This window comes from Adiantum capillus-veneris, chromosome 19, assembly GCF_014529385.1.
Source record: "Adiantum capillus-veneris isolate H3 chromosome 19, ASM1452938v2, whole genome shotgun sequence".
Taxonomy (NCBI): domain Eukaryota; kingdom Viridiplantae; phylum Streptophyta; class Polypodiopsida; order Polypodiales; family Pteridaceae; genus Adiantum; species Adiantum capillus-veneris.
Genome location: NC_140949.1, coordinates 89,561,810 through 89,633,898, shown reverse-complemented (window position 1 = coordinate 89,633,898; position 72,089 = coordinate 89,561,810). Strand labels below are relative to the sequence as shown.

Sequence of the window (72,089 nt, the reverse complement as noted above, 5' to 3'; positions counted from 1 at the left end):
ATCTACGAGCTATTTGTGGCTGTAAGTATATCAAATGATGTCCATTTTCTTCTTGCAAGTGGTTGTTAGAATTGTAGCGACATAAGCTACGCATAGGTACTCATAGACTTCAATCTCGGGCACTTTCAAAATTTTGCTCTGTCTTTATACATGTTTTTTTGCAGATGGGTTTAGAGCTAGGATTTTGGGTGTAGAGGCTTTGGGACAAGTGTATCCTAGTGAGGGGATGGCGTTCCTTAAGTTTTGTACGATTCTGGTATGGTGTAGTGAGTTTCCTTCCGTTTGCGTGTATGTGGGTTGAGTGGTGTAGCTGAGAGCTGGGAGATCCTAGATTGTGGTTTAGTTGGCCTTCTAGAGTGTTGTATGTGTAGGATGGTCTCAGCCTGACAAGCTAAAGAGATTTTCTCCGTGTGCCTATCGTGTCATTTGTGTCCTCGATTGACATTATGCTGAGCATATAAAAGGGCATGTGCAAGGGTTAGAAGAAAATATGAAATTCTATAAACTTGGACATTATACGCGTATAATGTCTCCAAGGGCATCTAGAGACCAAATTTGAAGAATCTGACTGCACCAGTGTGTTCAAAAGGGGGGTTTTACCCTACATGAACATTGAAACTAGAGTTTGACCAACTCTTGACACCCAAAAGAGAAAAGACGGACTGTCAAAAAGGGAAAAAAGGGAAACTTGAGATTCTCAGCACATTTTTGCATGAAAACTGGTAGAAGTTCTTGAAAACTAGTGATAAAGACTTGGGGATGCTTGTAAATGAATTATGTGCAAAAATTCATCAGCAGAAATCATACATGTATGATGTCTGAGGGATGATTTTGGTAGCAATTTTGAACTTTTGTCATTACACCCATCTTCTGCATGTTGTGTTGAGCACACCCACCAAGTTTCATGTCATTTGACATACAGATTGAGAGTAAGGGGATTTTACTCTTTCGAGGTTTTCCTTGTAAAAGCTATGATTTTGTGCATTTTTGACATCCAAAATTTGTTGTGAGCACATATTCTTGTTCGACACACTAAGGGACACCTTTGGTAGAAACAGAACTAAAATCTGAGCAAAAGACATTATACACGTATGATGTCTTAGAGGCTAGATCTGGGGTCAAAAGTTACATCTGAGTGTACCCTTGTGATCTTTAGGGAGCATATAGGCCAAATTTCATCAAATTTGAAGCATTTTTGGGATTGCAAAGACCACAAGACGCATCTGCCATAACTTGCTCAAAAAGTGTTAAATTTCAATTTTGAAAGTTGCTGTGAGTTGCCAGTGTAGTGAGGAACCTTTGGAGTAAATTCTAACCAGTTAGACATCATATGTGTATGATGTCTAAGGGGCACTTTTAGAGACCAAGATTGAAATCTGAGCTTACCATGGTGTTAAGCACCACAAGACAAGCTCACGGACCAAATTTTGTCAAAATTTGAGCACATAGACTATATACGCGCATGATGTCTCAAGGCCAGATCTGACAGTCCAATTTCACTTTTGACCACATAGGGGGTTGGGAAATGATGTGTTAAGATTGCTTGCAAAATTTCATCTCATTTGGACACATATTTTTTCATGTTAAGAGATTTTTGCAGATACAAGAAGGTAAAGGTGAAAAAGTAGTGATTTTAGCAATTTTGACATCCAAAATTTGCTGTAATCACATATTCTTGTTGTATGCATCAAGGAGTACCTTGGGTAGAAATCTAAGTGAATTGTAAGCCAATAGACATCATACGCATATCATGTCTCATAGGCCAGATCTGGGTCAAAACAAAAATTTGGGCATACCTTAGTGTCCCAGAGCATAAAAGAAGTCCCTAGCCAAAATTTCATTGCATTTGGAGCTCATTTGAGCTTGTAAAGGCCAGAAGACAGATCTGGACAGATTCAGGCTTGAGCTGATCATAACTTGCACAAAAAATGTCCAAATTGAATTCTGAAAGTTGCTGAGAGTTGCCCAAGTGATAAAGATCCTCTGGAGTAAAAATCACTTGATTTGGTCACAATAGACATCATACGCATATGATGTCTCTAGCCCTGATTTGGAGGTGAAAACTCACATTGAGATTCTAGAAGTGTTAAACACTGTAAAGTAAGCCTAGTGACCAAGTTTTAACAAATTTGGGGCACATTTGGTCAAGATAAAAGCAAAAAATCCTTGATCTTGAAACTAATTTGAGTGCTGATTCAAGTGCAGTTCACCAAAACTGCTCTAACTTTTGATAGAAAACTCCAAATTGAGTCAAGTATAGCCAGGAGAAAATCTTGTGGGCAGTAGGACTGAATTTTAGAGCTGAATTTTTCCAGGTTTCCTAAATCCAAACTTTTAGGGTACCCAGAACTAGTATTAGAGGTCAGAAGACCATCCAGACTTGACTTCTAGGGACCTGACAAAGGGCCAAAGGTGCTTATTAAGGACTATCAAAGTAGAGAGTGTGCCTGACATTAAGAAAGCTAAGATCATCAGGATGGAAATCCATTCTACCAATCCTTTGGTAGATATGACAAGAGGTATGGCAAGCCAAGTTAGAAGTGTTGAAATGCCAATCTATCCACATTTTGACACAAGCCCAACTACATTACCACCATGGTTGTACCCAAATGCAACCATAGAACATGACTTTTATAGAGGTGGACAATGTTAGGAAATAAGACGTAGCTAAATAGATAATTGAGTAGATTACTTAATGGAGAGAGACAGATTTACATACACGAGATTATAGAGTAGAGTAGAGTAGAGAGAGAGAGAGAGAGAGAGAGAGAGAGAGAGAGAGAGAGAGAGAGAGAGAGAGAGAGAGAGAGAGAGAGAGAGAGAGAGAGAGAGTACACATGATATACGTGGTTCACCCAATGTGGGCTACATCCACGGGAAAGCAGCCACTTAATGGCTTTAGTACTTCAAAACAAGAAGTAGTTTACAAAGGGATTATACCCTTAATGGAGCTCCTGCCTTGCTTCACTCTCACCACCTCACACTCACCGTGTTGCATCAACTTCAGACTGTGAAATGTGTGTAGAAATGGCCTCCTTTTATAGGCCAAAAGGGCTACCCTCTCTTATGAGAGGCAGCCATGTGTAGCCGCCCTTGTGTGAATAAGTCCAAAGCGGACCTTCCAATCCGCCCATGTGTGGCCGCCCTTGAGAAGACAAGTCCGCTTTTGAATTCGGCCACCGGCCACCGGCCATGGACTTCCGACCAATCGGCCACCGACCACCGGCCAACCGACGGTTGTTTTTCGACCACTTTCCGGCCGCCGTCCGACCATAATATCCTGACGAAAAAGAATATTACGGCGAGGGAAAAAAAAAAAGTCTCAGGGGCTTCCGCCCCCGAGGCCCCTAAATTTGCCCCTGGTTTTTGACTGTGAAAATTTTGGTTTCCGGTGAGTGATTTACCTTCACGCACGATGGCTTCTCCTCAGAATGGGGGCCTTACAAATGTGCGCTTTTATCACAGAAAATTACAAGGGTAAATCAGGCTCCATACTTAACAGACAAGTGGTCAATGAGGGACCACAGATATCTCCACCAAGCACGAGAATTCCTACGAGAATTCCAAAAAGGGAGCCACCTGGATTCCCTTCTAGAGCAATAGTGAGAGATGAAATGATCACAGAGATGGCAGCCATGCCTCCTCAAGTGAATTTGCCTAATGGACCATGGGTGTGCTGAGATGCAACCATAGAACATGAATTTTATAGAGGTGGAATTAAGGCTGAACCATATGTACCATCACCACTCCCTATAACTTACTCCTATCCAAATTAGAGCAGAGCCTTGAGAAGATATGATACTGAGAGTGACACATCTTCTCAAAGGAATGATTCACCAAGAACCCAACCCACATTAAAGCCAGTGGTATCTAGTGAGTAGTTGAAGCTTATAGAAGGATTATCTCAGAGACATGCTCCTCTAGTCAAATCTGGCCTCCAAGAACCTCTATGGTGAGAAATTGAGAGAAAATGGACAAACCATACGAGAAAAGAGTGTTACTATGGCATGGAATATGCTAGGGAGAGGTATGTACAACCTATTCCAGTAGCACCTCCTCCACCTAGATACGCTATGGGGAATGCACCAAGATAAGTAGGAGTTGCAAGGCCACAGCTTGTCTTAGGACAACAACCTTTGCAGCCAGGTGCTAGAATGCCTATAGACATGAGATACATGCCAGTGTTGGAAGCATCTAATGAACAAGCGTTAGTACCAACTACAATGTGTTATAACAACCAAAGCAAGTACTCCCCTTCAAAGCGACAGAAGAAGAGTGAAACACATGGAATGGTGAGGCCGGTACAACCTCCACCTCTTGCGTTTTGGACTGAAGAAAGAAGATACGAGATGGACAAAAGGACATTGCGGTTCATTGCTAATAGAGGCTTAGCAAGGTCAAAGCCTATTTACAACCAAGAGGAATTGGAAGAAGAAGCTTTTCAACCAGAGGTAGATTGTCACAAAAGCCGTGACAACCACTTGGTCAAACAATGTCCTCAAACAGAGATCACTTAAGTGAATGCCTATTGTCTTGACTGTGGTGTCATTCACTTGATCCCCAATTGTCCAAAAAATCCAAACCAAGTCATCAAGATCACAACAAATGTCTTAGGAATTGTTTAGCTACCCAGTAGCTTGGAAAATAAAAACGTTGTGCTAGTTCAAGTAGTTACAAGAGCGCAAGATCAAAAGGAAGCTGTGAAGCTAGAGACAAAGAAAACAGAAATTGACGTGAGTCTAGAGACAGGTGAACCAAAGATCGATGAAACTAGTCAAAAAACCAAGAGAAAATGGAATAGCTGGAAAGCTAGAAAGGCTAGGATGAAAGCACGTAAGGAACAAGAACAAAAATCCATGGCTAAGAAGATTACCCAAGTTGAAGAGAAGATAAGACAACATGAGGAAAGGGTTGCAATTTCTCTTATGCACATGTCTCAACCTCCAGAAGAACCATCAACAGAAAGTGAGCCAAGAAGTGCTAGTTCGGGAGGATCAGTGTTAGTTGAGAAGGTTAATGAGTATTTAGATGCCCTCCTAAAAGCCTATGAAACAAAGCTCAAAAACAACCAAAACCAAGAACAGAGGTGGATGACATATCCATATGCGGAACTAGAAAAGGACAGGCTTGAAATGTGCAAGGAAATGATTCAAATAGCCAAAACTTTACTAGAACCACAAGTTGGAAAACCTGAGAATGTGATCCTTGTCCCACCTACACCAGTAATCCCACCAAGCTAGGAACAAAAAGAGATAGACTCCAGTCATGAGCACGGACCAAAGCTCAAGGACACAACATTAGAACCAAGGATAGTGTTGAATACCATGGATAACTCTTCCGAGGGATTTCACATAGCCATACTTCACAGTTGTAAAGAAATAGATGGTCTGACGAATTGTGGAAACAAGTCAGAGAGCCCAATGAAGCAAGTGAGATAAGCAAACGAGTCAACCAAACGGGTTATGGAAGAGGAGTGTCTCTTCCACCAATAAAGGAATTTGAGGCTAGATCTCAAATGAATCTAAAAGCGGAATTATATTGGGGAAAAAAAGGATTTGTACAGTCTATGGACAGTCAACCCCATTCGCTAAGAACACTACCATCTTATACGCGAGAATATGAGGCCAAGTCAAGTTTTGTTGTAGTCCCATTATAGAGACTATCTCCCAACAAGGTCATCAATTCAAAAGGTTTGATAGACATTTTGTTGACACTAGTCAAATGTACAATAACATTAGCTGAGCTGCCCAAAATACGACCAAACATGTGGGCTATTGTGGAAAAATGCCTGGAGAAATTTGGTGTAAGAAAACCAATAACTCAAATTGAGGAAGGGATCAAAGAGCTAGAAATGCCTCAGCTAAACACTTGGCCAGCGCCACTAAACAAGGTAGGCGAGTACTATGAGGGAGAAGATGGGAACACCACTCTTCCTGTGGAATTCCTAAAAACCATGGCAATCCTTGGCAGCGGAGTTGACGTTGCCATCGCAACAAAAGAGGTCTGGAAAAAATTGAGAAAACGAGCAGTGAGGCCTACAAGGATGGAGCAGTCAGACCTCTTTTGTTGCCATCGCAACAAAAGAGGTCTGGAAAAAATCGAGAAAACGACCAGTGAGGCCTACAAGGATGAAGCTGTAGCTTGCAGACGAACACATGGAAAGGCCCATAGGACACTAGAAAAAGCAGTTGTCACTTCTTGTGGAATTGAATATGAGCAAACCTTTTCTATTGTTGACTTTTGTCAAGAAGGACAATTATGATATCATTCTAGGAAGACCATTCATGCAACAACTGAGAATGGTCCAAGACTCGGGTTATGACCATATCTACTTGAGACATATGGAAAACACAACAAGGATAAATCTGAAGGACCATAGCTATAGGGATGTGACGAGAACACCTATGGAGGAGTTTGATTCCACTGTCAGGAGTTTTTTGGAGCAAGGGATTGCGCATAGGTACATACACATGCATGGTGCATCAAATAAGGAATTGCTCATTTTCCAGAGCCAGGTGGTTACGTGGGGCCCACATGTGTACAGGTAGGACAACATGTACATAGTGCATCGCTTTTCACTATGACCAATACTAGTGTGTTTTTTCTATAATAATGAGGATTTTGTAGCACGTAAAACTTCTTGAGGAAGCTATTTGCGGGCCGACGACATGAGGTAAGCAGGTGCGTTAGATGGCGTCTAGTGGCGCCAGGAGGTCGAGTGGGGTGAATACTTGCACGTGGGTAAGCAAGGACACAACGTGGGTGTTTTCTTGTGACAATTATGCAGAAAGGTCATCATGAGTACCATATTTTGGGGCCACTTCACATGGTGGCGGGATGCTTTATTGGAAAAAGTTGAGTGCCAAGTGTGCGGATGATGCAAAAAGGTGATAACTATGCACTGCGAGGTCAGTTTTTGGCATGTTCGGGGTCCGTTTGAGGTCAACTAAAAGGCCAAGGGTGCCCAAGTAAAAAAGCTAAGTGTGGAAACTAAAAAACTGAGAGAAGACCAGAAAAAACGTGGAGAGAGGAGGAGGAACAGCCGCAACTGTGTTTTTGCTGTTTTTGGAGCCTGTTTTGGCCGTAAACTTTTCATCCGAGGTCGGATTTGAGCACTTTGACATTGTAGATTGGGGTTTTGGGCCTTTTCAAACGCGATGGCGCTGTCCATTTTTCCAAATTCATCACTATTTTTTTTTCTGTTTTGGCTGTGTAAGTTTCTCCTATGAGCGAAGCTTCTTCTCCAATTTGTGATTGTATCTGGCATATTTTACCCATATTGTGTAAGATATTTGCCCCATTGGTGTTGGCCCAAGATCAGTTGTATCTAAACATAAAAAATTCTCCTCTTTTGAGCTTAGTTTTTTGGGTGTATGTGTGTGTGTCTCTCTGTGTGTGGAGTGGGTAAACGTATAGTCTCTCTCCTCTCACTCCGTCGGTGTGTTCCCTGTCTCGGCCAGGTGGGTTGTGTAAGCCAAGTGGTGCCCCATAGTGTGTGTGTGTAACTTCCCAAGAGTGTGTTTCAAGTCATTATAGAGGCGTTATGTGTGTTTCCATCCCCCTCGCATTCTTTTGGCGCCCCCACGGAGGATCTTCTTCGAGTACCTTCTGCTTTGAGCTTCAAGCTTCGAGCTTCAAGATTCGAGATTCGAGATTACAAGTTGCAGACTACAGGTTACATGGACAGGTACAGGTACAGGTACAGGTGATTCACATAGGTACATGTAACTGTAGTACAGTGATATACTAGCAGTGGTGTCACTTGTAGTTGCCGTGGGTATGCATCATTTGGCGCCCGTTTGAGCGCATTGTCTGTTGGTATTGTACGTTACTTGTGGAAACTGCCATTGTACGCCTTTGTGGAGCTATATTTGGTTTTATTTGGTAGTCCCAACCATTTTTGAGACTTGGTCTGGAAGATAGTCATTTATGAGACTTGACTATATGAGATTTTCATTAGCCTTCGTGAGAGGGTCGATAGCGTGAGGTTTTATTGAGCCTGGGGATTCTCAAATGTGGAGATCCTTTTGGTGATACAGGTAGCTGGAGCACCCTTTTCGTGACCTCGCCATAGGCTATGTACTAGTGATTCCTACTTGATGCTCGGGTTTTATTGTTGGCAGTTTATGCATACATATACAATCTATATTTTGGGTTCTCACTGCTCTACTTCTGGGGAAACTCTGTCAAAAATTTTCCAAGTTATAATGGCTGGTTTTTTGGTCTTTTAAGCCATTATGCTGTTATGCTGCTGAAATTCTGGCAAAATCAGAGGATAAGATAGGTGTGCTTTCTTGGGAGTTGCATGGTTGACTTTAATGGATGATCAAAATGGCCCTCAATTCACTCCTTTTTATTTAACTCAAAGAATCCAGATTAATGTTCATGTGTCCAGGAAGATCTTTTTCCAGCAACGCATAGTCTTTATGTTCGGGCCAAGAAGATTAAGAGAGATACTGGAATGCCCTTTGCCTGTTGTAATTCCGATGATTAACTATGAAAATTCATTTGATGTGCATGTGTTTGTCCTTATCTGAAGACAAGCTCCATTGAAGTTTCTAGGGATTGAGTCAGTCAAAAGTTTGGGTTCTTGCACGTGTGGTAGAAGGGGTTCTTAGAGAATTGAAACTTGGGTAGCCATGGCTTTCTCTTATCCGGAGTTTCATGGAAGAAGTGATGAAGATGTGGAAAACTTTTTGGAAAATATGGAGGTTGCCTGCATTAGCAACCAGATCCATGACCCTGCGCAGATGTTACGTCTTCTCCAAATCTGTTTGAAGAGTGATGCACGAGTTTGGTCCAAAGCATTTGAAGAGGAGTTGCGTGGGGCTGATCCACCCGTAAGGTTGAGTTGGGACAATCTACGACATGGGTTGGAAGTGGAGTTCGTGAAGATAGAAGATCCTAACAAAGTGTGGCAAGAAGTACAAGGTTTGGTGCAGAAGGAAGGTGAGCCAGTAGATGCATATATACGTAAGTTCTCATTGGCATGGGAGAGGATATGCAAGGCCTTAGCACCACAAGTACCCCCGCCTGACATGATGAAGAAGGACAGGTTCTTGGCTGGTCTTTGGGAGAATATACGTTGGAGAGTGGAGCTGAAGAAGCCTAGGACATATGAAGATGCACTAGAGGTAGCAAGGAACAAAGAGTGGAAGCTGAGAAAAATGAGCCAGCTAGGAGTAGAGTCTTTGCCCATGAGGTCTGAATTTCAGACTATGGATTCTTCGCAAGGTCGCATGCCAGGGGTTCATCATGAACCAGTGGTTTCTGTTACTCCTCAGGTTATGCCACCAGTGGTCACTACAACAATGCATGATGGGCTAAGGCAAGACATGAGGCAAGTGGTAGATTTAATGAAGAATCTCAGCCTAAACATGCTTGGTCAAGTGGGAAATAATCGAGGTCGAGGGAGGTTTGCAAATCAGCCAGGAGGTGAAGAAAGACCTAAGAATGGTGTTGGACAAAGCAATGGTAGGTTCTGGAGGCAGATGGCCACATGTTACACTGGCGGAGAGTTGGGCCACATTAGCCCGCAATGTGATAAGCCACCAAGGATGGGGGGAGACATGTATCCATTGCCAAGACAGGTGCTAACTAGGTCCAATGATTATGGCATCGAAACTAAGGGAGATGAAGGAACCAGTGGATTAACCCAGGAGGAAAAAGGAAAGACAAAAGTGCTAAGTGTAGTCACCTTGGAGAAGGCATCAAAGCTAGAGGATACATTAGTGATGCCTATTGGGAAGAGGACCACAGAGGAAAAGGAAGGAAGAAGTGCCCCAGGTCCTAGTAAGAAGAAGGGAAAGAGTCATGAAGGCGAGGATGTCAAGGCCAAGAGGAAAAGGAGGGCTCATCGCAAGTTTCATGTTTCAGATTTTCCACTAGGGGATGGGCAATTAAGCTATGACTTGAAGGAGGATCTGACAAGCAGGAAGGCAGATGCTACATTTGGGCAGCTTATAGAGATGGTGCCTAAGCTAAAGCGACAGTGGAAGAGGATGGTTAACCCAATGGAGAAAGAGCCAGAGAGAGGTTCAGTAAAGGTGTTGGCGATGGATGAGCTACCAGACATTTGTCCAATAGTAGATGTGTGGCATAAAAGAAAAAGCCTGGGACAAGGTTATGTGGATGGTGGAGCCCAAATATGTGTCATAACACACTCATGCGTTGAGAAGATGGGTCTCACAGTGACTGGGGTGTCAGGCTTTCGGATCAGATTGGCAAACCATCAGAAAGTAAAATGTTTGGGTGTTGTAAAGAGCTTAGAAGTGGAGGCGTATGATGCAAAGGCGGTGGTTGATTTTCATGTGATGCTAGCGGGGTTGGGAGCATATCCTATTATACTGGGGAGACCATGGTTACGTGCAGTGGGAGCTGTTCAAGATTGGAGACGTGGTACAATTAGTGTAAGGTCTCTGACCCGATCACAAGAGCACCCTTGTACCACGAAATGAATACAATGGAATAAGTTACTATTTTTAGCAGTTTTCCAGATTCTGTCAGTGCCATGATGTTTAGAATGTTATAAAGCTTCAAAATGTGAATTAAAATAATTTTTGTGAGAAATTTCCAAAAATAGTAAGTTTTTGGTCACCCGACCCGTCCAGTTTTGATCGTCTCGAAAAATTGCACCCGTACCCCAAATTTGAAAAAAATGCATTTTCGGACCCGGGGGGCTGCTAAATATGGCAGGTACTCGGGCCAGTACGTCTTAGTTAGAGCTTAGTATAGCAATTTACGGCATCAAAATCCGACTCGTATGGCCCGTTTTAGCCTAGAACCAAATTTCCTAAAAATTGTCCGGGGAGGCACCGGGGGCCCGGGACTGTGTGGGAACAGGTCCCAGGCCACTCCAGATCAGCTTTAGTAGCTAGGGGGCGCCCTATTGCTTTGTGGGAGTCTTGGGAAAGCTGCCAAGCCTGCAACTCAGTCTCAGAACCAGTTAACCAAGCCAACCTGACACTTGGTGGGTAGAGAACTGGACTTGCCATGCTTAACTGGAGAAGCTCCCAGATACATTTAGCAACCCAGACCGATTTTCAGCCTGTAGGAGCCTATTTAAAGACCTGCATACACACACACACACACTTATGATCACACACACACACACACACACAATGCATACACACACACACCCACACACATTGGGGAGGTGCTGACGAATCACACACCTATTGAAGAAGAAGCTAGGAGGGAGGTGCTGCTGAATTTTCATCTCAAGAAGCTCGATTAGATCAAAAAATTGAGAAGATTACCAGCTCTTAATCACGATAACGACAGTTTAATTAATGCCATCTGTAAATCTTTTTCTCTACCATCTAAATTCCTTGTCTATTATGCTTATTCCTAGTCGAAATCTCTATGACTACTCTCTAAATTCTCCTTATTCATACTCTATTATGTAATCATCATTCCATAGCTGAATTATCAGCCATTCTTCACTCTCGATTAATGATTAGAGCATAATTATCAGAATCTTCTCTCTCTAGATAGCATAGTAATTAATCGGTACGCTAGTATTTGTGCAGATTGAAGAAAATCACTATTGTAATCACTCATTAACATTGTAGCTTAATTGAATTTATTTCTCTTATGCATTAAGACGTAATTAAGGAAAAATTAATCCGTCAATAAGTCTCTAAGAATTGGTTTTTCCTCACACATATGCATAGGGTAAATCTGCATCATCTAATTGCTAGGAAATAGTTTAATCATACTTAATCCAATTCTCTGGTAATTCCAATAGTGAAATCCTAATTATTCTTGATCATGTAAGCCGAATAATTATCTTAGAGCCGGTTTCCATAGGATTATGTGCCATCCTTAATGATTGCTTTATGAAAGAAATCTAGACTCTCATATAGGAGGGATTAATTGATGACACTAATCTACCCATTGGACTGTTATGATGCTTGTGAACCTTAGCTCTTTCTCCAAGCTAATCATTTAAAGTAGTGAGAAATGGCCCCGGTTAAGAGGACGCGCTTCGGTGGTGCCCACGATCGCGAAGCAGGAACGAGCAATGTCAACGGGAAGGGGAAGGCTCCCATGGATGAGCAAATACCGGCCATCTCACGGGCTATTGACAAAGAAATGGAAGAGGTAGGTCCCAATTTCTATTCAAGTTGTTTAATTAACATTGCATACGATTAGTTAGGAATGAACATATCCCCGAACATGTTGGAGAAATCCGACAGAAACCTCGGCATTGAATGCATAGTACATTTAAGTATAAAGTAGGAAAGAAATGATTGATGGGTATGCTGTTTGCAAGAGGAAAGAATGTTTGCTAGGGAAAATTTAGCTCGACATGTTCATTTTATTTCCAATGTTGAATCAGTCCTGACCCCCCTACTGATCACAGGGGGCAGAGTTCCTCATTAGGGCTCTTGAACCCACGACTTGCTTTCTATGCGGTGGGAACCCACGTCTTGCTTTCTATGCGGTGGGAGTGTCCATGACGTGCTTTCTATGCGGTGGACATACCTAGTTGTATGGGCAGCTAGGCGACAACGGGAGGAGTGAACTCTCGCTGGAGGGGGGATGTTGTACCTCCAGAACATTGGAACGTTTATGAATAAGTTTGAGTAGAATTTTTACTAGAATTCTGTCTTGGTGTTGTTTGCAATACTGGTTGAAGGGCTGTTTTAATGAACCATGTGATTTGGAATTAAATAAGGAATATCTATGTTGAACAAACTTGTGGTAGTAATTAGGTCACACGAGGAAGTGTGAGTGTGGGGGTGGAAAGTGGGGACTTGGCTCGGGTTGCCAATGCCTACGAGATGGGTGGTCCCGATTGGTCGGGAACTCTCTATCCCCATAGTGCTTACTCGATATTGGTATTACTCATTGCCCCTAGAGCAGCGAATCCTTGAGAGTACGTGCCTCTAAAACATGGGGAAAAAGGCACTCGGGGTTTCTCTCCTCTTGGAAGGTGGGTCTTAGGATCGCTAGATAGTTAAGTACGCTTCCCCTGCGAGGTGGAGCTAGATCTTGTTGCTAGTAGGCTCGAACTCGACTCACTTTGTGATGAGAGATTGTCCGCTAGTTGAACCCTGAACCATTTTGTTTGCTTCCGCTATAGATCTAGTGGCCACCAGGTTTATCATCAGATCCGTTGTTTGATACGACGGGGTGGGGACCTCACACCTGGTATCAGAGCCTAGGTTAGGCTGGGAAAATAAAGTCGTATTGTTTGAACATTTAAAAGGAACTGAAAATATATAGGTAGTTGATCCGAATTCCTTGCATTGGTGTTGCAGGAAGACCCTGTGCTCGAATATCGGAAGTTCCAAGTGTTTGAGCTTATTTATGAGCAAGCTCGAAGATCCCCTGTTTACCAGTTCAGGCGAGATGTCATGGAGATACTGTTGAAGGCTTATACGCCACACTCCACTCGCATTGACAAAGGATGGGAACTTGATTGGACATTTCCAGGAGGGGTTTACTACATCAATGCTCGGAAGCTAGGGTGCCTGGCTACCGACTTGAAGAAGATACGTTGGGGAGAAGAGTTGAGAGTGATAGAGATATTCTACTTGGTGCCCACATGATTGGACCAGACTGTTTCGGGCAACTCCAACCAAACCATCAACGACTGGCTCTTGGAGAAGGTCACCAATGTGATTCCAGCAAACCGAGTCAAAACCTTTGGATTACTGAAAGCGGAACTCCGGCCCGATATCTTAGTTTATTATCCCCTCAAGAATGTGTATAAGAACTATTACACGAATGAAGTGGTGCATCATGTCAATACCATCTCCTAGACATATGTTATAGGCAATCCATAAAGCCATGTAATAAGTTGATCATCAGTTATCCAGAAATCCTTGAGGAGTTTCGATTGTAATAAATTTCCATCAATAAAGTGCTTTTTGTCTCTGAATCTCTGTCTCTTGATAAAGTGGAATTTTGAATTTTATTAAAGTCTCGTGTCTATCTTGAAATTCAAGTAATGGTATCAAGAATTTCGTATAACCCATGTAGGTACCGCCTGTTGCTCTGTACTCAGTAGTGCAAGAGAAGAAGCTTCTCCTCAAACAAGCCCAACCTCCGATCTTTAAGGGCGAGGGGGCAAATGTGGAGAGAGATGCGGAAGTATGGATGGAAGCCATGGACGATTACTTTGAAGCTGCGGGAACCCAACCCGTAAATCAGACCATGCTTGCGATGTTCCGCTTGACTGTCGATGCCAAGATATGGTGGAAGCAACATTGCAGAGACCTGGACATTAAAGGATCTTCCCAAACCTGAGTGGTGTAGTTGAGAATGAGTTGGGAGATCCTAGATTGTGGTTTAGTTGGCCTTCCAGAGTGTTGTATGTGTAGGATGGTCTCAGCCTGACAAGCTAAAGAGATTTGCTCCGCGTGCCTATCATGTCATCTGTGTCCTCGATTGACATTATGTTGATCTGGGTTGTGTTGCATGCACTTTACGGGTGGTGTGAATCACTCCCGCAACATTGCCTTTCCCCCCCTTTTACAACTCCCCCCCCCCCCCCCCCCCCCCCCCCCCCCCAAAAGTCCTAAAAAAAACCTTTTTAATTCCCCCCCACTTTACCCCTCCACGGTAGCATGACGCCGTAACTGACGTGGCATGGGAGCAAACATGATGACATGGAATGTTGATTATGGATATCCGCAAAGCGGGCTGTGAATGGTGTTAAATGAGGTGCCCCAGCAAGCTCACACCTCTCGCTCCATGGTGCTCATCTGAGCATCCCACATCTCATTGCAAGCCCTTTTGCCCCCACTCACATTGCATGTCGCTGCGTGCACGATGGCATCCCTCCTTTTCCCCTCCCTTTCCCACTATAATTGAAACGCCCCCCCCCCCCCCCCCCCCCCCCCCTCTCGCCCCCAGTTTTTCATTAGGCGGCCTCCCTTGCTCTCTAACGGGCGACCTCCCTTGAGGTACACCAAATTGGGCATATATGTAAACCAAGCATTGCCTAGCTCCACATTTAGCATGCACTTCGACCAAGGCATTGCCTCGCACCACATCCATTTTCAGCACCCCTTGACTGGCAATATTATCGCAAATTTTGTTGTCCATATCCACCTCTTGGATAGGGCCACATGCCCAAGAATAGGTGATTGCATTTGGCGAAAGGCCCTCCCTTCACATTCGGTTAAAATTACTCAAACGTGCCTCGCCACATCCATAATGGAATCTTGTAACCAATAGTTCCCCAAGAGACGACATTTTTTAATTGAAAGCTCATCAAAAGCTTTATGTGCTTCTGTAAGGCACCACTTTTGGCATATATATCACCCAAGGCATTTCCTTGCAAAACATTGGATCGCGTATCAATCAAGCATTGCAAGTACAGATCAAAGCATTGCCACAACACCATGTCAGGCATATATCTCAACAATGAAAGTGTTGAGCACAAGTTCCACCTACTTATCTAGCTATCAATGCACTACAGGAGATGACATTTCTGGACAAGATACTTCTCGAGCACTTATTCTACCGCACCCCAAAACCCAAATGAAGCCCAAAAGCTCTCAGATGGAACAATAATTGAGGTGACCAAAGTGGTACGGAACTAGCCCACAGTGAAATTTATACTGGAAATATCTTTAGAACCAGAACTTTGATTGCTGATCTGAAAATATCGACGTGATCCACAAAGTGAGCATTTCAGACCCATGCATTCATATCGACTTTGACCCTTTATCACAGAAGCTGTCCAATCCGGTACGGAACTGCAAACTATCCCAACTTCAAACTGCCATAACTTCTACAACAAAGCTTCAATTGACAAGCTGTAAAGATAGCCATAGAGAGCATGTCAAGCACTACAATTATTGCTTGTAAAATCACATTTTGACAACATCACTTACAACTCAGCTTGTAGGCAATAATTTCATTTCTAGGCACTGGAATCCACATTTAGCATACATTTCATTCCTCTTGCTGACATAACAACTGCTAACATTATTCATAAGATTGGCAAAACCTCAAATATGTATGCAGATTTGCATCTTTCACCTCGTGCCCACAAAGAGGCTTGACATCCACCCTCTTTAAACCTGCACATCCTCCGGTATGTGCCAAACCATTATTCCAAAGTGCAAGGAAAAACTTGTAAACGCATACGTACTTTCCCACTATGAGTATGCTTTGAAACATTTTGCAACATGTGGCCTTATTAGAATATACCCTCCTTCAAGATCATAGGAAAAACACAAGAATTTTCCAGCAATAGAGCATAAGCATGAGTTAACCCATAAATTATCATTAACCCCACTTGGATCGTATGTCATATAAGTCAATCATCCCAAGGCATGAACATATCCATCTCCACCCAAATCAAATGTCATATCGATCAAATGCGCTAGACCCTGCATATAACCGTCTCCTCCTGGGTCAAAAGCTAGGTGAAAATCCCCTACATCATAAGGTAACATCAAATCCCTTACAACATTAGGTATTACTAGATAATGCCACATCCCTTGTGCAACTGGCTCAACCAATTATTGATCATCAAATACACATGTGGGAGAATTGGTAATGCAGCTTCACCCCTCTAGTGTTGGAATTCTGGTCTTGTAGATTTGAGTACATTGGTCCCCTGGCAAAACCCTCTTTATTAGACTCCCAAAATGAATCAAAAAACATTTTTCTAGTTTGTACATGCCCAAACCCAAATAGAGCATCATCCAACAATTGTATAAGGTCATCATCAACCACATCCGGATAAACTTGCTTATGCATAAAACCAAATTGTTTGCTCCCCTTTGTGTGCACGTATGTTGCACGTGTCAATGCAACGAACTTACCAATACACTGTGTGCGAGCCACAAATGGCTCCAAGCACACAACAAGCCTAAACTAGTAAGCTCAAAGATGGCAATGGTGTGTCACTCACCGCTCTACGCTTGCTATCGTGGAGGATTCCTTGCCGCGAAGAAGAAGGAGACGCCACTACGCCGCGCTCAACTGCCTCACTGCCATCATGCCGCCGTCGCAATGCTTGATCGCACTCTCTCTCTCTCTCTCTCACACGCATACACACACACACACAAAGAGGTGAAGAAGAAGAAGATGGAGATGGAGCAAGAGCACTCTTCAATTGCACAAATGAGAGAATGAGTGAATTTTAGGTTTAGTTGACTTTTATATGAGCTCACCCCATTCACACTTGGATGCCCATGCTTAGCCAACTAATCCCTTGAATGTTCCAGTTAGAGTGCGCCTCTCATTGGCGATCACTCTTACCCTTTTCCTATTGGACTGACAAGCCCGATACCTGACTCTATCAAATAAATAATATAGCGTCCGTTGTAGGTGATAGGAATGTGCGTGAGGGTTAACATGCCCCTTTCCTGATGTAGATTCCATCCTCGGATGTTATTGAGTTGAAGCTTGTTTGTTGAGGTGGAAGAGCATTTGAGATGAATGTCCTTAGCATTCTTCAGTCACTGCAAAATCAAACAACATTGACACAGTAATTGCATTCTCATATACAATTAAAAAGAATATGCAGTTTTAGGCAGAAAAATTGATTAGTAGCATAATTCTAAACCATTTGTCAGCAATAAACATTAAATTGTAATATAATCAAACGCATAAATAGTTGGGAAGGTAAAAACTAAACAAGTTCGGGGTCGCTAATTCAATGGTCGAAAGGCACTAAAGATCAACTATTAATACTATGGGTAAGCTTCTTAATTTTCTCTAGTCAATTAAGTTGTTTAATTGTGAGAGCCAAGTATTTCATGTTTGAGGGCTGACTAGAGGCTATACCTGGAAGACCTTGTAGTTAAGCTACGATAAAAGGAATTTCTTATGAAATCATCGCCTGACTGATTACCTTTTCTTTGACCCCCCAAAAGTCTTTTTTCATTGATTTACTTTTGATGTGTGTGCTTATTTTGTATGCCTTGGGTTTTGTGCTTTTCAAGGAAAAGCGCCCACATTGGGAACCTCTAGGGCTCTAGTACCATAGGCGATACATGTGAGTGGACTACCAAATCAAGCTGAGATTTCTCGTCCAACTTAAGATTTTACATTGTGGCACTTTGATTTTTTTTTTGTTTGTTCGTTTTCAGCATTTTAATTTTGTAACTTTGTGGGGTCATATGACATTGTTACCCTCCCCAGGCTCATCACACTAGTAAACTCCCTTTATAATACTTAAGCTAAAGGTCAATAGGGACTAAGTTCACTAGAAAGCCCTTGTACATTTCACACAATGCTGCCTAAATTGGATTAAGAACCTAAGTAACCATTGATTATTAGGAAGGCATTCCCCATGGTATTAAGAGAAGATCTCTAACACCTAGCTTGGTCAAACTAGCTTAGTCGGATTGCTTGATTTTTAAACCTAGACAAGTGATTATGACAAAAAATTACATTGAATTTAATGTTTGATACTAAGCAAATGCGTTGAATATTATGCTACCAATCACACTTAAAGCAGACAAACATAGATGAAAAAAAGATAAGGGACAATGCTAATGGACAAAAAACACCTGTTTGTGTTGATGATCGCGCTTGGTTTGAAGAGTGAACGAGAGAAAGATTCCATAAAGGTCCAAACCCTAACAATAGCAATTGTTCCTGTACACACTATGAAACACAAACAATACCTCTAGGAGGCACACCAGTGGGAAAAAAGAACTTTGCTAATCACTCAAATCTAAAACAGAAACATTGCTATTGTACTAATCCTACCTACCCTCCATCACTCGAGTAATGAGGATCAAAGGTGTTTTATGGCATAGGTTTCTGTTTCAGTGTACCGGATGTGAATGTGTAGGTCTGGGTCAATGTTTCGACTTTTATTGTGCATACTCATTTGCTAATTTCTCTTGCTCTTTATTATTTGTGTTTTTTGTGAGTACAAGACTTTATATATACATTTCCTAGAATTGGGAGATTGAGAGGTCAGGGAGGAAGGTTGAGAGGGGTGTGAGTGAATGATGTCTGTCAGCAAACAGTCCCCCCTTCCTTGGGTAGATCATACCATTTGAAATGTGCTCGTCACCCTTTGAAACCAATTGTTCCAGTTGGTAATAGGTGAGGATTTTTGCCAGTAGTTTTATATTACCTTAGGTGCCTCATCAAGTTGCAAGGGTGTTAAGGTACTCTCTCAGGATCGAACTTGAAGTGGTTCATCATGTGATTCTTGAACACTGGGAGGTGTGGATTGCTTTGTAGATTCATGGAGGTCCACTATTTTAGGTGGAGGCTGTGGAGAAGCTTTTACCTCTATGGATGCATTACATGACGAGCTAGAAGCTTCATGGGACTCCCCCCTTCCTGAGCTAGGTGGAGCAAATTGTTCTTTCTTCGGTACCCAAACTAGCTTTGGAGCGGGTGTGTAGCATTCTGTGATTTTTTTCTTTCCACGATCATCAATTCATTTTGGAGCTACAGGATTGAGCTCACATGGGTCAGGTGATAGGTAAGAACACAATCTACATTTTGGTACCCATATTTGATCATTTCCTTGATAGTAGCCTTGGGCTTGCAATAGTTGTTTAGGAATCCAACGCAACGTTTCTTTACATTTCTTGGGGCGAGTGGGACGTCTCTTACCAGGCCCCTGTCTTTTAGCACTGGCTATGGTCACTAAAGAAACTTTAGGGACCCACTTGTATGTTTTCTTCGTTATATTAGGATGAGTCTTGTCATAAGCTATATGCATTGCTTGTAGCATATTTAAGGCTACGGGCATTTCATCCCCCGCAGGTGTTACCTAGGTCGTTCCCCTAGTTCCCTAAGTGTCTATGGTTGCTGCTAGGTGGACCCAATCCACATTGTCCGATTCAGTCATCCCAGGTAGTACGTCCATATAAGGAGAATCTTCCCCAACATCAGTGTCCACTTTACACGTGTAACAATACTGCAATGGGCCCGAGTGAACTGTGGTGTCAGATCTATGATCAATTATAAACCTGTTTCCTAGAGGATGTACTCAACCAGTTACAAGATCCACTCGAATGACAGAATCTTGGAACTACAAGTAGACATGGTTTTTAGACCATTCATGCACCATTTTTGCTTCCCTCATGAAAGGACGTCCCAAGATCATCTCCGATGCCATAGTGTGTTTGGAGAAATCCATAACAATGAAGATAACTCTTATTTTATGTCCAAAGACCTTGATCTTGAGATCTTCTAGCATCCCAATAGGTTTAACAATAGACCCATTGGCCATCTTCACTACTATGGTTGTGGTTGTAAGGTGAGGTCTTCCCATAGTTTCCCAACAATTTTTAGTCACAATGCTAACCCCCGCACCACCATCAAGGATTCCCTTCACAGTTAATCCCTTGGTAGTGATTGGTATGGCTGCATTGGATTCATCACCCTCAAAGTATTGTCCCAACTTATTAACAGGTATTTCTATAACAAGGTTCTCATCTAGGTTGGGAAGTGGATCTAAGTGTTCTTGCTCTATTGGCATCTGTGAAAATTGTGGTAGCCCAAACTTTAGTTCTCCATTGTGTGGACCTAGGTATAGCTGACGTCGGATGTGACATGCTAATGCTAGCCGGTATAGTCCCATGGAAATAAGAACTTGGGTGTTGTGATTGTGGAGCATAGGTTGTTGAAACAATGGGAGGGGTAGGGACTAAATGAGTACGAGGACCCATGGGTGTATACGATTGGTACACACTTGTAGGTACTATTGTAGACATTGAGCTACCATGTAGTGGTGCTTTACTAACAAATGAGATCCATGGCGTGTTCCTCGGCATGCCCATCATTGGGGTAGGCATGGTAGCCGTGGTGTCACCAAGGGAAAGATGAGCTAGACTTGGAAAGGTAAAGCTATCACTTGTGGGCTCAGATTGCACTGAGACCCCTGGAGAAACAACATATGGAGGATCCATCAGACTTACCGAGGGAGTCTCCATTTGTGATAAGGTCGGTTGTTTAGTCTTTCCTGTATCCAAGAACCACATGAGACCCGTTGATCCCTTTGTTTTGTCTCTCTAACTCAATGACCCTATGGATGACCTCACAAACTCTTTGTTGTTGATCCTCCACACTAGTAGATCCCATTGTGGATTGTAGGACATCTAACCAACCTATGTGATTGTTAGAAGCTGGACACACCCTATGGCAAATGACTGCTCGACGGATTATTATTTTTTGTAATTATTCATTTATTGAGAAAACCCGACATTTCACCTTTGTAAATATTGGGGCTTACAGAAGTTTCCAGATTGTATCCCATTTTTGACATTTAGATTGAGTAGACGGTTAAAATTGGAACATTAGGGTTTGAGATTGTAAGGTATTTATACCACTTTTTGACCTTAATGAAGGACTTTTGTCATTTTTAAAAAGTTAAGTCTGTGAGTGAGCGTACTGTGTACGAGAGAGAGTGAGAGCTTCATCTTGATGCTACGCACGTACCGGTGGTCGTAATTGAGTGTGGAGAAGTGCAGTGTGTTGCCTCCGATGAGAGCTATGCGCCAATACCTACATTGCGTGCATACGGTCCGGTTTTGCGAGCTTGACCTACAAGCTTCATCTGGTGATTCGGTGAGCATACGTTATCCGTTTTCGCATTTCAACATATCCACGTGTTCGCATTGAGTAGAGCTACACATTAGGCACTTTAGTTTTTGGAAACGAGGACGTGCATATTTCGGCCAGACATCCTACGTGATTTTGCACCAGGTGTTTAGGGTTGGGATTTTGGTTCATAGACCTTAGGGAGAGCGACCTATTGGTGTTAGTAGGGTCTCCTTCAAGTTCACCCATTGTGGTTGTCCCCAAAAATAATGAAAAACTACGGGTGTGTGTAAACCTCAAAAAGGTAAATGCAGCCACCATAAGGGATAATTATCCCTTGCTGATCACAGAACATGTACTTGAGAGGGTAGCCGGGAAACGGGCTTATTCCTTTCTAGATGGGTTTTCAGGGTAGTGACTAACTGGAAATTGCAATAGAGGATCAACACAAAACAGCGTTTGCCACAGAATGGGGAATATATGCGTATCGAGTTATGCCTTTCGGCTTAACTAATGCCCCAGCTACCTTTCAAAGGTTAATGATGCATGCGTTCAAAGAATACCTGAGAATATTCTTAAAAATATACATGTATGATCTTTGTGTACACTCTCTTCTACGAGAGGAACATATTGACCATTTACAAAAGGATTTGAGAAGTGCAGAACATATCGAATCTGTCTTAACTCGGAAAAGTGCATTTTTATGGTTAGGCAAGGCCGCATCTTAGGACACATTGTCTCAAGAAATGGCATAACCACTGATCTAGATAAAATCAAAGTCATAGTAGACCGGCCCAGGCCTACTAATGTGAAACAAGTGCAATCCTTCATGGGACATTGCGGATATTATCAAAGATTCATATATATGTATGCAGTCATTGCACAACCTCTATATCATTTATTAGTCAGTTTCGAAGGAACTAAGGAGTGTGAAACTTTATTCCAAAAGCTTAAGGAAAACCTTGTCTCAACACCGGTACTTAAGGCACCAGACTGGGAAAAGATATTCCATGTTCACATTGATGCATCTGCATATGCCATCGGGAGTATTCTGACTCAATCTGGATACGGAACAATGGATTTCCCAGTTTGTTATGCAAGCCGAAAGTTAAACACTGTAGAAAAGAACTACACAACCACTGAAAGAGAGGGGTCAGAAATGATTTATGCTGTAAAGAAATTTCGGCATTAGTTGCTCGCAAACAAATTTGTGTTCTTCACGGATCATCAAGCTCTTTTGTATCTGGTAAATAAACCATGCAATACTGGGAGAATTGTATGCTGGTTTATTATATTGCTAGAATTTGATTTCACAGTGGTGGTCAAAAAGGGTAAAACACATCTACGGGCGGATCATCCTTCAAGACTGCACAACGGGAAGCTCCTGAAAGAGTAGATGATGACATACCAGATGCGTATCTTTTCAATATCGAAATGATACCCAAATGGTCTCAGGAAATTGTTAGCATTCTTTCCTTTGGAGGTAGATCTGATAACAAGGAAAACAGATCCAAACAACAAACAATTCGACAAACAAAAAACTTCCAGTTGATTGCAGGACGGTTGTATCATCTAGGATCAGACCAGATTCTACGATTATGTATAAATCCGGAGGAATTCGAGTGTTATCTTGAAGAAGCACATGTCCAGGATTGTGCGTTTCATTGTTCAACAATGAAAACATACCAGAGACTGAAGCAATTAGGGGTTTATTGTCCAACTATGTATGCTGACCTACATGTTTATGTTTGTACTATATGTAGTGCCAACCGACCAGTGGATCACACGACATTGTTTCAGGTAAACATTGCACCTGCATGGAGTCAATATATCATTGATTTCTTAACCACAAGGACGTTTCCTGAAAACATAACAAGAGTACGGAAAAGGGCTATAGAGCTGGAGGCTCGTGACTATAATTTAATTGGGAACCAACTCTATAAGCGAGAAAAGGACAATCAACTTAGAATCTATGCAAGTGAAAGTGAATACCTATTGATTCTATGCACATGGAGGCATAAGTGGAGGCCATTTTTCAGGCGATAAGACGGAAAAAATTGTCTTAACAGTGGTGGCCTACATTGCATATGGATCCCGAGGAGTTTGTAAAGCGTTGTGAAGCATTTCAGCGCACCAAGGTGCCGATAAAGAGAGATGAGATGCCACTACGGCCAATGATGGGAGCAAGGGTATTTGCAAAATGGGGTATTGATTTTTGGGGCCTATTTTACCCCCTTGCATATCGCACCCATACCCAATATATCATTGTGGCTACGGACTATATCATAAAATGGGCGGAAGCTAAGGCAACACAAAAAGCAGATGCACGAACCACTGCACAATTTTTTTATGAGAATATCTTTGTACGATACGGGTTACCAATAGAAATTGTCAGTGATCGAGGAACACATTTTCTTAATGAAGTCATTGAATATCTGCTAGAGGAATTCATGGTCATACATAGAAAATATGCTTCATATCATCCACAGGCAAATGGACAAGCTGAGGCCACAAATAAAACACTATGCACGGTTTTGACTAAAATTGTATCAGAGTTAAGAACAGACTGGGATTAGCAGCTACACTCAACACTATGGGCATACAGGGTAGCTTACAAAACATCAATAGGAACGACACCGTACAACATGGTGTTTGGCCTAAATGCTATATTACCCATAGAGTTTCTAATTCCAACTCTACGAGTAGCGAAATGCTTAGAATGGACAAGGCATGAGCTCTCTTCAAGAATAGATGATCTTGAAAAGCTAGATGAACTTCTCTTGAGAGCTGTAGCTTCGATCTATGCTAAAAAGAGAAGACAAAAAGAGTTTTTTGACAAGCATGTGCACATGAAAGAGTTCAAACAGGTGATTATGTACTTGTTTATACCTTGAAGCAACATGCCAAGAAACATAAAAAGCGAGGGATGGGACCCTTTGTGATTAGTGACTTATCACAAAGTGGAGCTGTCAAGCTTGCTACATTAGCAGGTGAAGAAATGCCAAATTGGATTAGTGGGTGTCGATTAAAGAAATATCATTTACCACTAACAAAACAGAGGGTACGAGAAGAGTCCCAGGCAGAAGCAAAAGAATGCATTGCAAAAAGACGGCTTCTACGACAACAACAACAATGTGGATCACCGTTGCGAATCAATGCTATTCGACTAACGAATTTTGATGAAGACACAATGGAGCCAATAATTGCAGTCAAAGTGGGTAGCACTCAAGTTGAATCGACGGCATTGCTTGATTCTGGAGCTCAAGAAAATCTAATCTCTTACAGATTATACAAACAGCTCAAGCTCAAAGGTCAACTACATCCTACTCCACAAGTGCTGGAAAGTAGTACATCACATTCGCTGGAAACATTGGGCTGGATTATATTGCATATACAAATACATCAATATATTTACCCAGACAAGCTTTATGTGGTTGAGGATGAAAGCACACAACACCCCATGTTGTTGGGACAACCTTGGCAAAAAGAGTACAATGTGCAGATAGATTGGAATAAGGATGCAGTCAAAATACAGCATGCACAAGAACAACAGGTGATAGCCTTTGCTCAGCAACCCCGGAAGAATCAGCTACCAGCAACGCAATCCGTGGATAAAGAACCCAAAGGATGGGTGCCACTAAAGCACAACATGGAGAACAAATAGGAAACTGCCAACCATGTTCACTACAAACATAAAACAACATTGACCGCCTGGGTGCGGAAGGATAGAGGTGACATGGCAAACAAACAACAATACAAAAGAACCACACAGTTCAACCAAAAACCAAGGGAATAAAACAGATATGGATCCCAAAGAAATTGATTAGCAACAACTTAAATGGAACTCGCATTTGGATCCCGAAACCAAAGCAACAGGAACTCCCTTCAATACAAGCAACATCGGAAGGCAGACACACAGTACATATGAAACCGACAAACAAATCTATGTGGGTTCCAATCAACAGCAAAACAATGACAGCCACGAAAGGAATAAATGGAAAGCAAAAGAGACAAAGTCTATGGCCAATTCCGCCACAAAAATTCTCTCCAAGGAGACGACTATGGCCATATCGACAATAGCGGCAAACCAAGCAACTTTTGGAAGAAGATGATCAAACAAAGAGCGGTAGAGTTACAACTTTTACTTGCAAAGAAAATCTGTCGACCAAATCAACAACAACCAGGAAACCTCGACGGCGAATGCCAATAAGCATATTGCTTATACTCTCCTCTTGCACAACATTAATTTTTCCATGCATTGACCGAGTATGCATCATATAGGGCCACATTACACGGCCAAGCATTAGCACAATCTTGAACCCATGCATGGCACATACACCGAGGCTACCTTGTTGTCCGGGAGGACTCCGGCTAGGAGGGGGAGAGGCATTCTCAAATGCGGACCCAATGGCGGAAAGAGCAAAAAAGGGCATGTTTTTTGACTATTTTTTAAGGGTTGTCGTTTGATCACAAAATTTTCTGGACTAACCCAAGTACATATGTCCTTATACAGCATGAATCTACAAGTATATGGGGCCAAACGCCAAATCAAGCCCCTAGGTGTGTGTATATAGGTAAAAATAGCCATTTTTCGGGCAAAATATTAAAAAAACGGAGAAATCCGACCATAAAAATTGCATGTGAGTGTATATAATGTTTTGCGGTGATGTTTTTGATTTATTATGATTTTTGTGGATTTTTTGGGTTTAATTTGCTATTTTCCTTTTAATTTTACTAATTTTCGGCAGAAAAACTTCAAAAATACAAAAAGCAGGTGAAAAACGGTCGTAATGAAAAAAAAAAAATATGGGAATGATCAGTGACTATAGGACAACCTATGGTACAATGGGGATGCAATTATAAGAATGGAGCGGAAAGCGTGTTTTGGCAAGATTTTGACCGAAACGTCAAATTTCTCGTAAACTGGGCAAATGGAGTCCAAATCAGGAAATTTTTGAGCCTAAACCCCATCTCGCAAGAAGTTAGGAGCACATGTCAAATTTCATGGAAAATGGGTCGGGGACCCCCATTATAAGAAATTTTCACTTCATTTTAAGCTCATTTTCACTATTGACTTTTGAGAGAGAGCTTCTGCCACCTAGAGCGAATGGGACTTCCAGCAACTTCTACGATGCGCATGACCACCCGACGGGATCCATACATGAGAGGTAGGCTCACCACCTTGAGCTTTTCGCGCATGTTTGTTGTTTTGTAGCGAAAACTAGCGTAGGGTTCACACAGAAAGCGAGCAGTAGAGACCTACAAGTAGAAGTGACCACCTAACGGCTAACCCAAAAGCAATGATACTTCATCGGCAGCTTACCCTAGCATTAGGAGACCACTTTTGGATGCCCAAAGGCAGTAGAAAACCATTGGGAAAAGCCCTAATTCCTAGAGCCTCGCAAGAGGCCACCAAATGGGAAATCGGCGGAAAGGCGCCCAAATGCTACCAAAACTCATGGGTAGGAGCATCTCGACATGCTCGACAAGTCTAAATAGCTCACATGGCCATACTGTGACCCGAAGCGGCACTAAACTTCAAAAACGGCATCAGACACACAAAGCGTCAAATAGCTCTCGCACCCAAACCGCATGTCCGTTTGCCACCAAACTTCACGAGCGGCTTTCCTATACCATCAACAACCAAGTCCTATGGTGGTAGACCACCACAAGTCATCGAAGACATGCAAACGCAACCACGGATGCTTCTAGAGCGACAAATTGCCAAACGGAGCTCCGGTGAAGCCAAAGTCGACAAAAACCATATGGCAAGGATCCCCAAGGGATCGGGAAGCTATGGAGACCAACATCAAGAAATTTCATCGCCGTAAAGCACTCCAAAAGTGAGAAAACGGCTTGGAGGCTCTGAAACCCACACAGGGAGTTTTCTTCTATCAATTTGACTTTTTTGTTAAAATAATGCTTAAAAGGGACATAGGCGGGACTCAGGGCAGGCACCAGTAGCACTCACCATGAAATTTTCATTAGAAGACATCCTATGCGTAGGATGTCTCAAGGATATTTATGGGCACCAACCCCAACATATCTCATCACACACTGCTTCTAAATAGCCTGTACATGCTAGCTACCAAGTTTCATCACATTTGGACAAAAATTGACCTCATGTGCACCAAAAAACGCAAAGTCAGGGCATAGAGGCAATAATGGGCCATGGACCTACCAAAGCTTGTCCAAATCACATGAAACTTTCACAATACATTCATAAAACATTTCCAAGCTATATGTGTGGCCACATGTGAAAAATGATGAAATAGACATCCTATGCGTAGGATGTCTAAGTGACATTTTTGACCCCCAGCTTGCATTTTTGAATTCCAGATATCTCTATAACACCTTCATGAGCTCATATATCAAGTTTCAAGCCATTCCCATCACTTTTGGCCCCCAACACCTCCAAGATGTACTTTTTGAGCCCAAAAACACTACACATGCTCTTACCAACACCAATTCTTGTCTAAATCAAAATCCAAGAGCAGGGCCATGTTCCACATGCCAAGGACAAATCTCAAGTAGTTTTGATGAAAAAGACATCCTACACGTAGGATGTCTCCATCATGATTTTGACTTACTGTGCAAGAAATGACATCATGGGAGCCATTACCATGGTGCAAGAAGCTCATATATCAAATTTCAACCCATTTGCATATCATTTGCCACCTGTTGTGGACATCCTACCCAATTTGTGAGCCTAAAGCCCGAATCTGCCCAGAAATGCACTTTTTTGATGCCCAAACCCAATTCCAATCACATAGCCATGTTCAACAGGCCAAGGACCACCAGCATGCCAAGTTTCACCAAAAATTGATGAAATAGACATCCTACGCGTAGGATGTCTAAATGATAAATTTTGGCCAGAATCATACTGTGAGCACATGCACTGTTTTCCTAGTTCCTTTTAAGTTTTATTTTCAATTTTCAAGTCATTTGGATAGTTAGAACTCAGTTTCTCAACTAATATGGAAAAAACTCTAACTTTGGGCTCCTGAGTGCAACAGGATCCATGGCAGCCGCAAAATCACTGGCAAAGAAGAAGAATGACAATAAAAGACTACTTGGAAGAAGTAGAGCCGTTTGTCATCCCAGAAGGAACTCTGAAGCCAACAAGCACATGGATACATGATGATTTGCTAGAGTCAAATGACCTGAAGATCTACCAAGGTGTGTTCAAGGATCCTGAAGGAAATGCAATGGAGCTATCCATGCTACCACGGGAGTTCAATGAGTTTGTCAGAAGCAAGATGGGGAGTACCTAGAGAAGATAGACCTCCATAACTACTTTGAAGCTGTGCCAGTAGGAATTGACATCAAAAGAGTGTGGGAGTTTGTAATTACTATCAAAGAAGATGGAGTGGCCAGAGTCACTGATCTGCAGGGCAAGCTAGATACTATGATTGTAATCACAGAGAGAGTGATGGCAGCCGCTCTAGACATCTCCAACAAAGGGGATAGTGTGACAAAGAGGAGAGATGAAGTCAAGGTGTACTCAGAAAAGAAAAACAACTACACCTTTGAAGACATTGCAAACCCTAAAGTGGCTATCATGAGCCAACTCTACAACCAATACTTCCACATGTGTACAAAGAGGCCACAGAAGTACATAATGCCGCCTGGAGCCATTGCTACCACCTTCACCTGGGAAATGCAGAAGAGCAAGCCAAAGGTGATAAAATATGCTGCTTATATTCATGACAATTTGGTGAAGATGGGCACAAGAATCCCACCTACATTGTGCCGGGTGAGCTGATAACGAAAGTGGTTTATGGAGCACTACATGCCAAGGGATACTGGCCTGACCCTCCATCACAGAATGATTGGCTAAGGCTGAAAGAAGATAAAGAAGAAGAACCGCCCAAGGCACCAAGAGTAGCCACAAGGTTGAAGCACCGGCTAGAGACCGTGCTAGAAGAGCTGCCAGAGCCGAAGAAGGGAAAGAAAGAAAGTTTACAAGTGCCGATCAAAGAGACCAAGTCACAGAAAGCGGTGTGGCTTGAAAGATTGATGGAAAGCTTCAGAGCCGAGAGAGCACTGAAAGGAGATTTGAGCAAGCTGTGGAAGCCCTCACTAGAATCCATGTCCGGATCGTCTTGAAGGGTGCACAGAGATGGATTTGAAGACTACATCAAGAATTTTGAGATTTTAGATGCTACGACACAGAATATACCTAATGTCCCTTTCTCAGAAGAAGAAGTGGATGAAGTACGACGGCAACTGCTAGAAGAGCAGGAAGGCCAAGAATGAGAGCGAAAGACCAAGGCGGACCGGGACTTCAAGAAGAAGCCAACAACTCCACTGTCAAGCCCGGAGTCCAGCCCACCGCCATCACCACCTCCTCTTAGCCCTCCACAAACCCAACAAAAGGAGGAGCTAGACACATCTGATGAACACGAAGATTCTAAGCAAGAAAACAAACAAGGGGAAGAGTAGAAAGAAGAAGTTAAGCCCAAAGATGAGCAGCCAGAGCAAGAGGAAAGAAAGTTTAGCACATTCCTTGATCTACTAGCTGCGGGGTATTCACTAGAAGAGGCAACCACTGTGGCATTTGAGCTGGAAAGCACAAGGCCCAAAGAACAGATGCAGAGCCTGCGATTAGTGGAACTAAAAGAGATGGCCATTGATACAGTGGACCTATAGCCACCTACCAATGACTAGGATGTGGTGATGCACAAGCTAACCGGGCTCAGGGCAAGATCAGTGGCCACGGAAAGTGAGATTGACAATCTCAAAGCCAATGACGTTCTTATCAAATTTGAAGTCGACAAACTCCAAAAACAAAGCCAAGAGCATATAGAGAAAGAAGCAGAGCTGCAAGCCATTCTAGCCACAACACTACAAAGATGCCAGAAGATGGAACGAGAAAATCAGGCAGCAGATCAAATGCTTCAAAGAGCTGAAGAAGAATACAAGAAAATCAGCAAGTCCTTGACAGATGCAAAGAGAGAAAGGGACAACCTAACCCTACAACTTGCTGAAGAATCCAAAGAAGTGAAAACACTCAAAAATGCCAAGGAAAAGGCAGAGATAGAGCATGAGGCAAGCTAGGATGAGGTAATAGAGCTTAAAGATCAGATTAAAGTCAAAGATCAAACCATCCAAAGGCTGCGGGCATCTCCTACCAGAGTCAGAGCTACTAGCTCAACTCACACTACTTTAGAGGCTGATTTTTATGAAGAACAAATGAAAGAGCTCCAAAAGAACTTAACATTGGAGAAAGGCATGGCTGACAAAGTATCCTCAGTATCTAATCCATTTGGTAGAGGCACCTAAAGTGATCAGAGATAACATCAGCTTCTGCCCTCTACCAAGGATGAGGACGTGGAAAGCCCACGAGTTGCTGCAGAGAAGCCAACCTACTTGCTAAATTACGTGAAGCTGCCATGCTCGAAGGCAGGCGAGAGAATAAGTGAGCAATGCATGGTGAAAACCCTAACGGGCTCCATCAAATTTTTCACTGGCTCGCCTGACCTATCTTGCATAATGATGAGAAAACTATGCAAAACACTTTTGGCAGTCTTCGAGACCTTCAAACCAGGCCAGGCGACAGACAATATCTTCTTCTTTCAAGATACATACAGATGTGCATACGATCTGTATGGTCAGCCATCTCACGAGGTGATACATGCATTATATGAGAGGATCATGTTTTTACCTTCTTATCACCTCCAGGCCTTTGAAGAAGCCTTCTACACCGGCTTCTTCACAATCAATACAGATATATTCGGCCCGACGCTACTAGCTCAGCATGCAAGATAGGAGTCACTTCTCAAGATGAGACAAAGCCTACATTGAAGAAGCAGCTCAACATCCATGTCGGGGACGACATGAACAAAGGAGGGGGGGAATGTTAGAATATGGACACACCCTATGAAAAATGACTGCTCGACGGATTATTATTTTTTGTAATTATTCATTGTTATTGAGAAAACCCGACATTTCACCTTTGTAAATATTGGGGCTTACAGAAGTTTCCAGATTGTATCCCATTTTTGACATTTAGATTGAGTAGATGGTTAAAATTGGAACATTAGGGTTTGAGATTGTAAGGTATTTATACCACTTTTTGACCTTAATGAAGGACTTTTGTCATTTTTAAAAAGTTAAGCCTGTGAGTGAGCATACTGTGTACGAGAGAGAGTAAGAGCTTCATCTTGACGCTACGCGTGCACCCTTGGTTGGAATTGAGTGTGGAGAAGTGCAGCGTGTTGCCCCCGACGAGAGCTACGTGCCAATACCTACATTGCGTGCGTACTGTCCGGTTTTGCGAGCTCAACCTACGAGATTTATCTGGTGATTCGGTGATCATACGTTATCCGTTTTCGCATTTCAGCATATCCACGTGTTCGCATTGAGTAGAGCTACATATTAGGCACTTTAGTTTTTAGAAACGAGGACGTGCATATTTCGGCCAGACATCCTACGTGATTTTGCACGAGGTATTTAAGGTTGGGATTTTGGTTCATAGACCTTAGGGAGAGCGACCTATTGGTGTTAGTAGGGTCTCCTTCAAGTTCTATGGCATTTCGAGACCGTTTGATAGGTATTTGGTTCTAAAAAGCGTTGTAGGAAATCTCCTCTTATGCACTCCTGAAGGCTATAGCTTAGACATTGGGTAGAGACCTCTGTAGGAATTAATCGAGAGTCGGTCGAGTGTAGATTGACACCCTATGCTTGCTTCCACGCGCCTGCGGGTCGAGCTTCGTCCTTAGCTGACAAATCTTGTTAGGTGAGTTCTCGCTATGCTGACATCCGTTGCGGCGTATCCGCCAACGGTGATAGGTGTAACCTCTGTATAGGTCGGTTAGAGTTTCCGTTTGTAGTTCATACTCCCAGTTCTCATTTAAGAATGCTCCATCCGAGGACTGAGGTGCTAGGGGTGTCCTTTGAACTAGATGCAATGTTGCTTTCTAGGGGTTGGCCCTTAGTGGTTTTGCTAAGTCAGGAGCACTCGATTGCTCTCTTAGCAAGGATATTGACATAGGCGCTTTCTCTTTTAACTCTCTTCATTGCTCCGCCTTGCGTAAGCTCTCGATTTCCTTTTCTCTCGCTACAAGGATATACCGCTCAACCTCTTGCACTTCGGCAAGGCTTTTACCATCGGGTAATATGACCTCGGAGGGGAATAGATCTGAAGAATCAGGAGGTGCAACGAATGAAGTATTCACGTGCACATTCTCTAAGGGAATAGGGTCTACATTGGTCATGAATGGAGAATTTACTTCCCCAGCCCCCTCATTTACATCATTAGCTCCATGTTCGGAGCGAGTGACTCAACTAAAGGTTTCCTTCAAGCGGCTAAGCCCAGACCATGGGTCCATGGCATGCATGTCTTGGCTTAAGCTATCGGGATTAGGCATTGGGAAACCCTCCATGACGTCGTAGTCAGAGGAAGAGTCACTAGCTGCTATGTTCGGGTCTTGGTTTATACTATCTTGGGTCCCCGCGGGCCCGGAACCTAAGGTAGATGGATAATGAGAACTCGTGTAAGTCAAAACTCTCTCTAGTTGCTCCGTCTCTAGCACACGACCAGAGCGCAGGTGCATGTGCCTTTGACACCCTACAAGCGTCGGCGAATAACCTTGAAGGTTAATCGCTTACTTTTTTAGGCGTCCGTATTCACTCGTTTTTTTATGTTTTTTAATGATCGGTTTTTTGATTAAAGCGTGTGATAGCTCAAAATGAGCATATCACTCAGAGGATCACGGTGTGCTTTACAGCACAACATTCGGTCACATGAAGCTCCGTTGGTTCTCAAAAAAGTCAATTTTTAGCGACGTGTGAAGCTAAAATACGTAATTTTAAAGGGCGACTGAGGTCTGAGCCTGAGCGTGAGCTTAGGCTTGGGTCTGGGAGATATTCAAGATCTCAATCCTACCTTTAAATTTTAAAAAAAGAAATTAATTTTTTTTTTGGATAAGGTCGTCGCAGCCTGCGCGCGAGCACACACACATGCTACCTACCTACTTACAACTAATACACCTACTGTTACACACTAACACACTTCATTAGCTCTCATAGATCTACTTCCTACTTACTATACTTTACATTACACAAAACTAACACCCCACGTGGGGTGGATTTTCTTCAGCAGTTCTTGTTCTTGCCAGGTCCGCATCCTTGGTAGAGGGCAAAAGCTAAGGTTGTCTCTGATTATTTTAGGCGCCTCTACCAAATGTACTAAATACTGTGGGTATTTTGTTAGCCATGCCTTCCTCCATTTTGGCTGAGAGTCCACAATAAGCTTAACACCTTCGGGTTTGGTGATATCTTCTTTGTATAGTGGCACTATCGGCTCCTCTTTAATCCTCTTGTTTAGTGTAGCAGCTTCATACTTGAGAAGAGGATATGGGAGAGAGGGTTGTAGCCATTCATGTCGAACGACATTTGCATCTAATTTCTGAATGGTCATAGACTTCAATATCCTCTGCTCCCACTGCATTGCTTCTTTGGCGGTGTCTTTTATGGCCGCTGAACTATTTCCTTTTGTAGATTGTCTTCTTCTTGTGTCAGATCCCGGGGCTCCTGGGATGGTCCCACAAGGATGTCCTCTTGCATTGTTGTGTCCATTGGATCTGACACATTGTCTATATCAACTCCTTCCATAGCTGCTGGCCCTGTGCTCAATTGTGGCTCTTCAGTCTGCTGTTGACCTTTTAGCTCATCAATCTACTTTTGATATGCTTTCTTTTCGTGTTTAGCTTGATCCCCCATGGTCACTAAAAGGTCGTTCAATTCAGCATTGGCTTTCTCAGCCTCTTCTAGCTTCTTCTTGGTGTCTTCATTTTCAGTTTGCATCTTCTTGAGATCCTCGTCCATCTTCTTTTTCAAGGCTTCTAGCTCATCTTTCATGGCCTTGTTCTCATCCTCCAAACGGCTTTGCATCACTAGGGAGCCCTCGGCCAACATCAATCTTTGTCTCTTCTCTAGTGTCAACTCCTTTTGGAGTTCCTTCATCTGTTCTTCATACATATCCTTCTCTGAAGTAGTGCTAGTTGAGGCCGCGGCTCTGAATCTACCCCGAGATGCCCTTAGCCTCTGGATTTTATGATCTTTCACTTGTATTTGATCTTTCAGCTTTATAATTTCTTCTTGGCTGGCCTCATGTTCTAGCTCATCTCTTTCCTTAGCATTCCTCAAAGTCTCCACTTCTTTGGACTCATCGGTAAGCTAAAGTGTCAAGTTGTCCTATTCTTTCTCCGCATCCGTTAGTGATTTGCTGATTTTCTTATACTCCTCATCTGCTCTTTGAAGCTTTTGGTTTTCTGCCTGACTCTGACTTTCCAGCTCTTGGCATCTTTTTAGTGCCGCGTCCAGATCAGCTTGCAACTTGGCTTGCTTCTGCGTGTTCTCTTGGTCCTGCTTTTGCAGCGAGTCCACCTCAGCTTTGATTTGAACTCCATTTACTTTGAGATTATCACACTCAATCTTAGTGGCCATAGACCTTACTCTGAGCCCAGTGATTCTTTGCATCACCTCATCCCAATCATTGGCTTGTGGCTGTAAATCCATTGTATCTGTGGCCATTTCCTTCAACTCCACCAATCAAGGGCTCAACATATATTCTTTGGGCCTAGTGCTAGACAACTGAAAAGCTGCATGAGCTGCCTCTTCTCAAGAGTATCCAGCAGCTAATAGATCAAGGAATATTCTATAGTTTTTTGCTTCTGGATCTAGATTCTCTAGCTCTGGTTCAGACTCTTTCTCTTTGTCCTGTTCTTTCTTAGAGACTTGCAGCTTCTCAGATTTAATTAACTCCTCAGTCTATAGAGGTTGAGGAGGACTAAGAGGAGGTGGTGATGGTGGAGGGCTGGATTCTCGGCTTGATGGTGGGGCTGGTTGCTTCTTCTTGAGGTCCCAATCAGCCTTTATTTTCCTCTCTCTTTCTGCATTTTCCTGCTCTTTCAGCAGCAGTTGTCATCTTACATCATCAACTTCTTCTTCGGTAAAAGGTATGTTTGAGATATTCTCAGTTGTAGCATCTAAGATCTCAAAATTCTTTATATAATCTTCAAAGCGATCTCTTTTAGTCCTTCGAGAAGATCTAGACATAGCCTCAAGTGAGCGCTTCCATAATTTGCTCAGATCCCCTTTTAGCATCCTCTCATCTCTGAAACTCTCCATTAGTCTTTCGAGCCTTGCTACTGTGTGTGAATTTGTTTCCTTTATTGGCACCTGTAGAGTTGCTTTCTTCCCCTTCTTGGGCTGTGGCGGATCTTCTGGCACTGTCTCTAAATGGCACTTCAACCTTGTGGCTACCCTTGAGCCGTAGGAGGCTCTTCTTCTTTGTCTTCCTTCAGCTTGAGCCAATCATTTTGGGGGGGAGGTAGAGGCCAATTTCCCTTGGCATCCAATGCTCCATAGATGACTTTGGTTATCAAATCACCAGGCACAATATAAGTGGGATTTTTTGTCCCCATTCTCACAAGGTTGTAGTGAATGTAAGCGGCATAGTCTATCTCCCTCGGGCGGCTCTTCTGCATCGCCCAAGTGAAAGTGGTGGCAATAGCTCCAAGTGGCATCCTGTATTTTTGTGGCCGCTTAGTACACATGTGGAAGTACTGATTGTATAATTGGCTCATGATGGCCACCTTCGGGTTTGCAATATCTTCAAATGTATAGTTATTTTTCTTCTCTGAGTAGACCTTAATGTCATCCCGCCTCTTAGTCACACTGTCTCCTGCATTAGAGAGGTCAAGTGCTACTGCCACCACCTCCTCTGTGATGAAAATCATCTTATTAGACTTGCCTTGTAGATCTATAACTCTGGCTATGCCGTGCTCTTTGATTGTGGTGACAAATTCCCACACTCTTTTAACATCAATCCGTACTGGCAAGGCCTCAAAGTAATGGTGGAGATCCAGTTTCTCCATGTAGTCCCCCATCTTGCTCCTGACAAATTCATTGAGCTCTTGAGGGATCACGGGTACCTCCACTGCATTTCCCTCCGGATCTTTAAACACTCCTTGGTAGATTCTCAGATCATTGGCTCCTAGTAGGTCATCTTGAATCCAAGTGCTTGTGGGCTTCAAGGTTCCCTCTGGGATAACAAAAGGCTCCACTTCTTCTAAGTAGTCCTTGATAGCCATCCTCTTCTTCTTTGCAGGCGACTTTGTGGCTGCCATGGATCCTGTTGCATTCGGTAGTCCAAAGCTAGCGTTTTTTCACAGATTTGCTGGTAAACTGAGTTCTGACTACCCAAATGACTTGAAAATTGAAATAAGAACTCAAAAGGGACTAGGGAAGCCATGCATGTGCCCACAGCAGGTTTTTGGCTGAAAAATAAGCATGTAGACATCCTACGCGTAGTATGTCTCTTTCCTCTGATTTTGATGAAACTTGACATGCTTGTGGCCCTTGACCTGTGCAACATGGCTATGTACTTGGAATTTGGTTTGGACATCAAAAAGTGCAATTTGGAGCATATTTAGGCTTTTGGCTCACAAAATGGGTAGGATGTCCTATATGGATGGGAAAATGATATCCAATTGGATTGAAATTTGATATATAGGCTTCTTATACCATGTAAAAGACTCCCATGATGTCAACTCCTGCACAGAAGGTCAATATGACCCTGGAGACATCCTACGTGTAGTATGTCTCTTATCTCAGAATGACTTGATTTTGGTTCTGTGGATAGCTCTTAGCATGTAGAACATGGCCATGTTCTTAGATTTTGATTTGGATAATCAGTGGTGTTGTTAGGAGCATGTTTAGTGTTTTTAGGCTCAGAAAAGTGCATCTTTGAGGTTTTGGGGGCCAAATGTGATGGGTCTGGCTTGAATTTTGATATTTGAGCTTGTGAAGATGTTATAAAGAATTGTGGAACTCAAAAACCCCAGCTGGAGGTCAAATAGGGCATTTAGACATCCTACGCGTATGATGTCTATTTGACTATTTTTTCATATCTGACTCCACAGTTAGCTTGGCAATGTGATAATGAGTATATTGTGCAAGTTTCATGTGATTTAGACTAGTTTTGGTAGGTCTATGACCCTTTATTGCCTCTATGCTCTAACTTTCCATTTTTTTGATGCATATGAGGTCAACTCTTGTCCAAATGTGATGAAACTTGATGGCTAGCATGTATAAGCTATGTAGAAGCTGTGTATGAGGTGAGATATTGAGTTTGACTTGCAAAAGAGGCCCTAAGACATTCTACGCGTAGGATGTCTTCTGAGGAATTCTTTTGGAAGAAGTGCTACTAGTATATGCCCTTAGCCCCCCTGAGTCCCCTTTAAGCCTTATTTCAATAAAAATGTCAAAAAGATAGATAGAAACTCCCTGTTGGCTTTCAGAGCCTCTGAGTCATTTTCTGACTCTTGGAGTGCTTTTTGGCGATGAAATTTCTTGATGTTAGTCTCCATAGCTTCATGGTTCCTTGGGGAACCTTGCCATATGGTTTTTGTTGGCTTTGGCTTCACCGGAGCCCCGTTTGGCAATTTGTCACTCTGGAAGCGTGCGTGGTTGTGTTTGCATGCCGTCGATGACTTGTGGTAGTCTACCACCATAGGAATTGGTTGTTGATGGTCTAGGCAAGCCGCTCGTGAAGTTTGGTGGCAAACGGACATCCGGTTTGGCCATGAGACGCTTTGTGTGTCCGATGCCGTTTCTGAAGCTTAGTCCCGCTTCGGGTCGCCTTATGGCCATGTGCGCTATATAGCCTTGTAGAGCATGTCAAGATGCTCCTACCCATGAGTTTTGGTAGCATTTGGGCGACTTTCCACCGATTTACCACTTGGTGGCCTCTTGCAGGGTTTGTGGTGTTAGGGTTTTTCCCAATGGTTTTTTGCCACCTTTGTGCATTCAAGAGTGGTCTCCTATGCTAGGGTAAACCCCCTATGAAGCCTTATTGCTATTGGGTTAGCCGTTACGTGGCTACCTCTACCTGTAGGTCTCTATTGTCCGTTCCCCGTGTGAACCCTACAGTGGTTTTCGCGATAAAACATCAAACATACGCGAAAAGCTCAAGGTGCTGAGCCTACCTCTCATAACTGGAGCCTATCAAGTGGTTGTGTGCGTCGTAGAAGCAACTGGAAGTCCGGTTCGTTCTAGGTGGCTAGAGCTCTCTCTCAAGAAGGAAATAGTAGAAATGAGCTCTAAGTGAAGTGAAAAAATCTTATAATGGGGGTCCTCGGACCACTTTCTATGAGATTTGACATGTTCTCCTAACTTCTTGCGAGATGAGGTTTAGTCTCGAAAAGTTCCTGATTTGGACTCCGTTTGCCCAATTTCTGAGAAATTTGACGTTTCGGTCAAAATTTGACCAAAACATGCCTCCTGCTACATTCACATAATTGCATCCCCATTGTACCATAGGTTTTCCTATAGTCGTTGATTATCCTCATATTTTTGTTTTTCATTACGATCGTATTTCACCTGCTTTTTGTATTTTTGAAGTTTTTCAGTCGATAATTAGTAAAATTAAAAAGAAAATAGAAAAATAAACCCAAAAAATCTCCAAAAATCATAATAACTCAAAAAAATCACCGCAAAACACTATGTACACTCACATGCAATTTTTATGGCCGGATTTCTCCGTTTTTTCATTATTTTGCCAAAAAATGGCTATTTTTATATATATACACACACACACACACACCTAGAGGACTAATTTGCCCCATATACTTGTAGATTCGTGCTGTATAAGGGCATATGTACTTAGGTTAGTCCAGAAAATTTCACAATCAAACAAAAAACCTTCAAAATAGTCGAAAAACATGACCTTTTTTGCTCTTTTCACCTTCATTGGGTCCGCATTGAGAATGCCCCCCCCCCCTCCTAGTCGGAGTCCTCCCGAACAACAAGGTATCGCTTCTGGGGTATGTGTAGTGCACAGGTTAAAAATTGTGCTAATGTGCGGCCTTGTTACGTGGCCCTCTTTGATGCATACTCAATCATTGCATGGAAAAATTAATGTTGTGCGAGAGGAGGGAATAAGCAAGATGCTTATGGGCATTCGACGTGGAGGTTTCCTATTTGTTCTTGGTTGGGTTGGTAGTTTTTTTTTTGCAAGTAAAAGTTGTAACTCTACAGCTCTTTCTTTGATCGTCTTCTTTGCAAAAGTTGCTTGGGTTGCCGCTACTGTCGATATGGCCGTGGTTGTCTCCATGGAGAGAATTGTCGTGGCTGATGTGGCCGTAATCTTTTTCTCTTTTGCTTGCCATTTGTAGCTTTGTTTTGGATGCGTTTGTAGGTTTATTGCCTCTTTTTTTGTCTTGGTGGCTTTTCTGTTGATCGGCATCCGCACAGATTGATTTGCCGATGTCGTTTGTCTAGCTGCTGGTTTTGCTTGTACTGAGGGGAGTTCTTGTAGCATCGCCTTGGGGATCCAAACGAGTTTCTCATGTAGTTGGCAATTGAGCATGTTCTTCGGTATCTGTTTGATGACTCTGTTTAGTGTTTGATTAACCTGGTTTTTCGGAGGCTGTCTGCTAGTGCACTGTGGTTTGTAGGCTCGTTCACGTAGATCTTTCCGTACCCATACTTTGCTTATTGTTGACTTTGATCTATTGTTTGTCTCCTATGGTATATCATTTTTTGATTGAAGACAGTTGGCTGCTTCTTGTGTATCCTTCGTAGGTATCTTTTGTTGGTTAAGTGGCACCCATCTATTTTTTTCTTGATCAATTGATTGTGGCACCATTATTGGGTTCTTTCGTGTTGTCCTAGCAAAGGCTACCACTTGGTGTTCTTGTGCTTGTTGAATTCTGACTATATTCGAACTCCAATCTATCTGCACATTATATTCTTTCTGCCATGGTTGTCCCAATAACATTTGGTGTAGTGTACTCGCATCCTCAACCACATAAAAGTTGTGGGGATAAACATTCTGATGTACTTGTATATGCAATATCGTCCAGCCCAATGTACTTAATGAATTTGAGGTACTGCTTTCCAGCACTTGTTGAGTAGGATGTAGTTGATCTTTGAGCTGGAGTTGATTATATAATTTGCAAGAGATCAGATTTTCTTGAGCTCCAGAATCAAGCAATGCCATCAATTCAACTTGATTGCTACCCACTTTGACTGCAATTATTGGTTCCACTGTGTCTTCACCAAAATTCGTTCATTGAATAGCATTTATTCGCAACGGTGATCCACTTTGTTGTTGTTGTTGTTGTTGTTGTAGAAGCCTTCTTTTTGCAATGCGTTCTTTTGCTTCTGCTTGTGCTTCTTCTCGTACCCTCTGTTTCTCCTTCATCCATTGTTTTTCTTGATGGATTTGTTGAAGCATATCCTGTGTTAGTGGTAAATGATACTTTTTTAATCGACACCCACTAATCCAATTTGGCATTTCTTCTCCTGCCAATGTAGCAAGTTTGACAACTCCACTTTGTGATAAGTCACTAATCACAAAGGGTCCCATCCCTCGCTTTTTATGGTTTTTGGCATGTTGCTTCAAAGTATAAACAAGTACATAGTCACCTGTTTTGAACTCTTTCGTACGCACATGCTTGTCAAAAAACCATATTCCTGTGGTTAAGACAATTTTTGTCGTCTTATCGCCTGAAAAATGGCCTCCACTTATTCCTCCATGTGTGTGTTCTAGAATCAGCAGGTATTCACTTTCACTTGCACAGATTCTAAGTTGATTGTCCTTTCCTCTCTTGTAGAGTTGATTTCCAATTAAATTAAAGTCTCGAGCCTCCAACTCTATAGCCCTTTTTCGCGCTTTTGTTATGTTTTCAGGAAATGTCCTTGTTGTTAAGAAATCAATGATATATTGACTCTATGCAGGTGCAATGGTTACCTGAAACAATGTCGCGTGATCCACCGGTCGTTTGGCTCTACATATAGTACAATTGTCAACATAAGCATGTGTGACAGCATACATAGTTGGCCAATAAACTCCGAAGTGTTTCAATATTTGGTGTGTTTTCATTGTTGAACAATGAAATGCACAATGTTGGATGTGTGCTTCTTCAAGATAACACTTAAATTCCTTTGGATTTATACATAATCGTAGAATTTGGTCCGAGCCTAGATGGTACAGTCGTCCTGCAATCAACTGAAAACTTTTCGTTTGTCAAAATGTTTGTTGTTTGGATCTGTCTTCCTTGTTATCAAATCTACCTCCAAAGGAAAGAATGCTAACAATTTCCTGAGATCATTTGGGTATCATTTCAATATTGAAAAGATAAGCATCAGGTATGTCATCATCTACTCCTTGAGGAGCTTCCCCGTTTTGTAGCCTTGAAAGATGATCCGCCCGTAGGTGAGTTTTACCCTTTTTTACTACCACTGTGACGTCAAACTCTAACAATATAATAAACCACCGTACAATTCTCGCAGTATTGCATGTGAAAATTAGTGAATAATAGGTGATTTCGGCTACAATTTGCGCACAAATGGAGTAGGATATGAGTGTGTGGATCACATAGGCATGTTGTCCATACACCCAACTCACTTTCTACTTGTGTGTAGCACAAAAAACACTTACCAATCAACGGGAAATTAGCATCAAAGTTAGGGGAAATTAGTGAATTTAATGGTCAAAATTAGCGATCAAGTTCAAGAACTAATGATGTGTGTGGGTTGTTTTGTGATGTTCTAAGCATAATCAATGCTAACCCAAGCACTAATCACACTAAAAACCACTCAATTAATCAACACACCTAATCTAAAAACTAATAAAATTAACAAGAAATTAGGAAAATTAGTGTCTCCTAATCACACCAATGGCACCTCTAGCTTAGGCAATCGCTCCCCGGCAGCGGCGCCAATGTTGGAACGTCATCCTAGCATAGGGAGGACATCTACATAATGTCAATCCGAGGAGTAGGATCCGGCTAGGGCATGGAAACACACAAGTGGCTTGTGCGTGCCAAATGGAGGATTAGAAGGTGAAACCTACACACAAAGAAAGCTACGAAGCGGTTAAGATGTTGCTACGAGGAGTGAGCACACTACTTACTCTACCATTCGTCCTAATCTCTCACACACAAGCTTAATCACACACTACTCTCTAATCAATCACTAATCCCACTCTAATCAAGCACACAATGAGCATAGAATAGCATAGAATGACCACACCGGGCACCAACACTCTACACAAGCCTACACACACTTAGTAGCATGCTTAAACAAGAGGAAAATATGAAAAAAGAGAGAGATTAATCAACAAATCAGCCACTAATCTTTGATTAATCAAGCATTGATTACACCATGAGCAAATGAGAGAGAAGAGGTTAGAGTTTAGCTATTGGCATGAGGCCGAATCGTCCATGCACACGCGTAGAAAGCTCAAGAACTCCATAGCCATCTCCTTCTTCACAAAGCTTATCTCAAATGAGTAAGAATCCCCTTTCACATTGTGTCTTTTGAGTTATATACTCTCTAGGCTTTTTAGAAGTGGCAGGGCACCCAAATGGCCAAACTCACTTAATCTGCTATCTGCACTGCCTAGGATCTAAATATAGCTCAATGTTTACAACTTGGAACTCTTGACGAGCCCAAAACATAATTACAACCCGCATTTGCGGTCATTTGACGGAAAATCCTAAAACTTAAGGGACCGTCAATTGTGACTGTAACTCCATAGATAGTCATCAATTCCAACTCTTCTCTGTATCTGTTGCTTGTATTTGCTTCATCTTCATCTTTACTTAGCGTCCGCATCATCTGGCCTCGTTAGCATTTACTGAAAATAGTAAATATAATCTTTGACTGGCTCGTTTGGCCATTGTTGACTTAGCCTCCAAACACCGCCCATGCGTCCGTTGGCTATGAACAACAGTGTTCGTTCATCCAAGCTGTATCTTCCTTCTCCTGCTGCCTGTGCAGCTGTTGGTGGTCCTGTACTTCTAATCATGCTCCAAGGTTCTGGCGTTGGGGGTTCTTCCGGTGGATAATAGACAGGATTTGCTGCATATCCATTGGAATCTTTGTAATATGCATGCATAGGTACCAAAGCCTTCTCTTTTGGTTCGTTTACTATTGGTGTGTATCTTATGCCGACCGGTCGTAATCCTGGTAGGGGTGGTTGTTGCCCCAATACTGGTTGTGGTCTTTCAATACCTACAGGTCCTGGTAGGTTGCCTGCTTGATACCTAGGCATCGGTGGAAGTTGAGGAGATGCTACCTGAGCTTGGGGAACATAAGGTCTCTCTCTCACATATCCCTTGTTATAATAACATTCCTCCGTCACATGGTTTGTCCATTTTTGTTCAATAGTACACCACTTCGGCTGCTTAGCCTGAGGCTTGGCATACATATTAATTTTTTTAGCACTTCCTCCACAAGCTGCTCCTTGGCTTACAACTACTTCTCCTTTCGGTGCTGTCTTAGCGGACTTGCTTCCACTTTGTTGTGAGGATGATTCATCATCAAGATCCTTGAATTCACCCTCCTTGTAGACCGCACAATTGTCTACAAGGCAAAGAGTCTCCTTAGTTAACTCATTTAGTGTCGTGCTCCTCTTCATATGTAAGTCCTTCTGGTATCTGCGTTCCTTAGTCCTTGAATAAGTATAAGCATAAGTCTGGACTGAGTTGGCAGTTCTTCCACAGGGCATAACTTCACATATCTTTTTAGTCGTAGGGCTGCCTTTCACACAGATTCCCCTTCTTTCTGTTTGAATTCATGGATTTGTGAGATTGTATTATGAGCTATCCCCATTTGTGAGAATTCCTCAATATTAAAATCGTCAAAAACCTCCTCCATAGACTCGAAATCTCTACGCTCCACATAGTCAAACCAAGTAGCGGCATCCTCTTCTAGGGTATGTCGAAACCCTGCAAATTGAGTAGGGAAGTCCAAAACTTCTTCAGCTCTAATTACATGCACAAAGGCTACTACATGATCCCTAGGATCTCTGTTTCCCGTGTATTTCTTGTTTATCCATTTTTGCACCTAAGAAGGTCTAATTCTACGATGGTCTACAAATCTCATCATTGGTTCTCCTCATCCTACTCGATATACCTCCTCTGGCCTTCAGTAGTGGGAGGGTTCCTCTCCCAGAGGTGCCCCTAAACCATAATTTCTAATGGTTCTTGCAAGAGGTGGTTCATCTCTTCTAACTCGTTCTATGGGTTGTCTTTCGGGCTCTGTCGACTCTTGAGTTTTTGGCTTACTCTCGCCTTGATATTGTGAATAGAGTGGTGGTTCTTGTAAATCTCTTAGCCCTCGTATGGCTGGATAACCATCTCTATTTTAGTCTTGTTCTAATGTCGCACTTTGTTGAAGCCATGCCTGCAATGATGGTTGGATTGCCTGTTGGTTCTGGTAGCTTCACGTATGTTGTCAGTTAGAATGTGATGTTGCGTTGTACTCTTCTGAAAATGGATTTGTTGACTTGCTAGGGGTATAGGTAGACCTTGGTACTTCTTCGGGGGCATATGTTGATGTTTCTGGAACTTTTTCCTTTTCTACCTCCTTTGGGAGAATTCATTTGTATTCTCGCCCGTACCTGTCAACAAAAATGATATCCTTCCCCATAGCAATTTCATAAGAGAATAAATAAAGAACCTTGTCTTTGCTTAATTCATTTGGTTAGGGTTCTTTGCATTGAAAATAAGAGACTACTCCCTCGCTCTCATGCTTGTAAATTCCCACATTCTCATTATAGGTAGAGACCCTGGTTGTTTTTTTATCATACATAAAAAGAGCTCCAAGTCGATCAATTTTTGGAGGCGGCTCTTGAGCCTCGGAGACCATTTTTCCTTTTGCCACATTATCTCCATATCTGTTGTAATCCTCAGGGCTACTAACTATCAGATAGTGGTTCCCCTTTTCATCTTGGAATCTATCTCCATCATCATAGACTCGAATTATCTCCAGTCTCTGAGAAGGTCTTTCCTCTATACAAATACACTTGCGTCCCTGATAGTCAGAACAAACTAGGGCTCCCCTAGAGTTTATTTCTTCTAAGAAGATTATAGTGAGCTTGGCATCATTCAAAGGGTTTTGGGAGGTACTTCCTCCTAGCATTGGTCCTTCACCGGAGAAATCTCTTGGCTGTTGACTACCCATCATGAAGAAGGACTTATTTGATGAAGTGTCAGTATCACTACCCTCGTCAATGATTGGGGCTAATGGATCTAGCCTTGCCTGAGTTACACTTTCTTCAGTGGATACTAAGCTACCTTGATCACCTACCACTTTTTGGTCTCTAGGAATGTGTCTTCCTGATATTAAATTCATCAACTTATCAATGCCATTTGTCACAAATCCAACCACTCACTTGGCAAGGGATCAATTTTCGTACAACTTCTTGCCTTGCCGCTGAATATACATGTACATAAGCGTTTAATTTTAGCAATCGAATCATAGCATTTAATTACTTGATGAGGAAAGGGCTGAAAATGAGCAGGCTAGAGGTATGCCCAAATGGCTGGTGCATACATTGCATGATAGTAAATTGGATGCACCTTTGTCTAGTCGTACTTGTTCAGGATCTTTCCATGCATCTTATCCATCAGATTGTTATGCTTTGGTTGTGTCTAGCTTACATGATGTTGAGGAACCTCTGTCTTTTGATGAAGCAAAAAATTCAAAAAATTGGATGGCTGCCATGCAATCAAAATATGATGCACTTATAGAAAATGACACATGGACTTTATGTGATCTGCCTCCTGGAAAAAAGGCCATTGTTACAAAGTGGGTTTACAAGTTGAAATGCAAGCCGGATGGTGAGATCGATCGCCATAAGGCTCGACTTGTTGCAAAGGGTTATGCACAACAAAAAGGCATAGATTATGAAGAGACTTTTGCTCCCATTTGTCGTATCACAACTGTGCGTTTTCTATGTGTATTGGTAGCTCATTTTGGTTGGAATGTACATCAATCAAACATTGTTACTGTTTTCTTGAATGGTGACATATTTGAGGAAGTTTATGTAACACAACCTCGTGGTTTTGTCAAGAAAGGACAAGAGGACAAAATGTGCAGCTGTAAGAAGGCTTTATATGGGTTGAAGCAATCTCCTTGTGCTTGGTATAAGCAAGCTGACACTCATTTGGTCAAACAAGGCTTTCGTAAAAGTTCAACAAAAAGCACATTGTATGTAAAGCATGAGGGTGATGTACTTCTCATTGTGATTCTTTATGTCGATGATTTTCTCATCACTGGACCAAATGAGAGACATATTGCTGAATTTAAGGCTGATTTGAATGCTACTTTCAAGATGAAAGATTTGGGACTGTTGCATCATTACTTGGGTATACAATTTAAGCAATGTGATGGTGGTATTGCCTTGTGTAAGAAAAGTTACATAGAGACATTTCTATGTAAGTTTGGACTAGAAGATTACAAACCTATTGCCACTCCCATGGAAACAGGTTTGAAGTTGAGTCTACATGATGCTGGTGATCTTGCTGATGTCACTCTTTACCAAACTGTTGTTGGCTACGTCATTTATGTATGCAACACGAGGCTGAATATTTAGTTTGCAATCTCATAGGTTAGCAGATTTATGCATAGCCCAGGGTCTAAGCATTGGTAGGATGTCAAGAGGATTTTCCGCTACCTTAGTGGCACTTTACATCTTGGCTTGTTTTATCCCAAGGGGGGGACATTGCCGCCAGACTTGCATGCTTTTTTGGACTCAAATTGGGCTAGTTGTTTTGACACGCGAGTGTCCACAAGTGGTTTTTGTTTCATGCTTGGTAGTTCATGTATATCATGGTTGAGCAAGAATCAACCTACTGTGGCCACTTTGAGTTGTGAGACTGAGTACAGGGCAGTCTTCACAGCTACGGTTGAGTGTGTATGGCTCAAACGCCCTGACTTGGGTGTTGGACAGGACACTGCCAACACTATCTACACTGACAGTCAGAGCGCATTGGTAGTTTCGAGGAACCCAGTTTTTCATGCGCGCACAAAGCACATGGAGGTGCATTACCATGATGTCATGGAGAGGCTCTCAGCAGGAGAGATCAGCTTGGCTTATGTGCCAACACAGGACAACCTTGCAGACCTTTTCACACATGCATTGTCTCGTGAGAAGCTCGAAGCTTTTTGCAAAGCATTGGGCTTGCTGCCCTTTGTGGACTGATCATGTCCTGAGGGCATGACACTTCCCTTTACTCATGTGCTAGCTCTCGTTCACTACATCATTCTAGGGGAGATTTGTTACCATATACATGTGGTAGTGATGTGTGTGAATACACTAGGACCGTCAGGGCATTTTTTCCCTCTTTAGGAGGTTTTTTCCCCCCTGCATTGTATATATGCCCGTCACTCTAGGGCTATCTATCTTTCCATTGCACACTAAGAAATACACTCTCTATTGTGTGCCTTGAGCTTCCTTTGTCTTCTCCAAGTTGTGTGTGTTTCTGCAATCCTAATTCCAACACAAGTAGGGATACCATATAGAATTGTGGGTTCGATGTGATATTCATATATGTTTTATGGTTTGTTTTGGTGATTTTGATTCCACTTGTTTGATTTCCATAAACTTATGTTTTGATGTATGAAAACTAAATGGGCCGTTGGTACAGCTCGATTTGGTCGACGTCAGAAAGTGTCAATGACAGATGCACGACAGCAGGTAGGTGGATGGTCGCAAGCTTGGTCATGTACTCAATGCAGGTTGGAGCTGGTGCGGTGGAGATATGTATGTCAAATGCGGCAATTTACAAGTTGATGGTGGTTTTTTGGGAGCTCTAATAGCCGAAAACTTAAAGGCGTGTGTGCCAATTCAGTGGACAAGTTCACCGGGATCAAAGGTTGCGATGGTCGTGGCAATCATCACTTTGTCGTCGGGATCTCGGTGCCCCGATAGTGTCTATGCGGATGCCTTGTGTTTGTTTGTGGCCATGATGGCCTTGGCACAAGGGCAAGAGCTCTTGTATTAAAGGTATGCGGAGCTATATGCACGAATCAAGGCCTCAGGTTGCCTCTCATTGGAAGGCGGCCCAAGTCGCAAAGTGGAATTTTTTTATTAAAAAAAAGTTTGCCATGCTAAAAAAGGGAGGGCGAGCTGCAGTCGTCGGAAGGAGAAGGGCCGCCATCTGCGAGAGTTTGGACTGATGTTGCAAGGAGGAAAGAGCGCCACTTGGTAAGCATGAGGAGGTGTTGCAGTTGGAGAGCTTGTGGAAGGGACCCCCCTTGCATGGGGGTAACCGGGGGCCATCGAGAGGAGCCCGCTAGAGGGGGGTGAGTTGCAGGTGATGGGGGTCGGCTTGTGAGAGGAGCCCATTGGGGGGTTTTTGCAAGGACGAGGGGATGCAGGGCCTTGAGATGGTTTCAGAGGAGATGGCGGGCCTGATCAAAGGAATCCGAGGGGGCTGGCCAGTGTAGGGAGGCCGCTTGGAGCGCAGGGAGCTTGGTTGAAGGCAGCCAGGGTCGAGCAGCTGCAGTTAGTAATAGGGCCACAAAGGGCTGCCAGATTGAAGAAAGAAGGGGTCGATTGCACAGAAGAGGCCGGGAGCGGCAAGAGGTGGCCTCAAGAGGGAGAGGGTTGGATTGCAGGACAGAAGGAGCCGAGAGGCTGCAGGGTTGCGCCATCAAAGAGGAGAGTTGAGCTTGGAGAGAGCCAGGGAGGTCGAGGCCATCAAGGAGCTGAGGTCGTGGCGGATCAGGAGGTGGGAGAGCTGTGGAAGAAGGAGGCCGCCATCTACTGGGTGGTGAGAGCCGTGAGTAGGCGGGGTTGTAGGCTCAAGCAGGGCCTGTTGAAGACCGGACAAGACCGGCCAGAGAGAGAAGAAACTCGACTACAGAAAACAAAGACGCCAAAGAGGGGATTCTACGAGAAGAAGGAGACCGTCAAGTACTGCAAAGACGAGGATCCGTGAAGCAGAGAGTGAGACCGCCAGTGTGGGCTACCTCTAGCTGAGAAAGGGTGCCGGATTTCATCGAATCAGCCGACGCCATCATTGTACCCGAATGCTTGCTTTTTGCTATGCATAAGTCATTTTATGGTATGGTTGGGTTAGTGTTCGTGTTGGAGTTGTCATCATTCTTCTCATCTGAGTCTCATCCTTTGCCTTATGCCCGTGGTAGCGGTGGCTCCGGGTCTTTTGTGTGTGTGCAGAGAGAGAGAGAGAGAGAGAGAGAGAGAGAGAGATTGATTGTGGTTGCAGATTGAATGTGGTTTTGTATGCGGTTGAGGCTTGGGAGGTCTCCCGGTGTGAGTGTGCTTACAGATTTGTGTGCATTGATGTGTGTGTCGGTAAAGGTAATTGTGAAGGGAGAGCCGAAGTTGCTCGTAGGTGAGTCCTTGGTGTGAAGGTTGGCGGATAGTGTGCGTGTGTACGTCATGTGTCTGTGTGGCTTGGGGTGCTGGATACCTGCTGGGCTATAGAGAGGCATCGAGTTTGTGTCCTGTGTGTTGTTCCATTTCCTCCATCCCATGAGTGGTGCCTCCATTGAGGACCTAGTGATTGCTCCTTGGTGAAGTCGAAGACGGTGTTGCGGTGTTTCGAGGTTCCAAGAACAAGCGCTGTTAAGAAATATGTGGTCGCGTTTTCCTACTTTTACGGGTGTTGAAGATGCTGAAGTGTGGCTACAAGACTACGGCCTTTTTCTGCTGGAGAGTGGCTTGTCAAGAGAAGAGGGAGTGGTTAAAGCTTTCCCGCTCCTGGTTCGTGGCAAAGCAAAGGTATGGTATGAGAGCTTGCAGGCTAAAGAAAAGTTGGAATGGGGCACATTGGAAGTGGCATTCCGAAGCCGATATGTGGCCAACCCGCAGTGGAGTGAAGTGAAGCAGATGATGGACAACCTAAAGCAAAGCCTTGACGGTGATTTTCGAGCATTTGTGTGGGAGTTCGAGGCCATATGGAGCAAGTGGGTTAAGGTAACTGCTGTAGAGAATGCAAATTTTTTGAAGATGACCAAGTTTGTGGACTGCTTGCATGTCAAAGTGCGATATAATGTCAAGATGGATGGGACAGACACATACGAGGAGGCAGTAGCCTATGCACAGAGCAGGACAAAGAAGATTTTAAGGAAGCAACAAGCAAAGCAGGTTCTGATGAGTCCATTGGTGCCAAGGCCAATTGCCAGGGAAGAGCTTCAGGTAGTCCGACCCTTTGTTGATGCACATGTGGTAGCAGCGAATAGGTGTGATGACAGAATGGAGACGATACCATGTGGGCCTATGAGGCTTCAGCAGCTGCAGAGAGGAGTCTACCAAGTACCGCCTGATGTGCTTGACCAGGTGACTTTCGAAAAGCAAGCACTGGAGAAGATAGCTGAAGTGCCAAAGTCGGTGAGTTTTGTGGAGAAAGCCGAGCTGTGTTCGGGTTATAGCAGTTCCTTGGATAAGGACAGCACATGGGAAACAGAGTCTGCTTTCTCAAGGTACCTATGATGTCATATGTCGATAATTTGGTCAAAGAATGGCAGGTTGTAGGTGAAAAGACAGTTTGCAAGGTTGTAGGTGAAAAGACAGTTTGCAAACACGAGGGGGTTTGGCAACCCTCTCTCGTGCCTTGTGATGGTCAGGCCATGTTGACTGAAGAAGAATGTCTTGATGAAGATGATTGGGGATTTGATGAGCCGGTGGTCGATATTGATGGCGAGTCGCAAGTTTTGGTTGCTAAAGCTATGGAGAGAATACAGGACATGCGAGGCTGCGTGCCTGCTCCAGTACCACTTGAAGAGCCTACATATGAGGTTTTGCCAGTGTTTGCTTTGGATGATCGGATGCCGCAAGTGGTGTTTTTTGAAGACGGTGATGCTATGGAGATCTCTCTAGAGGATGGTTGGGAGACACAGGGTGTAGAAGATATGCAGGGTGTGCAGGTTTGTTTGGGCTGTGGAGATAGTCCATGTATACAAATTTTTGAATGGTGTTGCTATGAAGGTCTACAAGACAGGTTGGCTGACAAAGTTACAGGTGCAAAGCAGGGAATACTTGCCTATGTTTTACAGACGGATGACGATGATCAAAGCTATATTTTTGATCCTGGTGGAAGCTTCACTACAATTGGGAGAGCTTATGGCTTTCCATTTGACCCGGGCGGGCTCTATAGCAGATGAATATCTCTCTATCTATCTAATGCTTCTTATACATAGTATCTATCAATTTTCTTCTTATGCACTAATATCCTATCTAAATAATACTATCGTTGAGCATAAATGCTCAAAGAGGGGTTGGGCAATGATGGTACAGCTCGATTTGGTCGACCTCAGAAAGTGTCAATGGCAGATGCACGGCAGCAGGTAGGTGGATGGTCGCAAGCTTGGTCATGTACTCGATGCAGGTTGGAGCTGGTGCGGTGGAGATATGTATGTCAAATGCGGCAATTTATAGTTGATGGTGGTTTTTTGGGAGCTCTAATAGCCAAAAACTTAAAGGCGTGTGTGCCGATTCGGTGGACAAGCTCATCGGGATCAAAGGTTGCGATGGTCGTGGCAATCATCACTTTTGTCGTTGGGATCTCGATGCCCCGATAGTGTCTATGCGGATGCCTTGTATTTGTTTGTGGCCATGATGGCCTTGCACAGGGGCAAGAGCTCTTGTATTAAAGGTATGCGGAGCTATATGCACGAATGAAGGCCTCGGGTTGCCTCTCATGGGAAGGCGGCCCTCGCAAAAGAGGAATTTTTTTAAAAAAAAGTTTGCCATGCTAAAAAAGGGAGGGCGAGCTGCAGTCAGAAGGAGAAGAGACACCATCTGCGAGAGTTTGGACTGCTGTTGCAAGGAGGAAAGAGCGCCACTTGGTAAGCATGAGGAGGTGTTGCAATTGGAGAGCTTGTGGAAGGGCCCCCCTTGCATGGGGGTAACCGGGGGCCATCGATGTGGGAGTAGAAGGCCAGGGGGCCTCCCACTATCAGAGGCGCAGAAAGAGAACATTAATACATTGTGTAGATGTGTGTTACACAGAGAATGAGATGAGAGAGAAGGTAGAAAGAGACACACGCAGATAGGCGGTTAGTAGGGTTGATTGCTTGATAGTAGCGTGATTATAAAGGCTGGGAATAGTGGATTTGAACGGGTGTTGGTGCCTCTTGGTTTCTCGAGGCATGACAGCTGGAATATTTTATTATATTCCAACATCCCCCCTTAGCTGAATGCCGAGAGGAGATTTTATTGTGCATGAAAAGTGCTTAGAAGAGCTGGAAAGTGCTTTCTGTTTTTGTTTCCATCAAACGATGGAGGTGCACGAAAGAAAAATTTTACTTTAGCTTTCAATTGGGTTTTCTGCACAATCAATCAGGTTCAAGCAGAAAGGTGTTAAGTGGAAATGTTTGATGTCGAGGTTTCATATTGATTCTCGCACGAGAATCAAGTTCTTCAACTGCATGTTGAGATCGAATGACTTTCTTCAATTGATCCCCCCTTCGACCGAAAACATGTGCTTTAGATTTTGCTTCAGATTGGCTTTTGGTGAAGAAGATAAGGTAGGAGTCCAAGTATTTGAGCATGATGAAGATAACTACTGAACTTTTTGGCTTTGGACCATTGGAAGGATCATCACGTCGATGATTTTGAATTCCAAAATTGTGGCACAAGGTTGGTTTTCGATTGCGAGGAGCTCGGCAACAGTATTTGCAAAAGGGGACCCTGTCATAGCACTCAAGAACATCGAGCTTTGAAATCTGTATTGCTTCATTTTCATGGAGGCCATCACTTTGCAAACGGTTACCATAAAGGCCATCGTCTACCATCAGTGATAGTGTCTCTGCAAAATCCAAGGTTGGCATTGAAGAAGGAGACAAGCCTTTGATAACATCCTTCATGATGGCACCCTCATCGTCATCATCATCTGCCTCCAAGTTAAGGCATGGCAAGGATTGGGCTCGCTGTTGAAGGACTGCAGATGAGGGGGCAAGGGGCAGATTGTAACAAGGCCGATTATGAATAGCAGTAGCATTACATTGGTTTATCAGCAAGGCAGCCAGCAGAGGGCTACAGCTTGGTGGGTATTGGAGATCTGCGCTAAGAGAGACATCATGAGGTGATGTATAGCTGCAGCAAGAGGGTCTGGCCTCATCAAGAGCAGAATTAGGCACTTCAGTTGGATTGTCTAAGTCATTGACAACGCCGAAAGTAGGCCAAGGGGCATGGCTAGCAGGATTATTCACCTGCAAAAGGGATTGATTGTCCTCCAGAATCATCTGGGAAGTGACTGCCAGCGCAGGAACAGTGTTGTCTGCAGCACCCGATGAGAAATCCTCCACAGACAATGACGCCAATATGCAGGGTTTCACAAAAGCATTAACAAATGCTGCAATGATTTCATCATCGTCACGGCCAGCAATGTGTAGAGCAAGATAAGATGCAACATGTCCTTGGCGCGCATGGGCAACAGTATGGGTTGGGCATGACTTCTCAGCAGCAGTGAAGACCTTGATGGCTTGGTCATCTCCTCTTTCTCCAGCAGGATGGTGAGCCTTCAGAAATGGGCTAGAAAGATGCTCAGCATTGAGACTGCTATCCCCAGAATTTTCAAAGTAAATGCCGCAAACTTTGTTAAGAACATGAACATAGTGAGGTCCGATACACTGCATTTCAGAGGGTATTTTGGGTATCTTATCACCTGCCGCTTCAGGTGCCCCTTCCGTGGAAGCAAGAAATGCCTCAATGATGGCATCATCGTCCTCTGTATATTCAAATGAGCCCCGGCAAATTGCGTTGCCTGAGGGAGCATCATTAGAGGATGCAGAATGTAAAGGGTTAGGGGTCTTTGAAGGCTTGCATGGCATTAGGCATTGCGCTGAATAGGAATGTTGAATGGCCTTCACAAAGCAACAAATGAGAGCATGTGCAAGAAGAGATGATGCTTCATATCTGCACTCAGAGTTGGCATTAAAGGAGGAGTTGAGTTGAGTCTCTTGCACAGGACATGTATGATTTACAGTATCATTATTCGCATTCAGCAGGTGATCGCTGAAATTGGCTGTGGTTGCACCATCTGTGGCTTGCATGCAAGAGAAACAGGGTTCATCGAAGCGGGTAGCACCAGCAGCAAGAATTGGCTCATTGCAGGTTTCTCTATTCGTGCAGCAGCAGCAAGAATGGCTGGCGCCATCAGGAAGTAGGGGTGCAGGAAATAACTGGCGATTGATACCATGTGGGAGTAGAAGGCCAGGGGGCCTCCCACTATCAGAGGCGCAGAAAGAGAACATTAATACATTGTGTAGATGTGTGTTACACAGAGAATGAGATGAGAGAGAAGGTAGAAAGAGACACACGCAGATAGGCGGTTAGTAGGGTTGATTGCTTGATAGTAGCGTGATTACATGGGGTGATTATAAAGGCTGGGAATAGTGGATTTGAACGGGTGTTGGTGCCTCTTGGTTTCTCGAGGCATGACAGCTGGAATATTTTATTATATTCCAACAATCGAGAGGAGCCCGCTAGAGGGGGGTGAGTTGCAAGTGATGGGGGTCGGCTTGTGAGAGGAGCCCATTGGAGGGCTGTTGCAAGGACGAGGGGTTGTAGGGCCTTGAGATGGTTGCAGAGGAGATGGCAGGCTGATCAAAGGAATCCGAGGGGGCTGGCCAGTGTAGGGAGGCCGCTTGGAGCGCAGGGAGCTTAGTTCAAGGTAGCCAGGGTCGAGCAGCTGCAGTTGGTTAGAGCCGTTGGTAAGAGGGCCACAAAGGGCCGCCAGATTGAAGCAAGAAGGGTTCGATTGCAGATAAGAGGCCGGGAGAGGTAAGAGGTGTCCTCAAAGAGGGAGAGGGTTGGATTGAAGGACAGAAGGAGCCGAGAGGCTGCAGGGTTGCGCCATCAAAGAGGAGAGTTGAGCTTGGAGAGAGCCAGGGAGGTCAAGGCCATCAAGGAGCTGAGGTCGTGGCGGATCAGGAGGTGGGAGAGCTATGCAAGAAGGAGGCCGCCATCTACTGGGTGGTGAGAGCCGCGAGGAGGCAGGGTTGTGGGCTCAAGCAGGGCCTATTGAAGACCGGACAAGACCGGCCAGAGAGAGAAGAAACTCGACTACAAAAAACAGAGACACCAAAGGGGATTCGATGAGAGCTTGTCGTGCTATAAGAAAAAGAAGGAGACCGTCAAGTACTACAAAGACGAGGATCCGTGAAGCAGAGAGTGACACCGCCAGTGCGGGCTATCTCTAGCTGAGGAAGGGTGCCGGATAGCCTCGAATCAACCGATGCCATCATTGTACCCGAATGCTTGCTTTTTGCTATTCATAAGTGATTTTATGGTCTTGTTGGGTTAGTGTTCGTATTGGAGTTGTCATCATTCTTCTCATCTGCGTCTCGTCCTTTGCCATATGCCCGTGGTAGCGGTGGGTCCGGGTCTTTTGTGTGTGTGCACACACACACACACACACACACAGAGAGAGAGAGAGAGAGAGAGAGAGAGAGAGAGAGAGAGAGAGAGAGAGAGAGAGAGAGAGAGAGAGAGAGAGATAGATAGATAGTTCTATTATCGTCCTGGGAGGTCAAATATGACCTATGGGACCAAATGAACATGTCACGTGGTGTGAGTGGAGTTCATAAGTGACTCTCGATGCTCAAAAATGGCTGAAATGAGCGTCGCAATAGAGAGTCCACATCGTGGTTGGGAGAGGAAGGTATGTAGGGAGAGCTCATGGCTGAATATATGGGGAAAAGAGGACCTAATGTGGTCAAAAGCTGAGCACTCAAGTAGTGTGTGGTACTCACTCTCTCGCACTTGACGAGGGCATAAGGTGCAAAGTCGATGACACTCCTCGCTAGTGCCCCAACGTCCTGTCTCGCAGCGTAGAGAATGGGAGCTAAGACGAATGGAGGCAATGGTGCGGATCGCACTCAACGGGATGGGCTCAAGGATGTAGGAATGGGTTCGGTTACCTCGTTCCGAGAAGAAGAGAGATTTGTAGTTTGGGGCAACGTGTGTGGTGTAATGGCTGAAGCGAGAACCTCCAGATTTCTCCCAAGCCATGATACATTGGCGTTGTAAGAAGGCCTCATTAACTTGGGAGTCGATCGACGCATCCTTGACCAAGTGACATGCATCCCATCTTCCAAACCATTTCTTGATATCAAGCATCCACCCCGAACTTAGTATTTTGCTCTTGCATGTCTTTTGAACCTTTTGACTTGCTTCATATGCGATTCTAGGAAGTCGATGCAAAGGGCTACGTTGTGTCTTACGCATGTACTCCACAACCCTTTCCATGCCCAAGACCTCAATGGGAAGCGATCCGGACTCAAGAAGTAAGAGCATGTAGGGTGTTTGTGTCTTGACTTGGAGAAAGTTGGTGAGAAAACGCTTTTGGACATTCTCAAACTCTTTCCAAGTAGACTTCCTGATGCTTCCACCCCACACCTCCACTCCATAAAGAAGCACCGGTGTCACCAATGTGTCAAAGAGGTACTTTTTGAGAGCCCAACACTTGATCTCTCCTGCATTGCACATGTTCTCAAATGCATAATAAGCCCTCTTTCCGGCTTCCAAGCGACGCATTGCACAATCCTTCCATTTATGATTGGATGGAACCTCAAGGCCAAGGTACTTGAAGTGATCTACCACTTCAAGTTTCTCATTGTTGTATACAATGCATGGATTTTCGTCATTGAGGGTCTTTACAAGCATAACCTTGGTTTTGGATCCATTCACGATCAGCCCACTATGTAGGCAAAAGCGTTCCAAGACACTCATAAGCTTTTGTGCATCTTCTAAGGTATGTGCCAAGAGCACTACATCATCGGCATAAAGCAAAAGCATGATCACCGCATTTCCAATCTTAACCTCTTCTATGCCTTCTTGCTGCATAAAATCAAGAACCATGTATTCCAATTCATCAATGAGTAGCCCAAAGAGGGTTGGGGAAAGTGGGCATCCTTGTTTGACACCAATAGTGCTTGCAAAAAATTCTGAAATTCCATCTCCCATACGTAATCGACATATCACTTTTTGGTAGATGCAAAAGACTGCATGCATAAATTCTCTCGGCACTTGAAGGCTTTGCATACGTCTCCAAAGATTTCCTCGCGGTACCATGTCAAAAGCTTTCTTGAAATCCACAAAGCAACAATACAACTTTTTTCCTTTCAATCGAGACGCTTCCATAAGAACTCGAAGAGTGACAAGGTGATCAATAGTGCTATGATGCTTTCGAAAACCTGCTTGGCCAAGCGCACGTTTGCCATTCTTTTCAGCCCATTCACTTATCTTCATCTCCATGATACATCCAAATAACTTTGCCATCAAAGAACCAACCATTATAGTGCGATAGTTGTTCACATTGTTTACATCTCCTCCTTTGTGCAAAGGTTTGATCCAATTTGCACTCCAATCATGAGGCATGCCATACTAAAGTGCAAGGTTAAACATATCGCATATCCAATATCGTGTTTTCTTGCTTGTCCATTTAATCATGACACCTTGAAGGTCACCTGCCTTGCGAGTAGCAAGTTTCTCAAGCGCGCGGCATACATCTTCAATGGTAAAGAAGGGAGACATAAATGGAAGGGAGCTACAACCCTCCATCTTATCAACATTGGGTTGCTCATAGAGGTTCTTACAATGCATATACATATCCTCAAGAGTCAAGTCACCAAAGCTCTCAACGCGCTTGCCTTTTAGATTTTGCCAAAACTTGCCACATGCATGTGCTTTCTCTTGTGCTAAAAGAAGTTGTTTTTCGACTTCCCACCTTCTCCTCTTCTTTTGAACAAGTGCTTTGTATGTGTGTGAACATTCCAAGTAAACTTCCTTGTCTTTGATTGCATCCAATCTTAGCAAGTGTTTTCGGGCTTGACTACATTCCATGTCAAACCATTTCTTCTTGGTGCTACCCTTCTTAGACCTTTTGCAAGACATGTGTTTCGCCGAAAAGCATTCCTTCGCACAAGAGAAAATTACTTCTTTGAAAACTTTCCACTTGCATTCTAATGTTGGGCTCCCTTGATGCTCTATCATGCTTAACATTTGGTCCACCATATCAGCATATATAAGTGCTCGTTTGAAGTCTAGACGTAGGTACAAATGATTCACATCATGATTGGAGGCTACATACTCGGGCCGTTTACCACACTTGAGGTCAATACATAACATCCTATGATCCGATTCCGGATTCCATTCACCAAGTGTAAAGCTTTGTATGCATTCTAGAGTGGCTTCTGAGAACAACATATAGTCAATCACGCTAGCACCATTGTGCTTTCTACATGTAAAGTCATTGGTGCCTTGCCATAGAGATACACCATTTGCAATGAGCATTCCGGTACTATTGCACATATGTAGAAGTGACTTTCCATAGTGATCCACTTCTTTTGCATCATTAGAACTTCGATTATACATGTATGAGTCATCCACTCTTCTTGATACATGCGGCATGTCGACTTGTTGTGTGTCGTGTTGTAACATATTTGTGCGAGCATTCATGTCTCCAAAAACAATGACTTCACCTTGATCCTTGTAATAAGCAATGTCTTCCTCTAGTTCAACAAAGGGCTGATCTCTATCCATATTCAAGCGAGCATAAAAGTTGGAGTCATAGTGAGGAATGTAGCAGCCGGCCACAAACATGACTTGACCATTTGGTGGGCTGATTTTCAGCCATAAGTAGCGTTTATACTTATCTTCTTTGACAATGGAAACATCTTTCAAACCCTTTTTGGTCATACATGCTATGCCTCCTTGGCCTCTTCGTTGCTTTGCATTTTTGGCCCACATCAAAGAATGTACATCGTATTTGTCAAATCCAAGAATTTGTTGCGCATCATGCTCCCATGTTTCGACAAGAAGTATCACATCGGAGTCATTGGTAAGCTCATCAATGCCAATTCCCGCATTCCATGGATACCCGTTACAATTCCAAAAGCTTATTCGCAAGCGTGAGTTGGTCTCATAGATCATGTGTCCCTATTTGTTGGGTGGACTTGCATCCTCCTCAAGTGCCTTTTCTTCTTGAGATAGATAGATTTTATTATCGTCCTCGGAGGTCAAATATGACCTATGGGACCAAAGTTACATGTGATGTAGTATGTGTATGGCTGATGAGTGACTCTCGATGCTCCAAAATTGTAGTGATGAGAGTCGCAATGGAGAGCCCACACTTTGGCTGGGAGAGGAAAGTGTGTAGGTCTAAGTTATGGCTGAAAATGTGAGAGAAGCAAGTTCGGATGTGATCAAAAGCTGAGCACTCTAGTAGTGTGTGGTACTCAGACTCTCGAACTTGCAGTGAGCATAATGTGCACAATCGATTTGACTCTTCTCCATTGCCCCAACGCCCTATCTCACATCGAAGGAAATGGGAGCTAAGCCGAATTGCTGCGATAGTGCGTATCGCGGACAAGGGAATAGGCTCAAGCATGTAAGTGTGAGTACGGTTTCCTCTCTCAGCGAAGAACATGGTTTTGTAGTTGGGGGCAATATAGGTGGTGTAATGTATGAAGCGTGACCCACCGGATTTCTCCCAAGCCGTAATACATTGGCGTTGTAGAAAAGCTTCATTCACTTGAGAGTCAATTGAAGCATCATGTAGCAAGTGTAATGCATCCCATCTCCCAAACCACTTCTTTATGTCTTGCATCCATCCCGTGCTCAAGATCTTGCTTTTATGCGTCTTTTGAACTTTTTTGCTTGCTTCCCATGCAATTGTAGGAAGTCGATGTGAGGGGTTTTGACGCATCTTTATCATGTACTCCACAACCCTTTCCATGCCCATAACCTCAATTGGAAGAGATCCCGACTCAAGAAGTAGGAGCATATATGGTGTTTGTGTCTTAACTTGGAGAAAGTTTGTAAGAAAACGCTTTTGGACATTCTCAAACTCTTTCCAAGTAGACTTTGAGATGCTCCCGCCCCACACTTCAACTCCATAAAGAAGAACCGGTGTCACCAATGCATCAAAAAGATACTTCTTGAGAACCCAACACTTGATGTTTCCCGCATTACACATGTTCTCAAATGCATAATATGCTCTCTTTCCCGCTTCCAAACGACGCATAGCACATTCATGCCACTTGTGATTTGATGGAACCTCAAGGCCAAGGTACTTAAAGCTGTCAACAACTTCAAGTGTCTCGTTGTTGTACACAATGCATGGCTTCTCCTTATGGTTGGTTTTCACAAGCATAACCTTTGTTTTGGATTCATTTACAATCAGCCCACTATGCAAGCAAAAGTTCTCAAGGACAACCATAAGCTTTTGTGCATCTTCTAAAGTGTGTGCTAGAAGCACTACATCATCCGCATATAACAAAAGCATGATTACCGCATTTTAAATAGTGACCTCTTCAATGCCTTCTTCTTGCATAAAGTCAAGTACCATTTGCTCCAATTGATCGATGCATAGACCAAAGAGAGTTGGTGACAATGGACATCCTTGTTTAACCCCAATAGTGCTTACAAAAATTTCTGAAATTTCTCTTCCCATGCGCAATTGACAAATCACCTTCTCATAGATTCGAGAAACCGCAAGCATAAACTCACTTGGCACTTGGAGTTCTTCCATCCTTCTCCACAAATTGTTACGTGGAATCATATCAAAGGCTTTCTTAAAGTCCACAAAACAACAATACAATCGCTTGCCTTTCAACCGACTTTCCTCCATGAGAACACGAAGAGTGACAAGATGATCAATGGTGCTATGGCATCGACGAAAACCCGCTTGTCCCTTTGCACGCTTGTCATTCTCTTCAGCCCAATCACTCAATTTCATCTCCATTATGCACCCAAACAACTTTGCCATAAGAGACCGAATCATTATAGTCCGGTAGTTGCTTACATTCTTTACATCCCCTCCTTTATGCAAAGGCTTAACCCAATTAGTACTCCAATCATAAGGCATACCATGTTGAAGTGCAAGGTTGAACATATCACACATCCACTCATGGGTAAAATCTCCCGTCCATTTGATCATCTCCGGCTTGATACCTTGAAGATCTCCCGCTTTGCGAGTGACCAACTTTTCAAGCCCACCGCATACATCCTCAATAGTAAAAAAAGACGGCATACATGGGAGTGAACCATAAAATGACATTTTTTCAGTATTTTCTTGCTCATATAATTGCCTACAATGTGTGTACATATCCACTAGACTCAAGTTACCAAAATTCTCAACCCGATTGCCTCTCAAGTTTCTCCAAAATCTTCCACATGCATGTGCCTTTTCTTGGACTTGAAATTCTTGTTGCTTTACTTCCCATCTTCTTCTCTTCTTTTGAATCAATGCCTTGTATGTATGCAAATGACTTTGATAGTTGTCTTTGTCCATAGTTGCATCAAGCTTTATCAAGGACTTTCGAGCATCTTGACATTCTTTATCAAACCACCTTTTGCGTGATCTATCTTTGTTGATACCATGGAGATGCTTTATGGCAAAGCATTCTTCCGCACAAGAACAAATAGCTTTCTTGAAAGCTTCCCATTTAATTTCCAATGGTGCATCATATTGAAGCTTTGTCATCCATAATTTTTGCTCAACCATTTCAATGTACATTGGTGCCCATTTGAAATCCATACATAGTGATAACTTCTCTTTCCTTTGGCTGAGATTATCATGCTTAGTTGCTTCTCCACATGAAAGGTCAATACATAAGGTGCGATGGTCGGATTCCGGGGTCCATTGACCAAACATAAAACTCTTTATGCGATACATGATGGCTTCAGAGAGTAGCATATAGTTAATCACACTATCCCCATTATGTCTTCTACATGTAAATCCATTGGTTCCACTCCACAAAGATACACCATTGGCAATGAGCATACCCGTGCTATTACACATGTGTAAAAGTAACTTTCCATAGTGATCCGGCTCTTTCTCATCCATTGAAGTACGATCATACAAGTGAACGTCCTCCAACTCCCTTGAAATGTATGGCATATCAAATTGTTGAGTATCATGTTGCAATGTTTTTGTGCGAGCATTCATATCCCCAAATACAATAACATCACCTTCACCTTTGAAATAAGCAATGTCCTCTTCCAAATCAGAAAATGGTTGATCTCTATCCATGCAAGCATAAAAGGGAGAATCATGATGAGGAATGTAGCAACCGGCTACAAAAATGGGTGCTCTTTTTGGTGTCATAATTTTCAGCCATACATAACGTTTGTACTTGTCATCTTTCACAATTGATATAAAATCTTCCAATCCTATCTTAACCATACATGCTAACCCTCCTTGTCCTCTTCGTTGCTTGAGATTCTTTGACCACATCAATGAATGTACATTGTAATCCTCCAAGCCATTAATCCTTTGTGTATCATGCTCCCAAGTTTCAACAAGAAGTAAAACATCGGCTTTGCTTGTTAGTTCATCAATGCCAACCCCCGCATTCCATGGGTATCCATTACAATTCCAAAAGCATATTTTCAATTGTAACTCGGTCTCATAGGTCACGCATCCCTATTTGCTTGAGAGACTTGCCTCCTCCTTGGGCACATTTTCTTCATGAGAGATCTCCTTGTTTTTATTATTCTTTTCCTCATATGCCTTGCGACGCATATTTTGTTTCTTAATAGTGCGATCTTCACATACAAAACATTTTGTATCCCTCAAATAGATCCAACTATTATCAAGGATAATCTTTCGCTTGGTCTCATCCGGCATGGTGCATACAATTGGCCGTTCTCCCGAGCGAGGAGCTCCTTGCTTCCCCACTCTATGTGCTCCATAGACCATAACTCCGGACATGCCAAAGTGGATTTTGAAGAAATCTTCAATAACAATGGCAAGAGAAGGAGGTGTCTCTAACTTCTCTTCGGGAATTCCACGAATAACAATGTTCTTGGAACGTCGCTCCCGTTCCTTCAACTCCTCCACATCCACATTCTCAAGATTCTTTGTTTGAACCATAGCTTGCATGAGTGAGGAATTAGAAACCACATTGCTACCACATACATCAGCCCAAGACTTGTTTGTGCATACATTTTTCATGTCGCATACATCCCGGCTCATAGTGTCAAATTTCTCCTCTTTCAATACATGGTCATGCTCTACTTTGCTCATGCGCTCCTTCAAAGCATTCAAGTCCACAAGAGAGCGTTTACATTCCTTGACTTCCTCTTCAAGTTGCATCAAACGTGTTGTTTGCATCTCAAGTGTCCTCTTGAGATTCTCATTCTCAACCACAAGTACCCTTAGTGTGCCATTCTCCATTGCAAGTGCTCGTAAGTCTTCGCCTTGTTTGTTTACGGTCTCTTGCAATGATACCAAGTACGCCATGATCATGGTTTCCGATGTCGTTGGTTGGGTGGTTGTGCTGCTATCTCCACACTTAGGAGATTTTGGATCATTTTCCACAATGGTTGTGGACCTTGTTGAAGAAGAAGAACCCTTGCGAGTGCCGGAAGACATTGTATGTAAAATAGGAGATGAGAATCAATTTTGTTGAACCTGCTCACTTCGGAAATGCTACTACAGAAACGCCTTCCATAACTCTAAAAATTTCTGTCTTTACATCAATGCGTAGAGGACTTCGTGCTCTTCGATTGAGGCTATAGATCACCCAAATCGGAGTTCGGATGAAGAAGTTATGATCAAAAGAGTGGACTGCTGTCTACTAGGTCAAAAAACGGCTGCACTGAGAGAGAGAGAGAGAGAGAGAGAGAGAGAGAGAGAGAGAGAGAGAGAGAGAGAGAGAGAGAGAGATTGTGGTTGTAGACTGAATGTGGTTTTGTATGTGATCGAGGCTTGCGAGGTCTCCCGGTGTGAGTGTGCTTACAAATTTGTGTGCATTGATGTGTGCGTCGGTAAAGGTAATTGTGTGTAGCCAAAGTTGCTCGTAGGCGAGTCCTTGGTGTGAAGGTTGGTGGATAGTGTGCGTGTGTGTATCTGTGTGGCTTGGGGTGTTGGATACCTGTTGGGCTATAGAGAGGCATTGAGTTTGTGTCTTGTGTGTTGTTCCATTTCCCCCATCCCATCGTTTTGCATAAAATGGATTTCTTTTCACACATCACAATTGTTAGTATGAGACTCATATATATATGTAAAGTGATGTGGTAAGGTTATAGTCTATGTTATAGGGCTAAGTGTTAGCGGCTGGACACACTCAACGGAGGATGATTGCCCGGCGGGATACTAATTTTCTTTGTGATCATTCTTTAATTGAGAAGAAACCGTCATTTCACCTTTGTAAATAGTGGGGCTTGCAGAAGCTTCCAAATTGTATCCCAATTTTTATATTTAGACTTAGTAAATGGTTAAATTGGAACATTAGGGTTTGAGATTGTAAGGTATTTATACCACTTTTGACCTTAATGCAAAGGACCTTTTGTCATTTTCATAAGTTTTTCTGTGTGAGTTGAACGTACTCTGTGTAAGAGAGAGAGTGAGAGTTCAGAGCTTTGCTACGCGCGCCCTGGTGATCCGTTTGAAGAACCGAGAAGTGCAACTCCTTGCCGCTAAAGAGAGCTACGTGCCAAGCTCATCACTGCGCGCGTACAGCCCGTTTCTGCAAGATAGACCCACGAGCCTTACCTAGGGTTTCGGTGAGTTTTTGGTGTCTGTTTTCTTATTGCAACATATCCACGCGTCCAAATCGAGATAAGCTATGCATTAGGTATTTTAGTTTCAGAAAACATCCACTTGTAAATTTCGACCAAACATCCTACGCGATTCTGCACTGGGTGTTTAGGGTTGGGGTTTTGGGTCACAGACCTTAGGGAGAGTGACCTATTGGTGTTAATAGGATTTCCTTCAAGTTTCGTAGCGTTTTGAGAACGTTTGATGGATATTTGGCTCTTGAAAGCATTGTAAGAAATCTCCTCTCGTGTACTCTTGAAGGTTGTAACTTAGACATTGGGTAGAGACCTCTGTAGGAAGTAGTCAATAGTCGGTCGAGTGTAGGTTGACACCCTATGCTTGCTTCCACGCGCCTGTGGATTGAGCTTCGTCCTTAGCTGACAAATCTTGTTAGGTGAGTTCTCGCTGTGCTGATGTCCATCGCGGCGTATCCACCAACATTGGCGCCGCTACCAGGGACGAAAACCCTAGGTAGGTGATCGAGACTAGTCCTTGAGGATAGGGATTCTCTGGCTTGCCAAAGTCTTATTTTACATTTAGATAGGATCAGAGGGTGGTGGACTCTCTAGGTCTTAGGAGGAGTTTAGGGAGCGTGTGCCTGGCCTAGATCTTCTAACATAGGTAGTTTTAGGTATTAGTTAAGTTGTGGTGTAGAGAGTAGGAGTTAGGGTGGTAGATGCGGTGTTAGGTGAGCTTGAGAGTCTGTGTGAGGCCAGGAAGCAACCGAAGCACAAAAAATCACCATCTCACATGATGAGTAGGAGTAGGGTAAGTAGGATATCATGATTGCTAATCTAGAGCATCTTATGAATGTCTTATTTGCTGATAGGCTCATCAGAAAGTAGAAAACGCTAAGTAGGAAAGAACGAAAACTTGCGTTTGGAAGCTTTTTCGGAGTCCAAATTTTTTCTGGGAGTATTGTGGAGAGGTACACAGAGCATAGGGAATACTTCTGCCAAAAAAAATTTTAAATTTTAAGACAGTAGATATCCTACGCGTAGCATGTCTCCAGGAAGTTTTTGGCAGGGAATTTGGGGAAACTGAGATCACCTGTGTGTTCAGAGGGTGGGTTTCACTCTAGTAACATATAGACTTGAGTGTTTTTTCCTTATTGGATTGCTCAAAAGCTAAAAGGTGGACTCAGAAAATGTAAAAGTTCAGAAAAGGTTTAAATTGAGAGAAAATTTGCATATTTTTGCACTTGTAAGGCATATTGGCACTTGTTGAGAGCATAGGGAAGGCAAAGTAGCACTTTAGTTTGAGAAAAGGAGCAACAGACATCCTACGCGTAGGATGTCAGGGTGTCATGGTGAGAATTTTGAAAATATGAGTTGACCAGTGTGTTTAGAAGGTAGCAATTACCCTATATATTCACTTGGAAGGGGGAACTTGACCATATCTTGACAGGATAAGGCCAAAAGAAAGGAATTGCTAGACATCCTACCCAAATTGTGCCAAGGAATTATTTTAAGACCAAAACCATAGGATGTCTTCATGAGCATGATCTACATGATTTATTGAGTGCATGAGAAAGGTTTCATCTCAATTGGGTGAGAAAATGGGTTTTAAGCAGACTTTAGCATTTTTGACTGAAAAAGGCTAGAATAGCTAAATTTGGGGTCTTTTGAAATCCAAACTAAAATCTAAGCATAGCATTGGGTTGCTGACATCAATGGAAAGCTGAGGCTCAAGTTTGTAGTCAAACAAAGCACTTATACATCCTACGCGTAGGATGTGTTCACAATGACCTAGCACTCCAAATCCAACTGTGAGCATGCCAGAGTGATCAACACCTTAAGAGGAGTCTGTGGTTTGAATTTGGAGCAATTTTGAGCAGTTAGACATGCTACATGTAGTATGTCTAAGGCATGATATTGAAGTCAAAATCTGACTATGGACATAGCAGGGTGTTGTATAGCCTTAGGCAAGCCTCCTAGTTAATTTTGGTCCAAATTGGAGTTGATTTGACTGGTGAAATATCATATCAACATTAGGCTGCTGGAACAGATTTCTGATCAGTTGACCATCTTATAGGTGTCCAAATCAAAAAGTAAGAACAACTGTGGACTCAGCGCATCAAGGGGAATCTATAGTGCAAATTTCAGCCAAAACAGACCAGGTAGACATGCTACGTGTAGGATGTCTACAAGGTCTTATTGAAGTCAAAATCTGACTGTAGACATAGAGTGATGTTCCATTTGACTTAAGAGTTCCAAAACTTCTTTCAGAGGTGAAATTGGACCTTGTTTGACCTTCAAACACTCGGGTAAAGTACAGTTCCAGATTAGTAGACCTAATCAAGAACATCCGATGTGTATAGAGTACAGTAGTGGTTGAGGTTAACCCTCCAGTTATACCAATCATTACTAAGACCACCTCTAACGAGTACATCATGTACACCTGCATCAGTAATAGGCTGATCTGTAACATTTTTTGAAACCCCTATAGGCTGTACATTTGTCTCATTGGAATTTACATTCGTATTTCCACCACTCAAAAGTGGCAACAAAGTGTCATAAATGTCATGTGAGCTTACATTATTGTCTCTAGTACATGACAGCAAGGGCTGAATAGAATCGTCCACAAACGCTACATCCCATGAAACCAGAATACGCTTGGTTTGTGGATGATACAACTTGTAACCTTTGCTTTCAGCACTATAACCAACAAAAATACATTTGATAGCCTTAACATCCAATTTTTTGCGCTGTGTTTGTGGCACCAAAGCATATGCCAAACAACCAAAAATATGCATGTGCTCAATAGAAAGCTTTCTATCATGCCATGCTTCATATGGAGTAATAGATTGCAAAGCTTTTTAAGAACACTAGTTTAGTACATAAGTGGCACACATGATGGCCTCAAGACAAAAAGAATGCGGAAAAGCTTGACTTTTGACCATACATCGTGCCATTTCCGTAAGTGACCTGTTTTTCCTCTCAGCAACACCATTTTTCTGAGGTGTATAAGGCACCATCCATTGGTGTTTTATCCCACAACTAACCAGAAATGCATTAAATTCATGACACATATACTCCCCCCCTTGATTGGAATGGAGGGTGTCCATAGTACATTTTGAGACATTTTCAGCCATAACCAAAGGACGAGTCACTTTATGCGGAAATACCCCTGCATGCCTAGAGTAATCATCAATGAAAGTCACAAAGTAAAGGTAATTGCCCAAGGACGGAGTTTGCATGGGCCCACAAAAATCAATATGGACAAGCTGCAACCTGCATGTGGCCCTAAGTGAACCATCCTTTGGAAAATTCGAACGCTACAACTTACCCAAAATACAGCCTTCACAAACATGTTTGACAGGTGCTTCAAGAGGTGGCAAAGAAGCAACCATATCATATTTTTGCAAGCGTAGCAAACTGGCAAAATTCAGATGACCAAAATGTGCATGCCAAAGTTTTGCATCTGAAATAGCCCTTGAATCTACAAATGCATTTGCAAAATTTTTTCCACACTTGTCATACAAAGTGCACTTATACAACCCATGACATAAAAGCTTAGATGCAACAATTTCATCACCAAAACTGAGATCATGAACTATACATCTGTCATCTGCAAATTTGACTACAAGTTCAAGTCTAGCAAGTGCGGATACAGAGAAAAGATTTTCTTGATCCTAGGTACATAAAGTGCATCAACAAGTGTGAAAGAACTGCCATTTGCAGCAATAAGCATAATCTTTCCAACTCTCTGAACCGGATAAGATGCATTGTTGGCACAAGTGACTGAATTCCCATGAGGGATAGACTCGAGAGAGGTGAACAATTCATGATGTGAGGTAATGTGCTTTGTAGCACCACTGCCAAAATACCACACATGTGAATCTGCACCAACAACTGACGTGCATGCATCATGGACATTAGGATTATAAGTGCACTCTGCACTAAAAGCCCATTCTGCATCAACTTCAGCAACATAGTCTCAATGGCTGCATTTGTAGTGGAACCAGCATTTGCAGTAGAACCACCCTCTTTCTTCTTAGCCTCTTTGGCCTTCAACTTAGGACACTGCTTGATCAAGTGATCATTAGCTTTACAATAATGGTAGCGCATCTTATTTTTTCCCTTTTCACCAGAATTTCCAGACAAATTGCTGCCAGCAGAAGCATTAGGAATAGAATTTTTTCCACTCGCAGGAGAACCATAAGAAGTGGCTGTATTGTTGTTACCACCCTTTCTTTGAGAAGCAATAAAAGCCTGTTCAACTGAATGCTGCCTAGTCCTGTTTTTTCTAGAAAGTGACTCTTGCAACAGCAATGTGCATAATGCATCAAACTTGACAACTTCAAGATTTCCTTGGGTCATAAGTCTCCAAGTACTAGCAAAAGTCTGGTAAGAATCTGGTAAGGCATCAAGGACAGTCTGCACAAGGGAGTTGTTGAAATGACTTCACCTACAAAAATAAGTTGCTCATTGATATCCTTGACACCAACAAGAAAAGTGTCCATACCATCTTCCTCATGCATAATGTTCGACTCCAGCTCTTTACGCAGCAAAGCAACTTTAGCCTCATTGCGAATTGCATAAAGACTATCCAAAATATCCCAAGCTTTTTTTGCAAATTTTGTTGAACGAATGTGAGTAACAATGGTGCACTTCACAGACACAGCAATCAATGCATGATCCTATGCATCCTTTACATCCCAACAAGATTTTTCTGCCATAGGCAAAACAAATCTAATAACAGCAATCCTTGTAGCAAGACTTGTAACATCCTCAACATTGCCTACATCCTCAGAACCAGAATGTACATCAATGCCCTTCACAATATTCTAGACTCCTTTTGACACAAGAACATGTTGCATCATGTAAGCCCACATAGGGTAATTTTCCCCATCCAACCTGTCCTTAGCAACAAACACCTTGAACACATCTGTGTTGTTGTCAGCCATGGTAAATGCTGCACTTGATGTGATAACTGTCCAAAAAGAGGAGAAACAAAACAAGAACAACACATTGTCGGGGATATCTGTTCGCTACGTGAGCCGGGCAGGCACCGGGCCTCTGGCTGTGGGAGGTGTGAAAGAGAGAGAACAAGAGACACTGACAGCTCTGGCAATCACCACAATCATCAATTAATTGAATATTACTTTGAGTACAACTTAGTCCTTAGCCAAGGCGGGCTGTTAACAGCACCATCACTTGGATCATCTGTTAACTAGGAGTTTAAGCTCCCGTTTACAGGATTAATCGGGCCGTTAACGACACTAGACTTAACAAAATGCTAATTCAATCTCTAACGGATGAAAGTGATGGAAATTTTCCTCTGCCACTTTATTTGCTTCAAATACCTCGCGGATTTTGCAAGCTTTGATTCTGCTCATTGCCTTAATCATTAAGCATAAGTTATTGTCAATTATCCTGTAACTTCCTACTTTGCTGAGCTCTAACCCTTTTTCTTCTTCCTTCGACTCCTTGCTAAACTCGGCCCTTTTTCGAGCCTTTTCTTTGTTTCTCTAATCCCGAGAGAGAGAGAGAGAGAGAGAGAGAGAGAGAGAGAGAGAGAGAGAGAGAGAGAGAGAGAGAGAGAGAGAGAGAGAGAGAGAGAGAGAGAGAGAGAGAGAGAGAGAGAGAGAGAGAGAGAGAGAGAGAGAGAGAGAGAGAGAGAGAGAGAGAGAGAGAGAGAGAGAGAGAGAGAGAGAAATAGTCTTTGTCCTACCCTTGTTCAAGCTTGAGAGCGAGAGAGTTCTCTTTGTCCAAGCTCCGAGAGAGAGAGAAATAGTCTTTGTCCTACCCTTATTCAAGCTTGAGAGTGAGAGAGTGTTTTCTTTGTCCAAGCTCCGAGAGAGAGAGAGAGAGAGAGAGAGAGAGAGAGAGAGAGAGAGAGAGAGAGAGAGAGAGAGAGAGAGAGAGAGAGAGAGAGAGAGAGGGAGAGAGCTCGTGATTGCCTTCCTAGCTTCGAGCACCCTCTTCCCTTGCTTGTTCACTTTAATGCTCTTATGCCCCTCTTTCTTCACTTGGAATCGTCCTCCTCATGCAAAATCCCCGCTATGAATAGCTCTTTTATTCCTAAGCAGTGGCGCCACTGTCATTGACGTGGTGCAGGAGTTGCCCTATGATGTGGCAAGCCGAATCCGGACTGCAATTGGAGATGATCTCTTGAGATAGCTAATTCTAGTGTTAGAAGCTATCAGCTACTAGTGATGTATTAGTTCAGACAGTAGACTGGACAAAGGAACAGAAACTGAACTGGAATACATCTACTGGAATAAGAACCAGACTAAGTACTTAGAATGATATTCAGATTAAGATTCAGAGTACTAAGTACAGAGTAGGTATAACTGGAATATACTATTGTAATTGGAATTACAGATAAAGGATAACAATGGAGATGATGTGTCTTATGAACAAAAGGATGTAAAGAGTACAGCCGACAACAACTGCCAATGATTGACAACCCGAGTACAATTGCCAACAAATGCCACCAAAACGCTAGCCCGATTACAATGTAATTGGCCCTATTTATATGCCTTTGGTTTACCATGGTAATTACAGTAGTAATTACTGACTGATTCACTACCTGTCTCACAGGAGCCGGTTCCCACCTAGTGAAACTTTCTCACCCGTCTACATCCTTCCCTCCTTTCTTGAATTTTGGCAAGATTCCAAAATTTCTAAAAAATTCCCCCGTCTGATTCTGGCTTGAAGATAAAAAATCCACCGTCTGATTTTGATTTTGGAGACCGGACTTGACCAATGATAGAGAGCCAGCTGGAAAGGTCAATGTAGAGCTCTCGTCATCTACACAGACTGATAGCAACCTTCCAATTGAGAAAGAAAAAGCCTCCAACTGAGTTCTGAGATGGAACTACCCAGTATCCTTCCACTGAACCAGCTTCCGTTTACCCTTTGGCCGGGATGGCGTCTGAGAAGTCCCAGTGCCAGCATTCTCCTTCTGAATGAGTCTATAAATGGCCTCTTGCTCAAGCTGATCCCGCCTTTCCGTGGTCATCTCCACTTCATAAGGCGTAAGTGATTGATAGGTTTTGGTGTCAGGATCATAGAGCGTGCGTCTTCCTTTGGTGATCCTAGTTCTGGCCAGCTTGTGACAATGCAAAGCTGTATGGATCCATCCTTCTGTGAGAGGCTGATTGGTTTTGACCCGAGCTTCAAAAAGAATCTCAGCCATCTCTTTATACTGTGGTGCTAGGCCTGACTTAGCTGCAATATCCTTTTCAGGCAGTTTAGAGGACTCAACAGTAAGTTGCAGCAATTGATTGGTGATCTTGGTAAGGCCTTTGCTCTGAATCTTCCACTG

At 43.1% G+C, this 72,089-nt stretch overlaps 2 pseudogenes; one reads left to right on the top strand and one right to left on the bottom strand.

Annotated features, from left to right (window-relative positions):
* The first annotated feature begins 49,759 nt into the window (after positions 1 to 49,759).
* LOC147434440 (uncharacterized) lies at positions 49,760 to 53,071 on the top strand (annotated as a pseudogene).
* Positions 52,579 to 54,541, bottom strand: LOC147434439 (uncharacterized; annotated as a pseudogene).
* Positions 54,542 to 72,089: the final 17,548 nt, after the last annotated feature.